We start from the raw sequence: 68,442 nt of genomic DNA, 5'->3' as shown, positions 1-68,442 counted from the left end.
ACAGGAACTCTCATTCACTGCTGATGGAAATGCAAAATGATACGACCACTTTGGAAGACAGTTTGGTAGTTTCTACAAACGTAGACAATCTTACACTTCTTTGTATTTAACAAAAGGAATTGAAAACATGTCCACACAAAAACCTGTATACAAGTGATTATACTATGGGAATGCAAACTGGTGCAGCCACTATGGAAAACAGTATGGAGTTTCCTCAAAAAATTAAAAATAGAACTATCCTATGACCCAGCAATTGCACTACTAGAATGAAATCTTGCCATTTGCAACTACATGGATGAAACTAGAGGGTATTATGGTAAGCGAAATTAGAGAAAGACAAATATCATATGACTTCACTCATATGAGGACTTTGAGAGACAAAAAAGATGAACATAAGGGAAGGGAAGCAAAAAAATATATAAAAACAGGGATGGGGACAAAACAAGAGACTCTTAAATATGGAGAACAAACAGAGGGTTACTGGAGGGGTTGTGGGAGGGGGGATGGGCTAAATGGGTAAGGGGCATTAAGGAATCTACTTCTGAAACCCTTGTTGCACCATGTGCTAACTTGGATGTAAATTTAAAAAAATGACTATACTAGCTTTATTCATAATTTCCAAAACTTGGAAGCAACTAAGATCTCTTTCAGTAGGTGAATGGGTAAACTATGGTACACCCAGACAATGAAATATTACTCAGCGTTAATAAGAAATGAGCTGTCAAATCACAAAAAAAGCATGGAGGTGGGGCACATGTGTGGCTCGGTCAGTTAAGCATCTGAATTCAGCTCAGGTCACGATCTCACGTTTCCTGAGTTCGAGCCCCACGTCAGGCTCTGTGCTGACAGCTCGGAGCCTGGAGCCTGCTTACGATTCTGTGTCTCCTTCTTTCTCTGCCTGGCCCCCACTCGAGATCTGTTTCTGTCTCTGTCAAAAATAAACAAACATTAAAAAAAAGCATGGAAGAAACTTAAATGCGTGTTGCTAAGTGAAAGAAGCCAATCTGAAAAGGCTACATACTGTGATTCCAACTATATGACATTTTGGGAAAGGGAAAACTTTGCAGTAAGATCAGTGTTTGCTAGGGGTTATGGGGAGTGGGGAGAGAGCTGGAAAGGTGGAGCAGAGGATTTTTAGGGCAGAGAAACAATTCTGTATATTATACACGTCATTATACATTTGTCAAAACCTATGGAATGTTCAATAGAGTGAACCCTAATGTTAACTATGGACTTTAATAGTAATGTATCAGTATTATTTAATTTTTTTTAAAGTTTATTTTTGAGAGAGAGAGAGAGAGAGAGAATCTGAAGTGAGCCCTGCACCATCAGCACAGAGCCTGACTAGGGGCTTGAACTCAGGAACCATGAAATCATGACCTGAGCTGAAGTCTGACACTTAACGGACTGAGCCACCCAGGCGCCCCTCATCAGTTATAATAAATGTACCACAGTAATGCAAATTATATCAGGGCTGTGTGTACACGCACGTGTATGTGTTTAAGGATAAAAGGTATATAGGAACTTTTGTCAATTTTTCTGTAAACTTAAAACTACTCTAAAAGAGAAGTCTATTTAGTTAAAAAAAAAAACAACAACAACAAAAAACCAACCATGGCCATTTAAAACAAAAAAGGTCGGTAGTGGGGTGCCTGGGTGGCTCAGTCAGTTAAGCATCCGACTTTGGCTCAGGTCATGATCTTGCGGTCCGTGGGTTCAGGCCCCACGTCGGGCTCTGTGCTGACAGCTCAGAGCCTGGAGCCTGTTTCGGATTCTGTGTCTCCCTCTCTCTCTGACCCTCCCCCGTTCATGATCTGTCTCTTTCTGTCTCAAAAATAAATAAACATTAAAAAAAAAAAAAAGGTCGGTAGTGTCCAATTACGTGCATTTTTTCATCAAGCACAGAAAGGGGACCAGAAGGGATGCACCCAACCTGCTAACATTCGGATTCAAAGGTGAATAAGACAGAGATCTGTACCCTTAGGAGGTGGGGAAACTCGAAATTCCTGTACGACTTGAATTTTTTCAGCGAAGGTAACAAATGGAAATTCGTTAGTGTTTGACAGGTTTAGGGGGGAGTCACGGGGGGCTACATGTTTATACACGCATCCCGAATAACGAAACTCCCCTGGTCAGGGTGTGCTAACTTGCGGGAGGGCACCCTGGAACCTCCGGGGCCCGGGCCCCTTCTCCCCAGCACAGCGGCCGACGTGGCGAGCCCGCGCTCTACCTGCACGTGCGTCGCCCACCGCCCTGCCGGACGCTGGCGACACCGCGCGCGCTCGCCGTACCACACTCGTCACACCCGACCCGCACCTGTTATGCGCCAGCGCTGCCGCCAGGCGGGGGACGGGGGCCCGGGGGTCCGGGGCCGCGCGGACAGGTGCGGGCGTCCAGGGTGCGCGGCGCCCCCGACCCCACCTCCGGGCCGGGTCCCCTGCCCCGCCCGGCGCCAGACCAAAACCTGCTCCCGCGCGGCGCCGCGCGCAGCCTGCCGACCGGAAGCCAGGGGGCGTGTCCAGATGGCACCCCCGCCCCCTACGCGAGGGCCAATCAACACTCGAGGCTCATTAATAGTGAACGCGCCGGCCCCGCCTCCGCCCCTCGCGGCACCGCCCGCCCGCGCAGACCTAGAGCGCGGCCGCGGACGAAGATGGCGACCGCCATGTACTTGGAGCACTACCTGGACAGTAAGCGTCCCTCGCGGCCCCCGAGCCCGGCGCCCGCACAGGGTACCCGCCTCACGGTTCCCCACGGACACCAGGCGCTGCGTGCGGACCCCGAGGACTCGTGGGGTTGGCGAGGGCAGTCCGGAGGCGGCGGGGGTGGCGGGGGCGCGCGCGGGGCGGGGCGGGGCCGCAAGGAGATGCGCGCGGGGGGCGCGGCGCAGGGTCCCACCGTCACGGCCGCGCCAATTCCAGGTGCGTCACGGAGGGGCGGGGCCGGTTGGCGTGGGGCGTGGCTTGCGTGTCACGGCCCCGCCCTTCCCATGCTAGGCCCCGCCCTTGCCCTCAGCGGCGTGCCGCCCTCCCGGCCCTCAGTCTCTCTTGGGAGAGGCCTAGCTCAGGGCCCCGCTCCGCCCTTCCCGACCCCCCTCCGCTGTCTTGGCCCCGTCCCCCGCCCCCGCTCCCACCCAGTTGACTGGCGCAGGTGGTTGAGCCCTGAGCCCGTATCCCCTCAGACGCTGGACCGGGCCTGGGCGGGGGGTGGGCGGGATTCCGGCCGTGTTTCTGTGCCTGCTCGTGCAGTGACCTGGGAGTTGGGGGAGACGATACTGGCTGGAGAGTGTCCTCGGGTGCCTGTGTTTCTGCGTGGCCGGGGACGGAGGAGGGGGACTCGCAGGTGTTCAGGGCAGTGATCGGCACCACGGGCAGACGTCGTTCTGTCCACATGTAGCACAGGTTGGAGCTTCCTAAGAACTCCTGAGCTGATAGTTATTGCCCTCATTTCACAGATGCAGGCTGCAGAGGCTAAGTAGCTTGTCAAGGTCATGCACTCTTGCTGGTCTGGCTCTGGCTAGGGGATGGCCTGGCGGGAGGGGGTGGGCGGGGCTGGTGGAGGGGAGCTGGAGAGCTGTATTGCAGTGGGAATATACGCGGTCCCTGGTACCTGGCTGCTTGGGAACCCCACCTGCAGCTGGAAGTGAACCGCTGCTCTGGGGGAGACGGTGGGGACCTCCCAGGCCAAGCGTGAGCGATGGCGGGCGGGGGGCGGTGTCCTAGGTGGGAGAGCACCCTGGAGGGGAGGAGGCTCTTCCCTGCAGCACTCATTACAGAACCACGATGAACTCATCTGCTGAACCTGTCTGCTGGGGCTTGCTCTTCTCTGTCCTGGTACCTTCCCAGTGGGCCCCATTTGGAGGGTTTGAGGATCGTGAGTTCCATCATGCTCTGGGCACCTGTGTGAAAGCTCAGGATGGACATGCCTACTCGCTTGTGTGCCAGGGAAGCAGACTCTGTCCTCCTTTTCCTGGAACTTACTTTCACATGGGGCAGACAGATTTTTTTTAAAAGCTCACAGCCGAAGAAGGGCCATGAAGGATTGCTAGAGGACTGAGGTGGCTAGAGCACTGAGGTGGCACTGTCCTGCAGAGCCCAGGGTAGGACAGAGCGGGGAGGTCCATGGGAGGGTGTGGTGAGCCTAGAGGCTGTGGAGGGAGTTTGTGCCATTGTCTGGCTGAGCTGGGCAGCTTTAGGCAGCAGCTTTGTAAAGACCGGATTTAGCCCTACAACAATCACTGTCAGCTGAAGACAGTGGAGGGGGTTAGGACTGAGCATGGGAGCCAGTTAGGGGCCTGTTGAGGCTGTGCAGGCAGGCTGGAAGGTTGTTCTGGAGTAGGAGGATTGCAGTGCAGAGGGGAAAGCAGTGTGGGGTGGGGTCCTCCGCCCACGCTGTTCAGCACGGTCTGTTTAACTTGGAAGTAATTAAGCGAATGAAGAGCTCAGTGCCTCGGTTGTAGTAGCAGCCCTTCAGTTGCTCAGCAGCCCCGTGGTCAGTGCCTGATGTATTGTGTAGCCCGGAGAGACCATATCCATCCTTGCTTGATGTTCTACCCCGTGAATGGGTTTTCACAGTCAATGGGGGGGGGGGGGGAAGATCAAAGAGACCCCAGGGTTTCGGTCTTACTCACTGTGGTGAGGTATTGAGAGGGGAGGAGTGACTGGGGGGTGTGGGGTGGACAGTCACACGGGCCACTTCCCCACCTCTGCTCGCAGCTCCAGGATAAGTCCCTCTAATTTCTCCAGCTTCCAACAACATCTGAAGCCTGTGAGTCTATTATCAGTGTTTGGTACCCGTTCCCCAAAAGATACCTTAATCCTTTTCCTCCCCAAATCCTAACAGAAACAGGAAACGACGTGAGCTTATTTTTTGTAGATTTTAGGTATAAAGTCTGGAAGGCAGATTTTGTCCTGCTCCCGAGAAGTACATGTCTCTGTGTTTCAGGTATCGAGAACCTTCCTTGTGAGCTGCAGAGGAACTTCCAGCTCATGAGAGAGCTGGACCAGAGGACGGAAGGTGGGTCCAGGCCTTACAGTACAGCCGGCGGTGTGCTCTGACAATTGGGGAGAGGGGGCTCCAAGATACTGGGGTGGCACTGGTCTCCCAGGGGACTCAAGACAGTGGGGCTGCAGCCTAGCCTTAAACTTTGGGCATTCATTGTGTGGTGTCTTATGGAGTGTGCTGACACTTTAAAATTAGACTTAGGGGCGCCTGGGGGGGGGCTCAGTCGGTTAAGCATCTGACTTTGGCTCAGGTCATGATCTCATGGCTTGTGAGTTCAAGCCCCGCATCAGGCTCTGTGCTAACAACTCAGAGTCTGGAGCTGCTTTGGATTCTGTGTCTTCCTCTCTCTGCCCCTCCCTCACTCACGCTTTGTCTCTCTCAAATATAAATAAAACATTAAAAAAATTATACTTAGTTTCTTGGGTTTTAACATACCTTCACGTAACACTTTTTTAAGTTAATTTATTTATTTAGAGAGAGCATGTGGGCGACTGGGGGAAGGGCAGAGAGAGAGAGAGACGGAGAGAGAGAATCCCAAGCAGGCTCTGCACTGTCAGCATGGAGCCTGATGCAAGGGTTGAACTCACAAATTGAGATTATGACCTGAGCCGAAATCAAGATTCAGTTGCTTAATTGACTGAGCCACCCAGGTGTCCCTTCATGTATCATTTTTATGACCATCATCTGTCTCTTGCAATCAGAATGTTTGTCATCTTTCTTTTCCTTTAAAAGACTTTATGTTTTTCGGGGCACTTGGGTGGCTCGGTCAGTTGAATGTCCGACTTTGGCTCAGGTGGTCATCTCATGGTTCGAGTGTTTGAGCCCTGCATCGGCCTCGGCTGTCAGCGCAGATCCTCTGTCTCCCTCTCCCTGCCCTTCCCGCCTCTCCCCAAAATAAAATGAAACATTAAAAAAATTATTTTTTGTTTTTAAACTGCGTGTATATAGTTTTAAAAGAGCACTTTCTGATGTTCTGGTGTTTAACTCCCTGTTTCTAAACATCATGTTTTTGCTATTTCTTACTTATCTCCCTTTTGCTTTGGGGTTTATTCTGTTACCGTGGAATATGAAGGTTTGCTTCCCCAGTTGCACCTGCCCAGCTCCTGCACCGCCCCCGCCCACCCAGCCACCTCCTGGTGTAGTGGGTTAGAATCTGAACCTGCAGTACAACAGGGATGGTGTTTCCTTCGGGACTCTTGACTGGGTGGTTTGCAGCTGGTCCATGTTACATGCTGTGCTTGTGTGACCTGTTTTGAATAACTTCTGTTTTTCTGGGAGTTCATAATTGCTTTGTTTTCTACATTTCATACATGTTCCACATTTTCCGTGTGTCTGTTACACTAGGTTATCTGCCATTTCTGAGTTTGCTCTCCAAACGCAGCCTTTTCCCCTGGGGCTTCCTGTCCTGCAGGCTATACCTGGGCTGCTTGTTTCTAGGCCTGCTGCACAGGCTCTGCCTCTGCTCATCTTCAATGCAGGACCCTGAATGCTTTGTTGTAAACATCCTCTTTCTTGATCTGCTCCCTTGTTTTATTGCAGCCTTTTCTCCAGTAGTTTCCTGGAAAAGGGTACACGGGAAGGTAGATTTCTTATGATGTTATGTGTCTGAAAATGTGTTTGTTCTGGTCTCCTATTTGATGAACAGTTTGGCTGGGTATAGAATTCCACATTGACCATCTTTTCCCTCAGAATGTGGAAGGCACTGCTGCCTTGTCTCCCAGCTTCCACATTGCCCTTGAGAAATGTGATGCTGTTTGGATTCCTCATCCTTTATATATGTGGTCTTTTTCCTGTTTGGCAGCTTCTGCTGCTTCTTTGTCCTTGAGGTTTTGTGTTTTGTGGCAACGTACTTGGGTATGGGTGATTTTTCATTCATTGTGCCTGGCACAGTTTTGTAAGATCAGGATAGCTGTGGTTTTTTTTTTACTGAGGTACAGTCTCCCTACTAGCAAATACAAAGACTTTTTTTATTGTGAAATACGGCATTTACATCCAGGAATAAGCATATGTTTAGAAATTGTCTAACAAATACCAACTTACGAACCTCTGCCTAGATGGAGCAATGGAGCCTCTGGAGCCTGGGGCACGTGTAACCCTGCTGAGCATGCTACCCCTCCTCCCAAGGGGCTGGCACCCCGAGCTTTCCTCCTGCAACAGTAGGTTTCTCACCTCGCTAAACCGGAGATTTCAGAGTTGTATCAGTCCACCCCTAATTATCAGTGGAATCTCACGGTATGTTGTTCTCTGTGTCTGGCTTTTCTTTTTTTTTTTAATTTTTTAAAAATGTTTGTTTATTTTTGAGAGAGATAGAGCATGAACAGAGAGAGGGAGACACAGAATCTGGAGCAGGCTCCAGGCTCTGAGCTGTCAGCACAGAAGCCGGATGCAGGGCTGGAACCACGAGCTGTGAGATCATGACCTGAGCCAAAGTTGGACACTTAACCGACTGAGCCACCCAGGTGCCCCTGTGTCTGGCTTTTCTTGCTCAGTGCCACCTTTTGTGGGATTAATACACATTGCTATGGGTGACAGCTGTGCTATTTGGTGCTGGGTAGCATTCCATGTGATTGGGCCACAGTTTATTGATCTCTCTTACTATAGATCGCACATTTGCCTTGTTTCCTGTTTTCTGCATTTTTGGGTGTTTTCCCATATGGATCCTAAATCTTTCGGGTGTGGACTTGAGGGCAGTAGGCAGGTTGTGGCTGAATGAGCACATAATTTGTTACTCAGGGGCGTTGAGAGTCGGTGGGGCCGGTATGTGTTCTCACCTGGACCACGGTTGTGCCCGGTTGTGCGCTGTAACTTCCTGGGTACGCTGCCCTGGCTGTGGCGTCTGTGCTCCCCCCCCCCGCGCCAGGCTCCCTGCAGAAGGCTGTGCCCACTGTGCTCCTACCAGCAGTAATTCGGAGTTCGGTCAGCCACCGTCACTGGAACTGGCACTGCTGGGCTTGTTCTGGAACCCCCTGCGGGGACTAGCTTCTCCCCCATTTCCCCATCAGATAAGAAGGCAGAGATCGACATCCTGGCTGCGGAGTATATCTCCACGGTGAAGACGCTTTCTCCAGACCAGCGTGTGGAGCACCTGCAGAAGATCCAGAGCGCCTACAGCAAGTGTAAGGAGTACAGTGATGATAAGGTGCAGCTGGCCATGCAGACCTATGAGATGGTGAGGAGGGGTGGGCCCCGCCCTGTTCTGCGGGAAGAGGGGGTGGCAGCGGGGGGGGGGGGGGTGGGTGCTGCCCTGTCTGCCGGAAGGCACCCTCTGGGTGCCCCGACAAGTCCTTCTTTTGGACTGTGGCACGTGGCATTGGCTGAGTGTTGCGAGCCCGCCGGCTCCTTGTCGAGTCTTGGCAGCGTCTGTAGGTCTCTTCTGTGGGGCCGGGTAACTGTCTCATCCCCGAGCTTTGACCCCATTGCCCTCTCTCTCTTCTTTCTACCGTCTTGGTCTAAATACCTAAGGCATCGGAGGCATTTTCTGTGAGAACCTGTACTCTGAAATCTGTACGTTCTTCAGATTTTTATGTCTTCGCCCCCATTCCATTGCGTTTCACAGCCCTGTGTCTCATTACTGTCTGCCTTCACGGTTTTCCTGAGTGGCAGTTACTCTGTTGAGGTGTCAAAGCATGTGGGGACAAAGACCCCCACATAAACTGGGATGGCGGGCCTTGTTCTATAGCGCTCTGTTAATTGAAGACTCAACTGAATCCAAGAATGTACGTCCTGGTTGATTTCTAGTGTGTTTGTGATTCCTGAGATGTCCTGCTTCCATTTTTAAATGACTTGCGAGCATCCTTTTCTGTAGGTGGATAAACACATTCGAAGGCTCGATGCAGACCTGGCACGCTTCGAAGCAGACCTGAAGGACAAGATGGAGGGCAGTGACTTTGAAAGCTCCGGAGGACGAGGGTTAAAAAGCAAGTCTGTTAATTTTTCTTCATTTTGTTACCGTTACGTACGGAGTTTTGAAGAGTTTTGTCTGATAAATGTATTAGGAACATTATGGTAAATATCACGTTTGAGTAAATCTTGTCCTGCTTCAGTGAATTCTGTGCAGATAATTGGGGTGTTTATGGTCTTTCAGAAGGTCGAGGTCAGAAAGAAAAAAGAGGCTCCCGAGGTCGTGGCAGGAGGACCTCAGAAGAAGACACTCCAAAGAAAAAGAAGCATAAAGGAGGGTGAGAGGCTCTTTTCCTTGTCTCTTTCTCCCCAGAGGTTCCTTAGCGCTAGTATTTACTTAGCATCTAGGAGCACCAGTGGCCGCTAACAGCGAGGAGGCGCTCCCAGCGTGCCCGCTGTGGGTGCGGTTCCACCTGCGCTCGGCAGCCTGACGGGGCTCCTGGGGAGAGTGACCGGCCGAGGTTTTACAGCTGGTGTGCGGGGAGCCGGGTTCGCACAGGGCGGTGTGACTCCAAAACCCACGCTCTGAGCCCCTGTGTGTCCTGCCTTTTGAGTGACACTATAACATTTACCGACATTTCAGGCTGAGCCACACTTCAGCTAAATATATAGCTGTTCGTTGTTTTATGTATAAATATATATTTTGGATATATTCATCATTAAGTTGCATGACTGTATTTATTAAACAGATGTGTCATTTACCTTGAATTTCAGCATATTTCATTTAAAGCTTTCTCCCACCTGCTCCCCCCACCCCCCTCGCTCTTGTATTGCTTCACAGAAGTGACATTTAGACTCAGAGAAAACGGTAGAGAGCTGAGTAGCTTCTGGGGAGATGGTTCTGACGGTTACGGGGAGATCTCAGGACAGTCCATTCTTGACAAAAAACGGGAGAAGTTTTGGTTCTGTTTAAACTTTTATCTTAAGAAACACCCTGAATACCATCTTGCAGTAAATAAATGCAGAAGAAGCAGGTAGTTTAACAAATTCCTCTGAGGCACATCCTGGTCAGTGATTGACCTCAGCCAAAAGTGCTTTCATGGCTCTGTGGAAGCTGTAACCTCCTCCCTCTGCCCCGGGGACCTACGACCCAGACTTACGTGGTGTTTGTTTCCATTCTTTGTAGTTCTGTCCCGTGTGTGTGTTCCTGGATGCTATAGTTTAACCTTATTTTTTTCCCTTTTATTTATTTGTTTATATTATTGTTTATTTTTGAGAGAGAGAGAGAGAGCGCAAATGGGGGAGGGGCAGAGAGAGAGGGAGACACAGAATCCGAAACAGGCTCCAGGCGCTGAGCTGTCAGCACAGAGCCCAGTGCGGAGCTTGAACCCATGAACTGCGAGATCATGACTTTGAGCCAAAGTCGGACACTTAACTGCCTGAGCCACCCAGGCACCCTTTTATTTTTTTCTCTTTTAAGTTAACTTTATTAAGGAATGGTTTACATACAATAAAATACTTTAAGTTTACAGTTTAATGCTGTTTTCACTTTCAAGTTATGGAACTCTTCAACCTTTCTATTTCTTCTTGAGTCGGTTTTGGTAATCTGTGTCTTTCAAGGAATTGGTTGTTTCATGTAAGTTGTCAGATTTATTGATACCAGGTTGGTCAGAATATTACATGATTGTCTTTCTGTTGTAGGATTTTGTACTGATGATTCCTCTTTCAGACCTAATATTGATAATTCATGTCTTCTCTCATTTTGTCTTGATCTTTTCAGAGAATTAGCTTTTGGTTTCATTGACTTTTTTTTTTTTTTTTAATGTTTTATTTATTTATTTTGGGAGAGGGTGCAAGCGAGGGAGGGGTGGAGAGAGAGGAGGAGAGAGAATCCCAAGCAGGCTCTGTGACGTCAGTGCAGAGCCTGATGCGGGACTTGATCTCACAAAGCGTGAGATCATGACCTGAGCCAAAATCAAGAATTGGATGTTTGCGCCATCCAGGTGCTTCACGGTTTCATCGGTTTTTATATTTTCTCTGTTGTTTGTTTTCTTTGTCATTGATTTCCGCTTGTATTTTTATTTTTTCTTTCCTGCTATTTGGATTTACTTTTCTTTTTCTGGCTTTTTAAGCTGGAAGTAACTAAGATCAGTGATTTTCATATTTTCCTTTTCTAATATAAGCACTTAAAGCTATAGTTTTTTTTTAAACTATTGTTAAGTCTAATTACTGTTAGCATGTCCCATAAATTTAGGTATGTTTTATTTTTATTTCCTTCAAAATATTTTAAAATTTCCTCTGATTTTTCTTTGACTTATATTTTATGTAGAAGTATGTTTTCAGCTTCCAAGTAATTTGGGATTTTCCAGGTAACTTTGTGATTTCAGTTTCTAATATTTCTGCTGTCATCAGAGAACACTGTATAATTGAAATTCTCTGAAGTCAATGAAGACTTGTGTTATGGTCCGGTCTTGCTGTACATTCCATATGCCCTTGAGAAGAATATCGTGTTTTCTGTTGGTGGCGGCATGTTCTGTAGCTGTTAGTCGGATAACTCGGTTGGCAGTTCTGTTGGTCTTCTGTGTCCTTCCTGACACTCTGTTTACTCACTTGATGAATTACGGAGACAAACATCTTACAGTCTCTAACTCAAGCTGTGGATTTGTCTGTTTCTTCTGTCAGCTTTGCTTCACATGTTTTGAAAGTCTGTTATTTGTTGGTACATATGCATTTAGTTTTTTCTAAAAATAACTGACTCTTCATTGTTATGAGATTTCCTCCTTTTTCCCTTGTAATATTCTTTGTTTTGAAGTCTACTGGTCTGATATTATGATAGTTATTCCATTTGTCTTATGATGAGTTTTTGCATGGTGTATCTTTTTCCTTTTTCATTCTTTTACTTTCAACACATTTATGCTTTTGTATTTATTTTTTATTTTATTCTTTTTAACTTTTTTTAACTTTTTATTTATTTTTGAAATAGAGTGTGAGTGGAGGAGGAGCAGAGAGAGGGAGACAACAGAATCTGAAGCAGACTCCAGGCTCTGAGCTGTCAGCACAGAGCCTCATGCGGGGCTCGAACTCACAAACCGTGAGATCATGACTTGAGCTGAAGTCGGACGCTTAACCGGCTGAGCCACCCAGGCGCCCCTATGCTTTTGTATTTAGAGTGGGTTTATTTTTTTAAGTTTATTTATTTATTTTGAGAGAGAGCACGAACAGGGGAGGAACTGAGAGAGAGAGAGAGAGAGAGAGAGAGAGAGAATCCCAAGCAGGTTTTGCACCATCAGCACAGAGTACAACACAGGGCTTGATTGCATGAACTATGAGATTGTGACCTGAGCAGAAATCAAGAGTTGGACACTCCACCGACTGAGCCACCCAGGCGCCCCTTCGAGTGGGTTTCCTGAAGGCAGCAAAGTTGAGTCTCGCTTTTTTTTTTTTTTATCTAGTCTGACAGTGTCTCCCTTTTCACTGCAATGTTTAGAGTACTCAGATTTAACATCATTACCCATATGATTGGATTTGAACTTACCTTCTGCTGGTAGTTGTCCGCTTGTGCGTCTCTTAGTTTAGTGTCTTCTTTTAGATTAATCATGTATTAGAAAATTTTATTTTAAAATCTTTATCTATTTTTGAGAGAGAGAGAGACAGAGTGCGAGTGGAGGAGGAATAGAGGGAGAGGGAGACGCAGACTCCAAAGCAGGCTCCAGGCTCTGAGCCATCAGCACAGAGCCGCACGCAGGGCCTGAACTCATGAACTGTGAGATCATGACCTGAGCCGAAGTTGGACGCTCAACCGACTGAGCCACCCAGGTGCTCCATATGTATTTTTTTTGAGTACATGTTTTGGTATTCTGTTTTAAGGACTGTTCTAGTGTGTCTTCCCGGTTCATTGACTTACCACAGTGAACTTCTAATGATATTACCCTGTTTTGTGTGTAACGTAAGAACCCACACGAGTTGTTTTTCCTCGTGCCTTCTGTGCCATCGTCAAAAGTTCTGCTTCTACACGTGATAATTTGCCTCACAACATATTGTTGTTATTTTAGGTCTAAACCACTGATTATGTTAAACAGACTATAAAACACGAGGAAGGGTTTTATTGTCACTCCATGTACATACCGTTTCCGCTGCCTGTATTTCTTTACAGACGTGAGGATTTCCCTCTGCTGTCGTCTCTCTCCTGCTAAAGAACTGCCTTCAGTGTTGTTCTACACTGTGGGTCTGCTGATGCTGAGGTGTTTTCTCAAAATTTTCTTGTCTGGAAATGTCTATTTTATCTCTTTTTTTTAAGGATATTTCTGTTGGACTCAGAATTTTAGTTGACTTTTCCCAGCACTAAAGATATTTCCTTCCCTGGTATCCTCTATCTTGCACGGATTCTGATGAGAAAGGCTTTTCTTTGATCTTCTGAATGTACGTGGCTTTATTTGTTTTTGCTGCTTCTAAGATTTCCATTCGGCAATTTGATTTTTAACAACTTAATTATGGTCTGTCCCGGTGTGGATCTTTTGTATATATTTGGCTTAGACCTCATTGAGAACTTCTTGGAACTATTGGTTTGTAGTTTGTATGAAATTGGGAAAATTTTCAGACGTTCTTCAGACAGTTCTGCTTCCCTTTTGGCTTTTTATGGACCTTCAATTACATGTATGCTAGCATGATATTTTCCCGCAGTTCACTGAGGCTCAGCTCGTTTGTGGTTGTCGGTGGTGGTGGGTTTTTTTCTCAACGTTTTTCTTCCTATGCTTCTGTTTGGATAGTTTCTATTACTTTGTCTTCAGGTCTTTTCTTCTTCCTTAGTGTCTAACTTAATCTTCTTTTAGTGAATCTTTCATTTAAGAGATTTTTTTTTGTAAAGAAGTTCTATTTACACCGTATTTATTTAGGTACTATTCAACGGTTCCCTTATTACATTTATGTTTTCCTTTCTCTTTGAGCATACGCATTTATGATAGCTTTCTGAAAGATCTTCTTTTCTGATTCTGTCATTTCCAGGGATCTTTTCTTTCTTTTTTAAAAAACCTATTTATTGGGACACCTGGGTGCTCAGTTGGTTGCGTGTCTGACTCTTGATTTCAGCTCAGGTCATGCTCTCAGGGTTGTGGGATAGAGCCCCGTGTTGGGCTCTGTGCTGAGAGTAGAGCTTGCTCGAGGTTCTCTCTCTCTCTCCTTCTCTGCCCTTCTCTTCTCATGCTCTTTCTCTCTAAAATGAAAAAAGAAAAGAAAAGCATGCTAAAAATCCCCCAGTTTATCAAGGCATGAGTGAGGTACAAAAAGCTGTCCATGCGTAATGCGTAGTCTGTTTCTGACTCATTTTTCTCCTGGTTGAAGTCACATTTTCCTACTTCTTCACACATCTAGTGATTTTTTATGGGATGATGGACAATGTGAATGTGTGTTGTTGAGTGTCCAGATTTTGTTGTCTTCGTTCAACAGGTATTGAATTTATTTTCCAATTTTTTGGTCAATAGTTTAATTACCTGTGGATCAGCTTGATCCTTTGCAGGCACATGTTTAACCTTTGTAAAAAAAAAATCCGTTTTTCTTAATGTTTATTTATTTATTTTATTTGAGAGACACGGAGTGCGAGCAGGGGAGGGGCAGAGAGAGAGGGAGACACAGAATCTGAAACAGGCTCCAGGCTCCGAGCTGTCAGCACAGAGCCTGATGCGGGGCTTGAACCCATGAACCGTGAGATCGTGACCTGAACCCAAGTCGGACGCTTAACCGACTGAGCCACTCAGGTGCTCCAAAAACCCTCTCTTCTTAAAGGGCTACATGGTAAATATTTTAGGCTTATAGGCCATGTTGTCTTTGCTGTGACCACTCAGTTCTGCTATTTTATATCAAAAGCATCCACAGAAAATATGTGGCTGTGTTTCAATAAAACTTTATTTACAGAAACAGACCACTAATGCCTAGGTTAGGGTAGCCTTACTGTAGGGTTGGTTAAGCCGTACTGCTGAGGTATAGCCCTTCTGGGTTCTCTTCTGAATGCTGTTTGTGTTTAGCGAGGCCTCTCCTTGCTGGCCGCGTGGAGCGAGTGTGACGAGCCTGTGTGTGAGCTCTGGCGAGTTCAGCTCCCAGCCGCCCTGTACCCTCTGCCAGGACTCAAGGGACTCTCACCTGTGCACAGCTTAGTTTTTTGCTGAAAACTTAAAGGGGTCCCTCTGCAGATCTCGGGAGCACATTCTCTTACTTCCTCCTTTCTAGCAACCTGCCACCAAATGCCAGCAGCCTTGCCCTCCTGGAACTTTGGTTTTTCCCTCAGTTCTAGACCTCCATGCTGCGTTTGGTTTTCGTCTCGGTGGACTGGAGTGTGGGAAGTGCCTCCAGCAGGAAGCCGACACGATTGCAGGGCTCGCCTCGGTTACCTTCTCTCGGGCCGCCGTCCTGTGCTGCCCGCGGTCAGCGTCTGAAGAGCTGTCACATGTTTCGTCTGGTTTTCTCCCTGTTCACGGTGGGGGGCACGTTTGGTGCCTGTTGTTATATCCTGGTCAGAAACGGAAGGTTTTTTCTTTTCTCCTTTAGACGAGCCCTGTAGTGTCTCTCACGCATCAGTTTTTCTCCGTCCCTTTCCTTTCTTCACAGCTTTCCTTCTGCGGAGCCCAGACTGTGTGACTCCCGGCGTTTCCTGGAGTCTAGATCTCGCTGACAGATGTCAGTACATCCTCTCTCGGCATCATCATGGGGGGTCGCCTCCTGTGCTCGGTGGATTTGTTCCATCTGTGACCGGGGGCACTTTCGCGTGTCCTCCCGCTTGCACCAGCGTTCTGGAGGTCTGGTGGGGCACCTGAGGCTGGGCCGCAAACACGGCCCGCAGACGGGATCGAAAGGGCCCGGCCCTTGGTGGGTCTCCTTCGACTGGCTGACATATGAGCGGTCAGGCCGAGTCAGTTCCGGGTGGACGAGACCAGCAGCAGGACGTCTCGTACGTGGCGTTCTCCATTCTCGAACACCCTTTGATTCCTTTTTGTACAGATTTTAGTTCCTCTTTGGAGAGTCTCCCTGTTTGCAGTCACGTTATTCAGATTTTCTTTGTAACAGCTGCTTCAAGCCCTTGTCTGCTCATTTGCACTTCGGGTCATTTGTGGCTCTGCTTCTATTAGCTTTTTCGTGATTTTCACTCACGTTTTCCTGCTCTTTTTCCCGTCCTGTAGTTTTTTTTGTTGTCTGTCTGACTTTAGGTATAAGAGGAACCCGGAGGGTGAGATTTCTGCCGTTCCCCAGAAGGAGTTCATTTTGCTCTCAGTCCAGGCAAATGGAGCAGGCTGGAGGCCGGCGGCCACTCTACCTGGGCCCTGTCCCCTGTCCCCTCTGATGTCAAAGGTCTCACGATGGAAGACCCCCCCCCTCCCAGTTCTCAGTGGGGGACCCAGGGTTTATTTCCCCCTCCTGAAAGGCGCCTGTGTGGCTAGTCCGCGCCCTGGCTTTCCTTTCTTGTCTCCTGCCTGTGTTGCTCCTGGGGTTGGCGGAGGTGTGGAGGACGGGCCGCTGTACAGAGGCGGGCCCCTCCCCTGAGAATATGGCTCAGCGCTCAGCCTTTCTGCCGCTCTGCAGCCTCTGTGCCGCCCCCAGGTTCAGCGAATGACTGTGGGGTCACGGCTGCCCCACGTATAGAGCTCCCATGTGTCGGTGGCCGTGCCGGCTCTGTGTGGCCCCCAGAGGGCGGGCAGCCCTCGGCTAAGCCCGGGACACAGATGGCCTGCCCACTTGGCCACTGCCCTTCCCTTGGCCTCAGGGCGTCTGGGCCTTGTCACGCCACAGCTTTCCGGTGTCTGGAAAATGTGGTTTTAGCAACTTGTTGGGTTTGGTTTTTTGACTCGTGGCGGCAGGGCTCCGAGTCTTCCTGCTCCACGCTGCTCAGAACCGAAAGGCGTGGTGGCCTTTTCTGGAGACAGCAGGCGCTCTCGTTGGCCGCCTCCCCACGGGTCCCTCACAGGGAACGAGGCCCCAGCTCTCAGGCGCGGTTAGAGCTTCCCTGGCGGGGGTACACCCGCCTGTGCCGCAGACCTCACGGTGACGCACGAGTCTCGCCGCCACCTGTGTGGACACACTTGAGATGGCTGGGCGCGTGGCTTTTCCCTCGGCAGAGCCGTGACGGCGTGTGCGTTGCTGACCGCCGTCTGATGGCGCCGAGGAGGCGGGTAGCCGGCCCTTTGTGCTGGGCTGGCTGCAGAGGAGGAGCGGGGCACGTCGGGTGGCGACGTGTGCAGAGCGCCTGGGCGGGTCCGGCCGGGCCCGGCCCGTCCGTGCGAATCCCTTCTCGGGCCCCCGAGCAGCACTGTACGGAGGTCAGGACGGGCCACGGGGGCCGCTGACGTGAGGGGTGTGTGAGGGGGCACCGGGCCTGCCCTGAAGTCTGGCTCTGATTCGTGCTTGGAAAGCACATCGGGCAGTTGGCGGTTTAGGCACGGGAGGGGGGATCCCTGGCAGTGCCTGGTGAGGGATGCCTGCGATGTCCCGGGAAATCGGCTCGGAGGACACTTGTTGTGCCCAGTAGTGTCGGAGTGAGGTGGCCAGCACGGCCGATACGGGGTCTCCAGCCTGCCTGGCAGGTGGGAAAGACCTCCTGGCAGCGCTCCACCTGCCCACCCCAGAGCCCCCTCAGGTGAGACCGGAGAGGAGGTGCCCAGGGGCGATCCCAGGCCTCCTCGCCGGTTGGGTGGCGCCCTTGAGCCTGGGGGACAGGTGCTCAGGTCAGATGTCAGCTCGCGGTGTGAGAGCTCAGTCCAGCTTCGCAAGCAGAACACACAGGGCAGCCGAAGTGCGGTCGGCACACGGAAGGCGCGTGCCCTGGGGCGTTTGGGGTGACCCCACCGCAGGTTGGCACCGGTCCTTCAGGTGAGTCTCGGGGAGGAAACCCCACCGATCCAGCAGGGGGTGAGACACGGTGTCAGAGGCCAGCTTGAGAAATCGAGGTTTGGCGGAAAACAGAGGAAACCACGTCCTAGTCTGGAGAGTTGCCTGAAACATTTTGAAAGCATGTGGACGGGACACCTTTTTGTGATGCGCACGGATTTCGGATAAACAGAGAAAGTCCTGCCTGTTCCCAGAGACAGAGAGCAGGTCACTTACAAAGAGAAGAGGCTTAGACAGGCCTTGGGGCCCTCACGGGCAGCACTGCCTCCAGCGAGCAGCACTCAGGCCAGAGGCGGCACTGGCAAAGAGGACACTGTCGCTGGGGGGGTGGGGGGGGGCTGGTAGGGAGGACAGTGCCGTGGGGGGGGTGGTAGGGAGGACAGCACTGTGGGGGGGCCGGTAGGGAGGACAGTGCTATGGGGGGACGGTAGGGAGGACAGCGCCGTGGGGGGGCTGGTAGGGAGGACAGTGCTATGGGGGGCCGGTAGGGAGGACAGCGCTGTGGGGGGGGCGGTAGGGAGGACAGCGCCGTGGGGGGGCCGGTAGGGAGGACAGTGCTATGGGGGGCCGGTAGGGAGGACAGCGCTGTGGGGGGGCGGTAGGGAGGACAGCGCCGTGGGGGGGCCGGTAGGGAGGACAGTGCTATGGGGGGCCGGTAGGGAGGACAGCGCTGTGGGGGGGCGGTAGGGAGGACAGCGCCGTGGGGGGGCCGGTAGGGAGGACAGTGCTATCTGCAGGGGGCAGTGTGGCGTGCACAGCTGGCTCTGGGTATCTGATGGCAGAGGCACAGAGTGTCCTTAGACGGGCAGTATGGGACAAAGGGGTCGGTGGTTGCCTTTGGGAACCGGACTCTTGGTCGGCGTGTGGAAACGTGGTCTGCCACGGCTTCGCGGCATCCCTGTCACCAAGTTCCTGGTGTGAACTTGTGGTGTTTCCGTAGCAGGTATACCCCTGAGTCACATGTGTGTTCTTGATTCTGCAGGGTGAGATAGGGAAGATTGCCTTTCTGTGCTAGTAGGAGCGTACTGTCTACACTGCCCCGTAGCTGGTAGGTTTGTTTGAAAGCTGCCGAAACACGTAGAAGCCTGAACCCCCAGCCCTCCCTGCTCTAAGGCAGGTGAACGCTTGCTCCGGCTCTCACATCTGCTTGGCTGCAGAGCTGTGGGCCGCTGACACGGAGGGGAGTACGGGCCGGCCGGACTCTGGCCGGTGGGGGGGGGGGTGTGTGTGGGGAGTGAGGGGGATAGGCCCCAGCCGGCATGGAGGGGAGCACGGGCCAGCTGGACTCTGGCCGGGGGTGCTGTGGGGAGTGGGGGGGATAGGCCCCAGCTGACACAGAGGGGAGCACGGGCCAGCCGGACTCTGGCCGGCGGTGGGGGGGAGTTGTGGGGAGTGAGGGGGATAGGCCCCAGCTGACACAGAGGGGAGCACGGGCAGGCCGGACTCTGGCCGGGCCACTGGTTAGTGACCAAGGGGGGCTGCGGAAGGTGGGGGGCGACAGGCCCGCTTCAGGGGGGTGGGCAGTTGACAGCGGCACATGGTCAGAAGCGGCCCCACTGGGGGGTGGGCAGTAGGGGGCTGGAGGGGCTCCCTAGACCTACTGCTCCAGGGATGGGAAGGGCAGCTGGTGGTTTGTAGGTTTTGGGGTGAAGGTGCTGTGAGCATGTGTGGGGTGGAGGTCTGGCACCAGGTGTGCTGGGTTGGGTTGGGGTCCAGGATTCTCAGGTGTCGTCAGCTGGTGGCTGGTGAGTAGGGGTGTTTGCCTGCCCCCAGGGGAGAGGGCCCCTGAGAGGCTGGGGATGGGGGGACTTGGGGCGGGGTGGGCGGGGAGCCCAGGGAGCAGGTTGGAGGCAGGAGACAGGGATGGATTCACGACCCCAGAGTGGGTAGTGAGTGCGTCCCCTCACGCCCTCTGGGGTGCCTCTGTGCCCCATCTTGTCTGGTATGAAGGGGCCGGTCCGTTCTCCCCCCACACCTGCTGCTCACTGCTGTGGTTTCCCCGCAGGTCTGAGTTCACCGACACCATCTTGTCCGTGCACCCCTCTGACGTGCTGGACATGCCCGTGGACCCAAATGAGCCCACCTACTGCCTGTGCCACCAGGTGTCCTACGGGGAGATGATAGGCTGTGACAACCCGGACGTGAGTGTGGGCGCCGTGCACGGGCCTCGGGCAGGGCCCTGCACCCAGGGCCGGGGGTGCGGGGGGGGGGGGCACATGGAGTCCTGACTGCAGCTCTCCCCTCTGCCTTGCAGTGTCCTATCGAGTGGTTTCACTTCGCCTGCGTGGATCTGACCACGAAACCCAAAGGAAAATGGTCAGTATGGGCTCTGCTCGGCCTCTCCCTGCCTGTGGGGCGTCATGAGTGCTGCCCCCACCAGGCCCAGGCTGTGGCCACGGGCACTCCGCGGGTCCTGCTTCCTGGGGCTGAGCTGGTAGAGGGACATCTGCGCCCCTCGCCTGGGTCCGGTCTCTCAGGATGTTTGCATGGTGCTGCCCTATTTTTGTTAAGCTTCTAAGGAACAGCTATTCGGAAGCTTTTGATTGAGGTAGAAACTGTGAAACGAGTTCTTTCCCGGGGAGATTTGGGGAAAGACAAAGAGCACAAGCATTAAATCCGAACCTGGGTGAGGCCGGTGACCTGCCATGGGGCTTGTGTTCACCTGGGGAGGGGTGCAGGGTGCGGGGGCAGCTTCTGTCCCTGGTCCGTGTGCCCGCTGGTGGCTTCGGTGTCGTTCCCGAGAGTTAATTTAAGGAAAAAGCGGGTTTTATTTACCCGTGGGTGAAGTGGGTCTCAGTTCTAAAATGCAGGCTCGGAGATTGTCCTCCGTGTTCGCGTGTGTGTGGATGGGGGGTGGTGACAGACCCCTGAAGGACAGGCTGTGCTGTCCCCAGGGCTCAGTGGGCAGTGGCTGAGGGGGTGCTCACGTGCCTGGCCCCATGTGCGTCCCGGCCCCGGGTCGCCTCAGGAAGTCTGAGCAGTGACTGCGCAGCCCTTGACCGTGCTCTGCAGCTGGGGCACGGGCACCCGGGTGGGGGGCTGCGGGCCTCCTGCTGGGGCGGGGGGCAGGGACATGTGATTCGGGTTCCGATGTGGGTTTGAGTTGTTGGTGGAACTTCCGGGTGGAAGAGTCAGTGGGCATTGGAAGACGGTTTTGCCTCTTGGGAGGGTCGAGCGGCAGGGGGTCTGTGCCCCGTGGGCAGAGGCGGGGAGGCAGGGTGGGGCTCCCCCCTGTTGTCTAACTCAGGGTTTCTCTGGGGTCTTTCCAGAATCACAAAGTGTTCAGGCTTCTTCTCTATTAAGTGAGATTTGTTCTGACATGTTCTTGCGGCACGAGCCTGCGTGAGTGCATTTGCCGCTGGAGCCTTGCTTCCTCGGGGGCAGGGCCGGGGGCGCGCTCAGTGCTCGCTCACTGGCACAGACCCGACACTGGGGAACGGGGCGGCCGGGGGCCTGGGGGGGCACAGTCACGTGCATCGGGAGCAGCTGGAAGGTCCCCTGGTGTCACTGACAGCTGCCGTGGTCCAGGCGTGACCGGGAGCGGCCCCCGGTGTCTGAGGCGCTGAGCCTGCCTGCCCAGGGTCCCCGGGGAGCACTCGCCAACCATGCGGGTTCCAGGGCCCTCTCGGCCTGCCCCACCTGCTGGAGCGCGCTGGTTCATCCTCCGCCGCGCTTGGTCTGCCGATTTGACTGTGACTGTGGGTGTCGCCTCCACTTTGGTCCCCGGTGGCCACGTTGTCTCACAGGGAGGGCCAAGAAACTGGGTCAAGAGGCGTATTCGTTTGTATAGACAGTCTTGCTCGTTGACTCGTTTCTGTCACCTTGGAAACACACGCTGGCCACAGCGACTTGCTGGGGGTCTCCCCTTGCCGGGGCGTCCGGTGGGAGAGCCGTGTGCTCTCTGCCAGCGTGGTTTCAGTGACACGGCCACCGTCCCTGGAGACCCGGGGGGCGGGGTGGGCCTCCTCACGCACAGGGTCGATCACCGTGCCTCTCTCCTCAGGTTCTGTCCGCGGTGCGTTCAGGAGAGGAGGAGGAGGAAGTGAGGCTGCTACCTGGGCTGGAAGAGCGAGTTAATGTATTCCTTCCTTCGTGTTGCAATATTTTCTCTTCATTTTAAAACTACCTTGTTTTGAATGATACTTAACAACTCAGTGGCCAGTTGTAAGTCTGGGTATTTCCTGAGACAAGCAAGAATCCACCTGAGCCCTGTTTGCACGAGGAGCGATCTCACAGGGACTTGCCACAGTGACTTCATTCTCGAGACTTCTCGTACGGGGCCCGGCCCCGGGCACGGCAGGTGCACCGAGTGGCCGAGCCTTCCGTGGGCCGGTGCGGTGGGGACCTTCCCACCCGTTGCACTGCCGTCGCTCTGCAGCTGGGGTGTGAGCCTGTGTGGTCCGACCGTCCCGGCGCCACCGCGGCACATCTGTCCCCGCAAGGCGTGCGCCCGGAAGCTGGCGAGGCGTTGCTGGAAGGCGTCCTCCGTGTCTCGGTGACCTGCCTGGGACGGTGGGGCTGTCCCTGGAGCGGGAGGGCCCCGCCGCACTGTGCGCTGCCTTGTTCGTCTGGACTCCCAGTTCCCTCCGTGAGGGCTTTACCTGCTGGAGTGAACGGCCCGTCATCAGCAGGCGGGCTGTCGTTGCCATGAGCCGCCCGTGAGACGCCTGACCGACGGCTGGTGTGCCGTCGCTCTGGGAATCCCTGATGTTTTACTGTGAAGCTGGAACTGTCGTAACAGCGCGAAGATGGCATTCTGCATGCACGTGAGGCGAGTCCGGTCTGGCGAGGCCTGGCTGATTTTAAACCTGCCGTCTTGCACACTGGTAAGCAGCTCACGTCCGAGGGGACCACGGTTACGTGAGGCCACCTGTGAGTCTGCGCCGCGGCGGTTCTGGAATGAGGCTGGGAAACAGGAACGCGTTTTCCCTTCAGTCTGCACTCACCAAACCAGTTTTGAACCGTCGTTCTGGTAACAGTTGGGGGAAGTCGCGTACCTCCGGTTGAGGTCCGTCTGTGGTGGTGTGCGGCATGACTTCTGGGAGCATCTGTGGACCCCGAGACCCCACAGCACCCACTTAGAGGGCTCCGAGGAGGCCCGAAGGGAGAGCCGGTCTCTGTCCTGGAGGCATGAGAAGAAACGCAGGAGGCAGAGTCGAGATGGGAAGTTCCTAGGTGAACAGGAGTCTCCTCTTTATCAGGAGGCCTTCTGGAACAGTGCCCCGCTTCCTCCGATGGCTTGTTCACTGCACGTGTCCTCCTGTTTCTAGTATGTCAGCAAGGCCAGGAGATGCCACGTAGAGAATCTCGGGGAGCCGTGTCGTGCACGGCCGCCTCGCGCCAGCTCAGCTTGTCGTCCCTAGGTGAGCGCTGACTGTTAGCTTTGACGTGAGTGTCCAGCCGGGACCTGCGTCCGTGGTTCTCGGAGGGTCAGCCCACAGCAGACGGGCCGTCCTGTGTCCTTCCTGGAGCAGGCCGAGTGGCGGGACTTGCTTCCAGGCGACTGCAGGTGGGGTCGGCTCGGCATGTGCGCCCCGGGCTGCGTGGGGAGGGTAGGGGGTCGCCGGGCCTGGCAGGCTTTCCCAGAACCGATGCCTTCCTGCTTCTCCGAAAGAAGGGGTGGGGGCTTCGGGTTGAGCGCCGGCCCGCACGAGCCCCTCAGTCTCCACTGCAGCCAAAACCGAGGCTCGTCTGTATTTAGGAACTTAGCTTTTTGTTAACACAGGTGTTTAAAGATTGTGGGGAATAAATTGTGGAAAATTGTCTGCTTCACTCTTTTACCAGTTTTTGTGGAGAGGGTAGGTAAGTACAGTGAGTTTGTGGTGATTCTTTGGAAGCTAGTTGAATATTTGCACTGCCTCTCAGAACACTCGCGGCCACTGCCATCGCGGAAAGACGGGTGACGGTGGACATAGGCCGATGGCTGGTTGGGTACACTCGATGCCTGGTTTCCGGGGCCTCGAGCATGACAGGAGAGATGGCCGACTTCCATATGAAGCTTATGTGTAAAGTCTGATGGCGTCTCTGCTGTCACCTCTTCTCTTTAGGTTTCTGTGCCTACCTGTTTCTGGTGTTTACTTTTGTCAGTTACATTGATATCTCCAAAATAACACACGTTTAGCTTTGGAGAAAACAGAAGACATGAGTGGATTAGGAAGATTCCCTGGAATGCTGTTTGGGTCAAGACCGATCGGTTGTCCTTCCCAACTGTGAACAACACTCTGCAAGTCAGAACGACACTCGACAGCAGCGCTTTGCTTGGGGAAGAATGTTCTGCCACCTGGCGTGGCCCTGGTCCTGAGGACTGCTGCTTGAGGCCAGCCGCCTTCATCCTGGGGTGATTCCTACCAGACCCCGTCTGCCTCCCAGGCACTGGATTGGACCCAGAGGGGGCTGCAGAGCCCTGTTCCTTGGGTTGAGGGGGTCCAGGCTGGGCCCAGCGGTCCCTCTTGCAGCTGTATCTGAGCCAAGGGTGCGGGCCCTCCGCGGCCGCAGGGTTTCCGTGTAAGGGAAGGAGTACCTTGTTTGAGGAGAATCTGCACGTTCCTCATTCTCAGTGCTAGATTATCAGTCAGCAGCTCGACAGGACAGCCTCTCATTTTCCCACAGGAGGACACATGCTGCACTTATAAACTGAACCCCAACCCTCCCCCCCCCCCGCCCCCCGCCCCCGCCATCTGTGGCTGCGCTGGTGGAGCTGCTGGCTGGGGTGAGCGTCCCCACTGCACAGGCTGGGGCCCTGAGCGAGTGGATATGAAATGGGACTGGCCAGGGTCACGGGAGCCTGGTGGCTTCGAGTCTGCCCAGGGCAGCAAATGCTGAAGACACAGCCACAGGAATGCTGGCGGTTTGCTGGGCTGCGTGGGGACACTGGGCAGCTGGCGGTTTGCTGGGCTGCGGACGACACTGGGCAGCTGGGTGCCAGTCCTGTCCCCGGGCGGCCGTGCGGCTCTGCCTCATAGACTTGTGGCTGGCAGCTGTTGGCAGGGAAGGCTTCGAGCTGTCACGCTGTCCGAACAGCAGCCCCCCCCCCCCCCGCCGTGTGGCCGGAGCCGGAATAGACACTTAATCATGGGCCTTGGAGACTGAAGGTTTTCCTCAATTGCTAGTGAGCCGTGGCTGGTCTTCGCTACCTGTGCTGAGAGGAATTTTAAAACAGGAAGCCTAAGAAAAACGTTCTCATTCAGGAGAGAAGTCTATGAAGTTTCTTTCTTTCTACAAATGTATTTTGTGGTGTTCACTTTGACCACATTTCATCCAAAAAGATGATGCAGCTTTAACATGAATGTTACATTTTATTTTCAAGGAATTATCTATGTCCCCTTTGTAAAGGAAAGATAATATTGTAAATCTTTTTATTAAATAATGTAAAGATGTATATCTGTATTTTTGGATCATGTTATAGATTATGGATATATTGTTTAATAAATAAAGTATTTTTTGGAATAAACGTTTGAGGATGAGTCATTCCAGGAAATGTGAAAACTTCTACGTTGTGGCCAGAGATGGTAAGTGTATTCTCCGTGGAATTTTTTTTTTTTTTTTTTGAGAGAGATAACACAAATGGGGGGAGGGGGGCAGAGAGAAAGAGAGAGAGAATCCCAAGCAGAGTCCCTGCTGTCAATGCAGAGCCTGATGCAGGGCTCGAGCTCACGAACTATGAGATCATGACATGAGCCAAAGCTGGACGCTCAACCGACTGAGCCACCCAGGCACCCCTCCGTAGAATTTTAAAGGGACGGGCAGTGAATGGGAGCAGAGGAGTTTCCCTGGCCACGGGCCTGGGCAGGACCCTGGGCCTCAGCTGTTACGTGGTGTCAGAAGCTGATCCCTAAGCTCACAAGAAATGTCAGTGTAGAATACTTGGAGTGGCTATTTCATAGAAGCATAAAGCACTTTCTCTGGAACAGAAGGCTTGCCTTTGAGATCTGCATAGATGTCAAGACCCCTTTGGGAACTAAATAGTTCTTAGGACATTTCCTTGAGGAGAGTTAATTGTCAGGGCACCGAAACCCAGCTTGGTCACCATGATGGAGAGGCACAGCCTCTCCGCACACCCAGAGTCCTTGCTTGAGGGGAGCATCAGATTCTGGAGGAAGGGCCTGGAATGCTGCCACGTGCATGGATTTCCTTTGGGCACTCCTAAAGGAACTTGCAGCCACCTGTTGTGGTGACTGCCTAGGAGAAGGGAACACCAGTGTTTTTGGGTCGGGGTGGTAATCTTCACTGGCTCTGAATTGTTACTAAGTCTCAGAGGTCCGGGAGGGCTACCTTGATCAAGTGGTGACACTTGTCTGAGTGGGTCCACAGATCCCTGTGGTTATCGTCCCAGGACCTGAATGTGCCATGCAAAGAGACTTGAGAACTGGCAGGACTCCCACACGGATTCCACACTGACCTTGGAGTAAGGGCCGTCATGGTAGGGACGGGCAGGTGGAAGTCTCTGGAACGTCGTCTCCCTGGTCAGGACGGCAATCCAAAGGCAGCATCCTCGATGAGAGGGTACAGTGGTGGTGTCCTTAGCACACCTGTAAGGAGGCGGGCAGGTTGTAAGGAGTATGGTTGATTGAAGACACAGGTGGTGCACCCAGATGCGGCATTGCTGCCGCTGCCCTCTCGGCGCGTGGCATGCCGTCACTGACCTGGCAAGTGCTTGTTCTCTGCCAGTTTGCAAGGCCACCAGGATCCACTCTATGTGGCAAAGCCAGCTGTGCACCTTAGGGTTCTGTGAACACCCGCGCTACAGACACGTGGGCCGGACGTCTTCGTGATCTTACCCTTCCCCAGAACATGCCGCCGTCTGCTCTGCCATTGGCATATGGAATTGGATGAGCCCGACAACCAGTGGAGATGCCTCAGTAGGATGGCTGGGAGCCAGGGGGGTGCGTGGGGGATGAGCCCCACCCTGGTACCAGGTACTGTGTCAGGAAGGCAGAAGCCACTTCAGTGACGGTGACGGGACGATGGTTGCAGGAGGCGGCTACCACTCCTAAGTCTGGGGGTTTCTGGGGTTGGCAGCTTGGAGGAGGGGCACTGATTAGGACTCAGAGCCCTGAGGAGGGCGGGCTGCTCGGCTGGCGGGTAAGATGTTTGGGAAGGGGTGCCCCTCGGAGCCGGGACTCCTGTCCCAGGACAGGGTCTTGCTCAGCTGGCCTGGCCACCCCTGAGGGAATTTGGTGAGGCTGGGACCTGGCGCCAGGCTGCTGGGGTGATGCTGCAGGGAGCATCCATCAGGCCAGGAGCTTCCTCTTCCTCCCCCCGACTGCCATTGTCTTTTCTCAGGTGCCCTGGCCTAACAGGCCCCACAGACCAGTGGTCAAAGGGCATGTCAGAGCTGGGTGGCAGGCAGAAACCTGGAGGGGTTGTAAGAGGCAGCCGCCAGGCCAGGCTGCCACCACTTCCCTGCCTGGGTGTGGTTTTCCGGTCCCCCAGCCCCAGTGCGGTCCCTCCGAGGTCGCCTCACTTGAGTCCCAGGCCTGGGCCTTTGTTCAGGAAAATGTTCAGGCTGTGTGTGCGCAGGCAGCTTTCTGAGCTTCTTGGGTTCTGCCTGTAATGCGTGCCCAACTTGCAGAAGTGTCTGCCCTCTGGCTGGAGGTGGGGTAGGGGCAGGGCGTTGGGCGCTTGGGAGCCAGAGTTCCCTGGGGGTGGGGGGGGGGAGCAGAGACTTGGGATCAGAGTTCCCAGGGGGGAGCCAGAGACTTGGGGGGCAGAGTTCTCTGGGGGGAGTCAGAGACTTGGGGGGGGGGAAGAGTTCCCTGGGGGGGGGCAGTTTCCTGGGGGGAGCCAGAGACCCCTGAGGGGGCAGAGCTCCTGGGGGGAACCAGAGACCCCTGGGGGGCAGACTTCCCTGGTGGGAGTCAGAGACCCCTGGTGGGAGTCAGAGACCCCTGGTGGGGGGCAGAGTTCCCTGGGGAGAGCCAGAGACTCCTGTGTGGGGGGGGGGGCAGAGTTCCCTGGGGGGAAACCAGAGATCCCTGGGAGGGGCAGAGTTCCCTGAGGGGGAACTAGAGACCCCTGGCGGAAGGCAGAGTTCCCTGGAGGGTGCCCTGCAGTAGGAAGAGAGAAGGGACAGTCAGGGCGGGCCACGGTAGGACCTGGCCTTGGGAAGGGGTGGGAGGGTGTGGGGGGCGCCCTGCAAGGCGTGCCGAACGCGGTTCAAAACCTTCTGCCCGCGATGCGCAGAGGACCCGGGCACGCAACCGGGCGCACCGCAGGCCTGGGGGCAGGGCTTGGAGGGCGCCCGTCTCGCGGGAGGCGGGGCCTAGAAGACGCGGGGGCGGGGCCCAGGGCGGGATCGGAGGGACGCCGGTGCGCAGGCTCAGTCGGCCGTGGCTCTGGCGGCGCAAGGCCTGCGGCGGCGGTGGCGGCAGCGGCGGGACGGGGACGCGGACGTGAGTGCGTGCGCGCGGCCGCCGGGGGTCTGTGGCTGAAGGGCCGCGAGTCGGGGCGGCGGGCTGGGGGCGTCGCGAGCCGAGGCCGTTCTCGAGTGCGAGCCCGCCGGGTTACGTGCCGTCACGTGGGCGCGCGGGCCCGACTCCCGGCCGCGGCTCGAGCCCGCGCGCTCGTTCTTCGGCCCCTGGCGGTGGCGCGCGTGCTGCGGGGAGGCTCGGAGAGGCGCGCTCATTTTCCCCAGGTCGCGCAGCGCTGGTGAACCCCGCGGGCGGTGCTGGCCCGCGCGCCGGTTCAGGTTGTCTGAGCTCCAGAAGAGAGGCGCGTCCCCGTGCCCTGTCCCCTCGCCTGGGTAGGTCTGGGGGCTCCCTGTACACGTCGAAAGTCGCCTGCAGCTCGGCGGGCAGCCGGAGAAACTTCCCTACCCCGCCCTTCCTTTGCTACACTTTTTACACTTGGTAACGTACACGTACGACATAAAACGTACCATTCCAACCATTGTCAGTTGTACTCAGTGGCTTCCACCCTTTTCGTGTCTTCAGTCCTGGTTTAGTCCTGAAGGGCGAGGGGGCTAAAAGACAGCTTTGTGACGGCAAATGTCAGACTGTCAGAGGGTGGCGCAGCTGGCTCCCAGCCAGGTGTGCAGCTCAGGGCATTCCCGAGAGGGGTTCCTGCAGGAAAACAGCCCGGGTCAGGATCGAGGGCAGCGCCCCTGCTCTCGGACCGCCTCCCCCCTGGACAGCAGGTCTGTTCCTGGGCCTGGCCCGGACCTGGACGCCTCCGGCTCCTCTCCGGGCAGGTGCTTGCCTCTTCCCAGGTCCTAGTGTTTCAGAGTCACAGGTCCCATCCCTTGCTTTTGTAGGGCAAGGGCGATGGCACCCCATCTGGTGCAGCCTGGGTGGCGCTTCTGGCGGCAGGCGGCGTGCACTCTGGGAGCCTCTGTGCAGCACAAGACATGGGCAGGGGCGTCCAGGATCCCCAGGCTGGGCAGCCCGTGGGGAGCCACGGCCACCAGCCCCCGGGTCTACAGAAGTGGCTTTTCCACGGCCCCCCGGGCCCCGGAGGTGATGCTGACCCGGGAGCGCTACCCTGTGAGGCGGCTGCCATTCTCCGTGGTGTCTGGGGAAGACCTGGCAGCCTTTGAACGCATCGTCCCCGGCAGGGTCATCACAGACCCAGAGGTGCTGGAGGCTTCAAATGTGGACTGGCTTCGAACCGTCCGAGGTGAGTGAGGGTCTGTGCACACGGTGTCCCTCAGGGGGACGGCGGTGTGCGCTACCAGTGAGAGGAGAGACGACAGCACTGAGCTCCGGGTAGAGGACCACGGGGTGACTGTCACATACGCCTTCTTTTTTTTTAATTTTTTTTTTTTTTTTTTTTTTTTTTACTTTTTGAGAGAGAGAGAGACCGAGCACGAACAGGGGAAGGGGCAGAGAGAGAGGGGGACACAGAATCCGAAGCAGGCTCCAGGCTCCGAGCTGTCAGCACAGAGCCCGACGCGGGGCTCGAACCCGTGAACCGTGAGATCATGACCTGAGCTGAAGTCGGACCCTTAACCACCTAAGACATGCAGGTGCCCCCACGTAGCCTTTCTTTTTTTTTTTTTTTTTTTTTTAATTTTTTTTTTCAACGTTTATTTATTTTTGGGACAGAGAGAGACAGAGCATGAATGGGGGAGGGGCAGAGAGAGAGGGAGACACAGAATCGGAAACAGGCTCCAGGCTCTGAGCCATCAGCCCAGAGCCCGACGCGGGGCTCGAACTCACGGACCGCGAGATCGTGACCTGGCTGAAGTCGGAGGCTTAACCCACTGAGCCACCCAGGCGCCCTGAGATGTTGTCTTTTTTTTTTTTTTTTTAATTTTTTTTTTCAACGTTTATTTATTTTTGGGACAGAGAGAGACAGAGCACGAACGGGGGAGGGGCAGAGAGAGAGGGAGACACAACCTGAAACAGGCTCCAGGCTCTGAGCAGTCAGCACAGAGCCCGACGCGGGGCTCGAACTCACGGACCGCGAGATCGTGACCTGGCTGAAGTCGGACGCTTAACCGACTGCGCCACCCAGGCGCCCCCACGTAGCCTTTCTTACACTGAAGAAAAGCTGTATTGTGGTTTTAAAGTGTTCTGAGAACAAAATTCACAGAGGTTTATTGGTGGTATGTGACATCTGCGAATAAAAGCAGTGTCCCTGGCTGCTCTGAGGGGGGTGTGCCGGTCCCTGCAGCTGCCCTGACAGCCACACACTGGGCGGTTTACAACAGGATGTAGTCTGTCTGATCAAGGCGTGGGCAGGGCCGTGCTCCCTCCAGAGGCCCTGGCGCAGGCTCCTTCCTCCTTGTCCAGCTCCCGGTGGCCCCGGGCGTCCCTGGGTTGTGACGGCTTCCGTGGGTCTCCGGCTCCATCCGCACGTGGCTTCTCCCCGTGTGTGTCTGTGTCTCAGGTCTCCCTCTGCTTCTCTTGTAAGGACCCCTGTCATCCTCCCAAATCCAGGATGATTTCGTCTCTAGATCCTGGGTCTGATTACGTGTGCAAACACCCTTATCCAGATGAGGTCAGGTGCACAGGTTCTGAGGGACAGGACGTGGACGCTCTGCCCCTGGCATGTCGCTGGGACAAGGTGTGGGGCTGCTGTTTGGCCACCCCTGCCTCCCTCCTCTCACCACACCCGTCCGCACCAGCACACACCTGGGCACCTGCTTGGTGGTTCTCGTCCGTCCAGACCCAGCACACCCTTCCCACGAGAAAGAATTTGTAAGTCTCTTCTCTCCTGAAATGTTTTCAGCGGTAACGTAACCCGTCTACTCAGACAATGATCAAAACCCATCACGACGTCCTTGCTGTAGTATTGAAGAGACCTAGGAGACAACCAGTTTACAACGAAGTAATGTATTTGTTTATAGGTTTTTATTTTTTCAAATGTTCGTTTATTTTTGAGACACACACACACACACACACACACACACACACACACACACACAGCATGAGTAGGGACGGGGCAGAGAGAGAGGGAGACACAGAATCCGAAGCAGGCTCTAGGCTCTGAGCTGTCAGCACAGAGCCCATCTTGGGGCTCGAACTCACGAACCGTGAGATCACGACCTGAGCCGAAGTCTGACACCCAAGTGACTGAGCCCCCCAGGTGCCCTATGAAGTAATGTATTGATTTCTGCTGTGTTGGTTTGATCTCTCCTCTTTCATTCTTGATTTTATGTATTTGGGTCCTTTCCCTTTTTGATCAAACTGGCTAGTGATTTATCAATTTTGTTAATTCTTTCAAAGAACCAGCTTCTGGTTTCATTGATCTGTTCTTCTGGGGTTTTTTTTTTTGTTTGTTTGTTTTTTTGGGGGGTTTAGATAGCATTGATTTCTGCCCTAACCTTTATTATTTCCTGTCTTCTGCTGGTTTGGGGTTTTATTTGCTGCTCTTTTTCCAGCTCTTTAAGGCGTAAGGTTAGGTTGTGTATCTTTCTTCCTTCTTTAGGAAGGCCTGGGTTGCTATATACCGAAGTAATGTATTTAAATACGTAATGCCTGGATGGGCTGGGCAGCCCTGTCTGCAGGCTGGGCCTGGACTTAGCCCCTGCAAGGGCTGTGCTTTTGGTGGGAAGAACTCCGAGGAGGGTCCACAGCAGCTGGGAAGTGCTGAGCGTCTTGAACTGGTGCGTGGTCTTGAGCGAGTGGGATTAGGGTGTGGGCTCAGGCAACGTAGGCGGCTCCTGTGAGGAGGCCGGAGACACAAGAAGTCCTTGGCCTGTTCTTTACGGGCCAAGCGCCTGAGAGTGGCAGGGCTCCCAGCCCCACCCTGCCTGCTAAGTGGGGACCCCACAGGGCTGACGTGGCCCCACCGAGAGCCCCTCACCCGCACAGGGTCTGCAGGCTCACGTGCACTGCTCCTGGAAGCAGGACAGAGTGCTGTCCACCCCGGGCTCAGCCGGCATCCAGAGTGCGGGAGAGGAGCCAGCTTCTGCCGGGGAGTCGGGATGGTGGAAGGAGAAGGTGGCAGGAAGGCTCAGAAGCCGCAGGAAACGGCTGCCCCAGCGAGAACTTGGGCCGACCGTGGCTCTCTGCTGGGTGAGGGCGCTGCTGGCAGACGGCGGGCTGGATGCCGTGCTGCCCTGACCCGTGTGCGGCTTTTGCTGGCTTGGGCAGCTCTGGGGCCTCTTCCACTCAGACACCCTTTCCTGCAGTCCTGGGCCATGTCCCCAGCCGTGTCTTTGATGATTTTCTGTTCTCTCTGTGGGTGCCTGCTGTTGACATATTAGAGCATTTCCTCTCCCGTTAGGAGGTGAATGTCCTGAGAGCGGGACATCTTGCCTGTTTTCATTCTCCGTGCCCTCAGCAGGCCCCGACACACAGGGTGGGCACACAGACACCGTTGGGATCCCTGCAGTAGGTGACTGAAGCCTGCAGGGTCTTCACGGGTGACCAGGGTCCCGGGACTGTGCTGTCCCAAAAGATCAGGGCTGGAGGGCAGACATGGTTTGTTTGATGACAACCGAATGAGAAGGGGCTTTCAGAATCCCGGACGTGACCCCGGCACAGAGGATGCCAAGACGGCAGCCCCACGGATCTGGCGTCGACGAGGGCCTTCGCTGAGCTCAGCCGGTTGTGGCTCTCAAAGGATGGAGGGACTTGCAGACGTGCAGGCTGAACAGCTAAACGGAGCGAAAAAGCACACGCATCTTACAGATACAGAGCTCACGGCCTTGGTGGATGAGACTAGCATGTTACGAAGGTGTAGGAACTATGTGTCTTCTCCAATTCAAGGAGGTAACTCACAACAATGAGCTGCTAGAGAAACAGAAAATAGAAAAAAGAATGAAAGAATTAGAACAGAAAAGAATCCTCCCCGAGCGGAGTGTGAAGGAAGCTGAGGACAGCGTCTGGGAGGTGCTGATGGCACGGAGGGCCCAGGTGGAAGGCTCTGGGGAAGCTTGCTACCCCCTCCCGTTGCCAGCACGGGCAGAGGGGCCCACATGGGGAAACACCCTCTCTTCTGCCCTGATGGGCACTTTATTTGGATGATTTGGTAATCCTGTGTTTCCTCCATCACCCTGATCCCCTTTCGGATCCTGGCTCTGCCCGCCACCCCTGCTCAGGGCACTCTTCTCCCCGGGGCGGGTCGGTGGGGGGGGGTGTTGAGTCACGAACTCTCTGGAGGGGGACAGTGGGAGCCGGGTGGGTAGGGGAGCTCTGCCCGAGCCTACTACTAGTTATGCTGGTTGGACCAAGGAAAGGTGTCTGTTCCCCACCCACTCTGCTTCCTCTAGCCCAAGGATGAGAGCAGATGGCCAGAAGGGCCGAGGGTTTCAGCCTCTACTCCTCCCTGTCCCATCCCCTCCAGAGCTTTGGCTCTGTTCCCTCTGCAGTGAAGCCTTTCCTGCTTTCCCCCTTTCTGTTCCTCTCAGTGAAGCCCTCAACCCATGAGTCTCCACACAGATAAGGAAGAAAGGAGACGGGGACACAGCTGAATTCAAGTGAACCTTGGTGGCAGTCTGCCTGAAGATGCCTTCCTGGGTTCCTCCCACACGTTCCGAGAGAAAACGCGGAAATAAGCCAGCAGCACCTCCACGGCTGCTTCCCTCTGGCCCGTGTCATCAGGTGGTCCCCGCAATCCCAGGGTCTCCTGGAGCCTTGGGGCAGTGGTGTGCCGGAGCTGGCCTGTCCTGGCTCTGGACAGCCAGTTATCAAACAGCTGTTAGAGGGGCACCTGGGTGGCTCAGTCGGTTAAGCATCCAACTCTTGATCTCAGCTCAGGTCCTCATCTCAGGGTCGAGAGGTCACGCCCTGTGTTTGCTCCACACTAGGCATGAGGCCTACTTAAAAAAAAACTCTTAGAATTTTGTTGCAGACCAGTTGTAAAACACAGCCATTACTAAAAATTAAGTTACATAGATATATAATTAAATTACGTTTAAAACAAGGATAATAAAGGGTGCCTGGGGGGCTCAGTCGGTTAAGCGTCTGACTTCGGCTTGGGTCATGATCTCACGGCTTGTTAGTTCGAGCCCCACGTCGGGCTCTGTGCCGACAGCTCGGAGCCTGGAGCCTGCTTTGGATTCTGTGTCTCCCTCTCTCTCTGCCCCTCCCTTGCTCGAGCTCTGTCAGCCCCTCTCTCAAAAATAAAAAACAAAATAAAATAAAATAAAATAAAATAAAATAAAATAAAATAAAATAAAATAAAATAAAATAAAATAAAACAAGGATAATAAATATTCAGAACTTACTTTTTCCTGGGGCTCCTGGGTGGCTCCGTCAGTTGAGCGTCCTCTTGACTTCGGCTCAGGTCGTGATCCCAGGGTTGTGGGACTGAGCCCCTCGTCTGGCTCCATGCCGAATGAGGAGCCTGCTTGGGATTCTCTCCCCCTCTGCCCCTCTCCCCTATGTGTGCCTGAGTTCCCTCAAGAAAACAAAAGAAACAAACAAAACCCAAAAGACTTACTCCTTCCTAAAAAAAAAGGAGTGAGATAAAAGCTACAGCCAGATGGTGAGGCTCTGTGAAAAGTCACCGATGGGAGGACCCTGTGTGAAGCCTGCCTCCTGCCTTTCTGAAGCCCCCTCGCCTACTTTCGTACTTTTAACAAAGTCAAAGGGGCAGAGAGGAGCTTGGCCATCTGGGGGAGGCAGTGGTCAGGAACACCGATGGGCTGGCCTGGAGGGGCTCCTGCTGCCACATCTGGGCGTCAGACCAGTCATGGCAGCAGAGGGCTGGTGTGTAAGCTGGTGCGTCCAGTAAGAGCCCACGAGGCCCCACGGATATGATCGAATAAGTATGTGAGAGGGAAGGGCAGCCCCTCTGTGGGTGGAAAGTCCGCTAATAATGGCAGGTGGAGGGATGGACGAGGGATGGACTGAGCTGCTTCTGGCAGACCGTCCCCGAGCTCGCACTGGCGGTGGAGGTGTGGGCAGCGACGGGAGACTTGGAGTCTCAAGTGTCTCTGCACGAGAGAGTGACAGGGAATCACGAGCCTGGCGGGCGCCCCTTGCCCTGGGTCCGGGCCTGGACGTGGGTGCTGGGGTCTCCCCCACCCCCCTGCGGGCTGAGACGGGACCCATTTTTGACACCCCGCTCTCGTCCTTGAGGTCTGTGGGCTTGTTGGTAACAGTGCCCTGAGGGTCGCCCCCCAGAGGAGCGTCGCTCGGAGGGTACACTGACACTGCCCTCCGTGTGAGACGTGCTCCTTGGCGTTGCAGGGAGCAGCGTGCTGCTGCTGAGGCCGCGGACGACAGAGGAGGTGTCCCACATCCTCAGGTATGGAGCCCGCCCCGGGCAGGGGCCTCACCCGCGGACTGGAGCTGACTGGGGCGGGGGGGGGGGGGCAGTTGCGGACATCAGGCGGCGGATTGGCCTTGCCGTGCAAACGGCGTTCTTTGATGGCTTTATGTCAGTAAACCGTCGTGTCTGTTCTAGAACAGTTGGAAAACATAGACAACCATAAAGGAAAATATTGCAAAAGCAACCAGTGTTTTTCCTCCAGAAGTAACCGCCAATGACATTCTGTTTCATCTGCCCTGGTGTGGTTTCTGTTACTGACTGTGTCTGTGATGTGACGCCTTCTCCCCCTGCCCCGTTTGGCCGTGTCCGCGCCTGTTTCTAGATGCTAATTATTCTCCCACGCCGGTTTTTGAGGTTGGAGTGTAATCGACGTGCAGTGTCCTGTTGGCCTGTGGGGGATGACACCGTGGTTTGATAGATTTACCCGTTAGCAGGTGGTCTCGTGACTACGTGTGGTCCCCATACGGTCCCTGCAGCGTTCCTGACTTCCCGTGGGTGCCTCCTTCCCGGGACCGATGTACGTTATAACCGTGACCTTGTGCCTCTGCATCCGCGCCCCCCCCAGCTGGCAGCCTTCTGTCCTCCGTGGGCCTGTTTCTGTTCGTTTGGTTTTCTGGGTTCCACATGTGAGATCATACAGTGTTTGCCTTCCTGCGTCTGACTCACTTCGCGTCGTGCCCCCAGCGCGGACTCTTCCACGCCACGTCCAGTGCGTGAGGGGGCGCACCCCACAGTGCTCTGCAGCTCACTGGCCTCCCGGAGCTGCCAGAGAGCACGCAGCGGGGCCGTGCACCTTTACGCTCATGTAACCGCGGCTTCGGAATGGCCTCCGTGAGCGCACGTGGGCCCACGCACGCTCACCGTCAGCCCACCGCGGGGGGCTCTCCACCTGCCAGGGCGGCCCACGTGACGTGCGTGCGTGGACTGCCTCCCGCGGGCAGGTGCGCTCCTTCTGCAAAGCCACACCCTTATGGGCCCTCCGCTTAGGCCTTTGCGGAGTTGGAGCCTGGCCGTGGATGAAGTGCCACCGTGACGTGGACGTGTGTGGAGCATGGTGGGGTGGGGGGGAAGGAGCCCGGGGGCTGGGAACTGAGTGGCTCTTGGGGAGCAGCAGGGGTGCAGCTGGCACTGGCGCTTTGTTCGAAGAGGGGCGCCCTTGCGTGCCACCCTGTCTGGCATCTGGGAAAGTGCCAGCCTCGCACTCCGTGCAGTCTGTGACAGACACGGGCCTCCTCAGACTCGTCCCACGTGGGGACCCAGGAGGCTCCCCCATCTGGGCCGCGGCCAACAAGAGAGGGTACGGAAGCAAGGTTTAGTGGCCTCACAGCCGGGTGTTGGCCTGCGTGCTGTCCTGCAGGGATGACGCTGTGCGTGACGGGGGGCCCTGATGCCCCCTGTGCATGTCTCAGGCACTGTCACGAGAGGAACCTGGCCGTGAACCCGCAGGGGGGAAACACAGGCATGGTCGGGGGCAGCGTGCCCGTCTTCGATGAGGTCATCTTGTCCACCGCCCTGATGAACCAGGTCATCAGCTTCCACGACATGTCCGGTAAGCCTGCCCTGCCCGGGGTGCCTTGATTGCTGGCCTGCGGCGGGGCCCCGGGGGCCCCCGCTCTGTGCGCCCGGCCCTCTGGGTGTGTGTGTGCCCTGGGGAATCATTCAGCTGGTCACTCGGGGGCCTGTGCTGGGGGTTCGTGGTGAAGGGGAGGGCTGTGAGTCCCTGTGACCCTGGCATTTTTCTGGCCAAGATGGCCCTGTCTGCCCTTGTGGATGCGGTGCCCTGTCTGAGGCACAAGCCAGGGTGCAGACCCTTCCCGCCCAGCGGCCCCGGTGGCCTGGTGGCTTGTCCGTCCAGCAGGACACATCTGTGGTGGGGGCCCTGGGCACAGCACCCATCCCGCTCCCTGCCGGCAGCACCCAAAGCACAAACTGTCGTCAGGTTCGTCACATGTCCCTGGTGGGGGTCCCCTGCCAGCCAGGGACCCCCTCCTGAGAGCACTGCTCTCTCTTGTCCCTCCCACACGAGGGTGAGCGTACATGAGGGTTTTCTTCTCTGGTTTTGGGGGACATACACCTTTTCCTTGCCTGGATTCTGTGGGGGGACGGCTCTCGGGTGGCTGACCCCTGTGCCCCCCCCCCCCATGAGTCCTTGCTCCTGCGGGGCCGGGAGCCCCCCCCGCCCCCCCCCACCCCGAGTCACCTCCTCCCGCCCGGCAGGGACCCTGGTGTGCCAGGCGGGCTGTGTCCTGGAGGATCTCAGCCGTCACGTGGAGGAGAGGGGCTTCGTCATGCCCCTGGACCTGGGGGCCAAGGGCAGCTGCCACATCGGGGGAAATGTGGCCACCAATGCAGGCGGCCTGCGGTTTCTGCGCTACGGCTCACTTCATGGGACCGTCCTGGGCCTGGAAGCGGTGAGCTGGGGGACGCCGTCCGCCGTCCGCCGTCCTGTGTCCCCCCGGCCCTCCTGGCCGTCTCCCAGCACAGACTGTGCTCCCCTGTGAGGTCCGCGGGAGCCCCGTCCTGGCTGGGCTGCTGGGCCGCTCTGCAGGTTGCAGGGACAGCTGGGGTGGTGCAGGGTGAGGTCAAGACACGGGGCGGGGGGTGGGCCCGATGCCACCTCAGCTGCACCTGGCTGCGCCCCCTTCTCTGCCTCCCTCGGGGGTCTGCTGGCTTTGGGGGAATGAGTCTTTCCTTCAGCCTGATTAAGTAACGCCGGGCCCCGCGTTCCCGAACACTCCGGGGTGTGGTGGGGTGTGGTGGGGTGGGGGGGCCCGTGCCTGGCTCTGCTTTCTGAGGCGGTGCTGGGCTGCAGCAACCCCCCCCCCCGGCCCCACCGAGCATTGCAGTGGGAGGGGAGGGGCACCTGCTGGGACCGAGGGCTGAGCCTGCTTCTTTCGCCCATTAGGTTCTCGCGGACGGCACGGTCCTGAACTGCCTGAGCACCCTGCGGAAGGACAACACGGGCTACGATCTGAAGCAGCTCTTCATTGGATCCGAGGGCACGCTGGGGGTCATCACGGCCGTGTCCATCTTGTGTCCGCCCAAGCCCAGGGCTGTGAGCGTGGCTTTCCTCGGTAGGTGGGCCAGCCGCCGGGTGGACGGCTCAGAGCCGCACCTCCTCCGGCTGCCCTGCCCTTGGTGCAGGGGTGGGGGCCCTTCGGGAGGCCGCTCCTGCCTCTCCCAACTTCGCTCTCTGTTCCCAGAGGGGTCAGGACCTGGCCTTCTTGGTTCTGGAGTGGACCCTGTCCTGTCTTGGTGCAGAGCACACTTTATTCTGTAACAAAACTGGGGCTTTGCTCGTCTCTTCCATCCATTTGGTCTGCTGTTTTAGTAGCTTATGCTGGAAGATGCTGGGGGAGATCGTGTCATTTCTTGTGTGTTCATTACTGTGGCGGAATCAGTCACGCCTGTGGGGACGCACCGCCTGCCCTGTCGCTGCTCGTCCCCGTCGGCTCGCAGCATGCCTCCTACATCGGGCCTTCCACCTGGGACACACTCCTCGTGATGCGTCCTCTGTCCCCCGCTGTGTCTGCAGTGACTTCGTCCCCCCCCCCCCCGTGACGACATGTCACTGGTCCACAAGCACGTTGGGTTTGTTTTTGTTCCTCCTGTCGAGCGTCACTGCGTGGCCTGTGGCTCGTGCTGGTGGTCACGGGGAGGCCTGCTGCCCTCCGCCACTGTGGCTTCCGGGGACTCTGGCTCTCTGTTCTGTGGTCACTTTAAAGGTCTTCTTTTTGTCTTTGGTCTTCTGTGATTTGGGGCGCGTTGTGTGTAGGTCTCGTGAGCTTCCTGCACCTGTGGCTTGATGTCTCACCAGAGACATCATCTAGATCATCTAGAAGATTCCTGTCTTCCTGTCCCTCAGGGCTGTCACTGAACCCACGACACAACTTTCCAGTGTGTGCTCTCGCTCTGCCGTGTTTTCCACCCTTTCACAATCCTGTCACGTCTGGGCAGTCTCTTCCCGTCTGATCTCCATTTATGAGCGCTCCTGTCGCGGTGCTCCACGTGCTGCCGAACCCCCACGTGCCCTGTCATCCCCACCGTGGCACCTCCATGTGCTCCTTGGATGTGTGCAGAGCAGGCACCTGCCAGCCTCGCGCTGTGCAGGACACACTTCCCCGCCCCCCGCAGACTCTCCCTGCCTCACCTCTGAAAGGCCGCGTGCATCCCACCCCTCCTGCCGCAGGGTCGCCTCCGGCTGCCGGCGGGCGAGCTACCCGGGCCTGTGCTGGGCCTGGCTGTGTCTTGAAGCCCCAGATGAATTTCCCACGGAAAGCCGAGTGCTGGTTGTGGGAAGAGAGCTACAACGAAGCCGTTCCCAACCACTAGCCCTGCGTTCTCGTTACGTCTCGGCCCCTCTGCTTCCCACCACCTTCCCGAGGCTGCCCAGCTAGCCCAGCGCCCTCCCCTGGGGTTGGGGTCAGCGTGGCCGCGGTAAGGGGGGACGGGGTGGGTGTCGGGGGCCGTGGGCTCTGGGGCCTGAGGCTCTGACCCTTTGCAGGTTGTCCGGGCTTCTCTGAGGTCCTGCAGACCTTCAGCACCTGCAAGGGGCTGCTGGGTGAGATCCTGTCCGCGTACGAGTTCATGGATGCCGAGTGCATGTGGCTGGTCACGCGTCACCTTCGCCTCGCCAGCCCGGTGCAAGGTACTGACCCCAGCTGGCGGGCGGCACCCCCTCCGGGCCCTGGGTCGCAGGGGAGGCTCGCAGGCCGTCAGTCCTGCCCACAACCTGGGAAGGTGTGGCAGGAACCTGGGCAGGTCGGTGTGTCCGTGGCCCCGGCGTCGCCACAACTGGCTGAGTGCAGAATTCCTTTACGCGCGTTTTAAACGCACCCCCAGTGCGGGTCCCGTCGGTGCTGCCTGTTGTGCTAGAGCGCCGGGGCCTTTGAGAACCCAGGTGCACTCGTCAGAAACGCTTCTCTTTGACTCAGAGGAGTATCTGTCCGTGACAGATCCCAGCCGGTTCATTCCAGACCAGCACACGGGACGCCGATACCACGTTGCAGAAAGTGTCTGTGCCTCGGAACCTGTAGATCCTGGTATTTTCACCTCTGAGATCTGCCCTAACAGATGGTGGCACTGCAAGGCCGCAGGGCTGGTTCTGGCGAGGGCCCTCGTCCTGGCTTGCAGACGGCCCGGAGCTCTGCGCTCACATGGCCTTTCCTGGTGGTGGTGGTGGTGGGGTTCCTGGTGCCCCTCCCTCTTCTTACGAGGGCACCAGCCCTGTGGGGTCAGGGCCCCACTCTTATGACCTAAGTTAGCTTTAATTACCTCCCCAAAGGCCCCATCTCTAAATATAGTCATGTTGGGGGTGGGTTAGGGCTTCACTGTGGGAATTTGGGGGGCACAACTTAGTTCAAAATAGTCATAAATATGGAAAGATCTTTATGCTCTAAATTTTAAAAGTCCATCAATTAACGATTTAATTTTGAGAGAGAGAGGGGGCACGCATGGAGGGGCCAGGAAGCAGGGAGAGAATCCCAAGCAAGCCCCATGTTGTTAGCGCAGAGCCTGATGCAAGGCTTGAACCCACGAACCTTGAGATCATGACCTGAGCCAGAGTTGGACGCTCAACTGACTGAGCCACCGAGGGGCCCCTAAGACTCCTTTCATAATCACGTTTTACTTTTGTAATTGGAAAAAGAGCCAATAGAAATGTAAAAGCTCTCCGTGTTTTCTATGACGTGTGAGAAATTTAAGAGCGGAATGTGCATTTCAGCGTGGAAAAAGCCACTCTCTGGAAAACACTGTTCTGTTTACAGTAGGACCAACTTGTCGTGTTTTCCTGGAAGGGACAATGTAGTACTGAAGGAAAAGAGGGTTCAGTGAGTTTATTTGTGATTTCAACAAGTGTAAAGATAAACTTACAGTAGCCTTGAAAAAACAAGCTTAACGTTTTCTTATAGTTACTAACGTATCTTTTTTTAAACTTCAAAAAAGATATCTTGGGTAAAAGGTGCGCGTTTTTCTTTTTTGAGAGAGAGAGAGCATGGGTGTGTATATACAGGGAAGAGGGGCAGAGGGAGAGGGAGAGAGAGAATCTCAACCAGGCTCCGTGCTGAGTGTGGAACCTGATGTGGGGCTTGACCCCATGACTCTGGGAACATGACCTGAGTTGAAATTAAGGCTCCACTGAGCCCCCCACCCAAGTGCCCCTAGTGTGCATTTTTTGCACGAACTGCTGAGCATTGCGGGCACAGTGGGCCACATGGGCATGGGGGTCTCTCCTTTAGCCCGTGGCCTCCCCACCGTGTGTGGTTTTGTAAGAGGGGCCCCATCCAGGCGCCAGTGCTGAGGGTTTCGTGGTGTCATGTGGTTGTTCATGTGTTTCTAGGGAGCGTGGTCTCTCTTCCAGTGAAAGACCTGTTTTTTGTTTATTTTATTTTATGATTATTTTTACAAGTTTATTGTTTTTAGTGATCTCTACACCCAGCGTGGATTGAGCTCAACCCCACGGTCCAGAGTCATGTGCTCCTTGACTGAGCCCCCAGGCGCCCCATGAAAGACCTGTTTTTATTTATTTTTTAATAATTTTTTTAATGTTTATTTTTTTGAGAGAGGGAGAGAGTGCAAGCAGGGGTGGGGCAGAGAGAGAGGGAGGCACAGAATCCCAAGCAGCTCCAGGTCCTGAGCTGTCAGCACAGAGCCTGATGTGGGGCTCGAACCCATGAGGTGTGAGATCGTGACCCAAACTGAAGTGGGACACTTACCTGACTTGCCCCCCAGGCGCGCTGAAGGACCTATTTCTAAACTGAGCAGAGGCTTCCTGCTGTGTGAGCTGCCTGCCCGATGGCCCCACAGGGCTGTCGGAGGCGCTCAGCCCAGGCCCATCCTGACTGTCTGTCTGCCGGCCTCGCCTCTGCTCATCCTGCTTTCTGTACCTTCCAGAGAGTCCCTTCTATGTTCTGATCGAGACCTCAGGCTCCAGAGCAGGCCATGATGCTGAGAAGCTGAATGACTTCCTGGAGCAGGTGCTGAGCTCCGGCCTGGTGACGGATGGGACCGTGGCCACAGACCACATGAAAGTCAAGGTGCGTGTGCCACTGGCCTCTCCCTGCTTCTGTCGTGCTGAACTGGTGCAGGACGTCCGCACGGTGCCGTGTGTCCGGCTCAGGGTGTGCGCTCTCCGGATGTGGGCAGGTGTCCCTCGCTCTCTGGAAGCACACTTTTGGGTCTCTGTCTTTATCAGCCGTATTCTGTGTTATTTTATTTTATATTTTAAATGTTTTATTTATTTTTGAAAGAGCACAAGTGGAGGAGGGACAGAGAGAGGAGGACAGAGGATCTGAAGTAGGCTCTGTGCTGACAGCAGCGAGGCCGACGTGGGGCTTGAACTCGTGAATCGTGAGATCATGACCTGAGCTGAAGTTGGACACTCAGCAGACTGAGCCACTCAGGTGTCCCTGTCATCAGTATCTTAAACAAAAGCAGAAAGATGGGGCGCCTGGGTGGCTCAGTCGGGTTGAGCGTCCGACTTCGGCTCAGGGCACGATCTCGCGGTCCGGGAGTTCGAGCCCCGCGTCGGGCTCTGTGCTGACGGCTCGGAGCCTGGAGCCTGTTTCAGATTCTGTGTCGCCCTCTCTCTCTGCCCCTCCCCTACACCTTCTCTCTCTCTCTGTCTCACAAAAATAAATAAACATTTAAAAAAAAAAGGCAGAAAGAGCTGCCGGGGGACACGGGAAGGTGTGCCTGGAACTGAGCCAGTCTCAAGGGCTGCACTTCCCTAGGAGAGGGCATCGATGTTGCCACCAGAGATCATTCGGCTCCGAGGCCGAAGGAGGGAGAAGGAGGCCGTGGCTGTGGGAGCCATCGTCACCGTTACCGTCACTGGGGGACTGGGGTGCTGTGTGCCGTGCTCCCCAATTTGTGCTCCGTGGTCCCTGGGGCGCTGTGCGGGAGCAGCCGCGGGAGCGGGGTGGTGGGAGGGCTGGGGCTGACCAGGGGCGGGGGCAGAGGCCGTGCGGGTGAGTGGGGCGGGTCTCAGGCTGGCCCTTATGGTCTGCTCGGTGGGTTCCTTTCTCCGCCTTATCGCTGAATCTTTTTCTTCAGTTATTTGTATGTTTAGCAAAGAGGTCAGACGTTGTCAGTGCCTCAGCCCCTCTCCTGACGAAGGGTCTCAGGGCACTTGACCGTCTTCCCGCCTCTATGCCCCATCGTCTCCACTGGGTGATGTCACCACTGAGGGAGACCCAGGCAGGGGCGTCCTGTGCTTCCCCCGCAGTGTCACGCAGCCAGCGCCAGCGCAGGAAACGTGGGCAAACCCTTCAGTCTCCGGATCGGCTCGGTGCTGTTCTCTGCCTGCCGACAGGCGGAGTTGTTTCCTTTCTGGTGTTTCCACGCCCTTACTTCTTCCTGAATGCAGTGTCCGTCCGTGGTGGGAGTGCAGGCCCCAGGGCTGTGCGAACAGAGGCTCCCACCCTGTCCTGCACACGTGGGCATTTCCGCTCCGCCGACCGAGGCTTGAGCAGTAGGAGGACAGCGGGAAAGCCAGTGCTCCCTGCTTCTGCTCAGAGCGAGTCCCGAGAGCCGGCCGCTGGGGTGGGGTCGCTGCTCCTCCTGTGGGGGCAGCGGCCACGGGGCCGCCACGTGTGCCCACACTGGTCCCTGCCCCGTCTGGACTGCTGGCTTCACAGCCGTGTTCTCAAACGGAGGAGCTGGGCAGTGCCGGGTGGGCAGGGCACGACACGGGGGGGGGGGGGGACGTCCCCACAGGGGCATTTGAGCAAAGATAGGACAGAGGCAGGAGCGGTCCTCCAGGGCCCCGAGGCGGGGTGGGCAGGGTGGGCAGGGTGGGCAGGTCTGTGGCCACGGAAGGGTGTGGTGGGTGTGAATGGAGGAGCCCATGGGCAGCCGGACTGCCCCGCAGTGCTCCAGCTCGCGGTCCAGCAGCATAGCGGGCTGTGTGGGGTCATTGCCGGGTTCTGTGCGTGTGAGGCAGGTGGTGGTGGGAGCTGCTGAGGGTCGGAGGCAGAGTGACCTCGGAGTGACCCCTAACGCCGATGACAGAATTGGGGAGGCTGGGACACTGTCTGGTGGTGAGGGGTCCGGGGTGGCGAGGGGTCCACGGGAGTGAGGGCTTGTTGTTCTTCCTTTGGGGGCGGTCCTGGCACTGTGATCATGTGAAAAAGCCAGGGCACGAGTCCTTACTTGTAGAAATTTTGCCATGACGCTTCCTGGATCCGGGGGACATGTGGAGGGCAGGACAGCGACCACCCTGCAGCCGAGCGATGGCCTGCTTGGCGCTGTCTGTCCTCTGCTCCATCGTGAGCACTTCAGGTGTCCCTGGTGACAGGTCAGCAAGCCTAGGCAGTGACCCATGGACGGACTTATCTGGAAGGACAGTGATGTGATGGGTCCCCCACAGCCCGCGTATCCCTGTGGCCCTGTCCCCTCCGTCTGCAGGGTCTTCCCTGTCCCAACCCTGCCTTCACTTGGCTCCTTGCCTGCCGGTAGCCCCAACCAGCTCCCACCCTGTCACCTGCAGTGTCCTCGAGCGAGCCATGGCCACGTTCTGGGGCCCCATCTGGTACTGGCTCTTGTATCAAATCCCTGTGCCTATCACCACAAGAACGCTTCCGTCACCCGGAAAGTTCCCTCATGACTGTCCCAGTCCCCCCAGGCCCCAGCGTTTTGACTGCCATCAGCATAGACACCCTTCGCGGCGGCCCTTGACTCTGCCTGTTTTCTGTACATCCTAGGCGCTGTGGGCCCTCAGGGAGAGGATCTCGGAGGCGCTGAGCCGGGATGGCTACGTGTACAAGTACGACCTATCCCTGCCCACCGAGAGGCTCTACGACCTTGTGACTGACCTGCGCGCGCGCCTCGGCCCGCGGGCCAAGCACGTGGTGGGCTACGGCCACCTGGGTGAGCTGCGCCGGGGTCAGCAGTGACGGGGGAACCTGGGACCTGGGAGAACCCTAATTGTCTTCATGGATCTTTGGGTATTTTGGAAAGGACCTGGTTTGTGGTTCGGAGGCAGGGCATGTGGTGCCGGCTGGTGGCCCCCAGAGTGGGCGGGGGGGGGGGGGTTGTCCAGCGTCAAGGACGGTGAGAATGGCCAGGGGCTGGGGGCAGCCACCACCCACACCCCCGTGGCGCTGTCCGCGTGGCTCAGACTCTCCCTCGTGAAGGAGAGGACCCGAGAGCATGATGACCTCGCAGTGGGGACCATTTCTTCATCAGGACGCACACGTGTAAACCACAGGAGGGGGGGCTGCTAACTCGGACCACTCTCCGGTTTGTCAGACCACTGAACGGGAACGCTGGCGGGCAAAGGCACGGGGCTCGCACACCTAGCGTTCAGGGAGGAAGCCTGGAGGAAGCCCCGTCTGCGCGGTGGGCTCCCAAAGGGGGGCTGGGGGACGGGCACGGAGGGCATCTTCACCTAGGGCCGGGGGCAAGGACGTGCAGCTGGAGCCCCCGGGCCAGAGCCCGCTCCTCGAGGGGCACTGACAGCGGCTCCTGCCGCCGACGGAGATGGCGTCACGGCCAGAGGTGGAGTCGGGCCCCCACTCTGTGAGTCGAGGGGGGTGTTGAATTTGTGGAAAGCTGCTTCTGTGTCTGCGGATGCGACCCGGGCATGTTTTCCTGTGGTCGTGGGGTGGTGCACCCTAGACCCCCTCCTGCAGGGGGGCTGTGACCCGCGGGTGAGCCCGGCTCGGCCCGGCCCTCTGCGCCCTGCGTGGTCCACGTGCCTCTGTTCTGCACGGGGTTCTTCCGGTGGCCTTCCGGGCCTGGCCATCCTGTAAGGTCCCTTCGCTGTGTCCGAGCTGGGCGTTGGCCTCTCCCTCTGGGCCCAGCGGGGTCTGAGTGGTTGGCATTACCGCCTCCTTGACTGTCCCCTGGGAGCTGGCGGCTAAGTTTCAGGGCCGGAGGCGTATTGTGTTTTGGGCGGCGGGGGGCTGAGCGCGGACCCGTGTCCTTACCAGCCGTGGGGCCGTCCTGGCTGAGTGCTCTTGCCAAGTTTGCTTTCTGGGAGTTTGTCCGTTTCTTATAAATCTCAGCCGTGTTGGCACAAAGTTGTTGATCCCGCTCCTGCCTCTCTGTCGGGTCGGCCCTCGCGGGTGGCCCTGGTTTCCGTCCCGATGGGGTTTCCTCTTTGCCGCTTCCCTCTTGTTTCTCACGCTTGTCGGTCCTACCGCGTCCTCCGTTGATCCTTTCCGCTGCACCTCGTTTTCTCTTTTTTTCTGTTGTTACCTTTATTACCTCCTTCCCTTCTCCACTGAGCCTGCCCTGCGGCTCTTCTGACTGTAAGTCAAGTACTCTGCCTAATTTTCAGCCTTTTTTCTTTTCTAGCATAAGTATTTAGGTTTCTCTCTGTGCACCAGTCTTGCGGACCCCAGGGGTGACTGTCTTAAGTAGTGTCTCTGTGTGTGGTCCTGTCAGACTCCACGTGATGTCTGAGGGTCCGTGAGGCCAGCACCTGCTCATGCCAGCCCAGGAGCCCCGGCGTCTGTGTGCTCGGCCAGGAGGGTGCGCCAGGGAGCCAGAGTCGGGCGCTTTGTGCCGCCTGCTGGGCATCTGGGCTCCCGGCTCCGCTGCTGCCCGCCAGCCCTCCTCGCCCTCTCCTGCCCTTTGGTTTCTGGGCTGCCTGCCGTCCTGACCTCGGCCCCAGGCTCCGGGGAGTGGACAGGGCGGAGGGCGAGGCCGGCCCTACTCGGCTCTGAGAGCCTCCTCTGTGGACGCTGGCCAGCCTCCCTCGTACTTTCTGATTCCTGTTCTCTTTTCTCTGACCCATCAGTTAGGCAGAAATGTGTTTATAAATTCCCAAACGTACAAGAGTTTTCTAGCTGTTGTTAAAATTTCTGACTTGTTTGTTGCATAGAAGCCTGTGAGCCTGGTCACACCGTGTGTGCCCCTCGGGTAGTGGCCCGGCTTCCTGACATTTCCCGAGTCCTCGTGGAGAGCGTGTTCTCCGCGGTCAGGGGGCCAGTGTTTGTACACACAGACCTGCTGTGTGAGCGCTGGGTCGTGCCTGGGTGCTGCGTACTGAGCGGGGGTTAGAAAGCCTCACAGCGGCCGCAGGCTCTGTCACTCTGTGAGTGGTGAAGATGGAGGGAGGTCACGGCGGTCATTCTGGTAGGTGGGCTCTTTTGTCACGACAGGCTCTTTTGGGCCCCGGAATCGCTCTGTCCTGGGAGCCTGCCTTGACTGATACTGTGCAGTGACACAGGCTTCCTTGCATTTAGTTGTTTTCCTGACACGATGTGTTTCTTCCCAGGACTTTCGACCATTTTCCATCCTTATGGCTTAGACGTGTCTAGTAGATGACAAGGAGTTGGGGCTTCTTTGTTACACGGTTTGCCACTTGTTGTTTTATTTTATTTTATTTTGTTTATTATTATTATTATTTTGCTTTTCAATGCTGAAAACCTTGTGGGTTTATTTTTATTTTTTATTTTATTTTTAAAATTTTTGTTTATTTATTTTACTATTTATTTTTTAATATAACTTATTGTCAAGTTGGCTAATATACAGTGTTTACAGGGTGCTCTTGGTTTTGGGGGTTGATTCTCATGGTTCATCGCTTACATACAACACCCAGTGCTCATCCCAAGAGGTGCCTCCTCAATGCCCATCACCCACCCTCCCCTCTCCCCCACCCCCCATCCACCTTCAGTTTGTTCTCTGTATTTTAGAGTCTCTTATGTTTTGCCTCCCTCCCTCTCTGTATCTATTTTTTTCCCTTCCCCTCCCCCATGGTCTTCTGTTCAGTTTCTCAAGATCCACATATGAGTGAAAACATACGATGTCTGTCCTTCTCTGACTGACTTATTTCACTTAGCATGATATCTTCCAGTTCCATCCACGTTGCTGCAAATGGCCAGATTTCATTCTTTCTCATTGCCATGTAGTATTCCATTGTATATATAAACCACAATTTCTTTATCCACTCATCAGTTGATGGACATTTAGGCTCTTTCCATAATTTGGCTATTGTTAAAGCGCTGCTATAAACGTTGGGGTAAATGTGCCCCTGTGCATCGGCACTCCTGTATCCCTTGGGTAAATTCCTAGCAGTGCTATTGCTGGGTCATAGGGTAGATCTAGTTTTAATTTTTTGAGGAACCTCCATACTGTTTTCCAGAGTGGCCGCACCAGCTTGCATTTCCACCAGCAATGCAAAAGAGATCCTCTTTCTCCGCATCCTTGCCAACATCTGTTTTGCCTGAGTTGTTAATTTTAGCCACCCTGACTGGTGTGAGGTGGTATCTCAGTGTGGCTTTGATTTGTATTTCCCTGATGATGAGCGGTGTTGAACATCTTTTTATGTGTCTGTTGGCCATCTGGATGTCTTCTTTGGAGAAGTGTCTATTCAGGTCTTCTGCCCATTTCTTCACTGGATTATTTGTTTTTCGGGTGTGGAGTTTGATAAGTTCTTTTTTTTTTTTTTTTTTTTTTCAACGTTTATTTATTTTTGGGACAGAGAGAGACAGAGCATGAACGGGGGAGGGGCAGAGAGAGAGGGAGACACAGAATCGGAAACAGGCTCCAGCCTCTGAGCCATCAGCCCAGAGCCTGACGCGGGGCTCGAACTCACGGACCGCGAGATCGTGACCTGGCTGAAGTCGGACGCTTAACCGACTGCGCCACCCAGGCGCCCCGATAAGTTCTTTATAGATTTTGGATACCTACCCTTTATCTGATATGTCATTTACAAATATCTTTTCCCATCGCATTGGTGGCCTTTTAGTTCTGTTGATTGTTTCCTTTGCTGTGCAGAAGCTTTTTATCTTGGTGAGGTCCCAATAGATCATGTTTGCTTTTGTTTCCGTTGCCTCTGGAGACATGTTGAGTAAGAAATTGCTGCGGCAGAGGTCAAACAGGTTGTTGCCTGTTTTCTCCTCTAGGGTTTTGATAGGTCTCATCTAGACTTTAGTCCCTACTACAAAGTTGTAATCATCAAGACAGTATGGTACTGGCACAAAAACAGACACATAGATCAACGGAACAGAATAGAGAACCCAGAATTGGACCCACAGATGTGTGGCCAACTAATCTTTGACAAAGCAGGAAAGAGTATCCAGTGAAATGAAGACAGTCTCTTCAGCAAGTGGTGCCGGGAAAACTGGACAGCGACATGCAGAAGAATGAACCTGGACCACTTTCTGACACGAGACACACAAATAAACGTTCGTTGCTTTTAAACTCGAGCATGTTGTTTACTCCATGGAGGGGAGAGAAAGCGTAGCTGTCCCCTCTGCCCTCCTAGGTTCTTGGGCTGGGCCTGAACGTTAGACCATGCAGGTTCACTGGCTGTGCATCAGGCCTACGCCAGGGAGGCTCAGCGGTGAGTGGCTCAGGCGGTTAGAACCGGGGCTTATGCAGCATCGTGAAAAAGGATACTGCGTCTTTAGAGAGGTCCCAGGCAAGGCAGGCGACTTTGGGCTTCTGACGGCAAAGTGCGGGGACGTGGGTGTGCACACCGGGCACTGGAGGGACGGTGGGCTCGCCGCGCAGACCCCTGCGGTCCGGCTGGCCGGTCAGGGCCCACGGCCGCCTGGGGCTTGGCTCTCCTTTCCGGGGGTGGGGGCGACACTCTGGCCTGTGTGTGCCTTGCTCTCTGGCAGACGGGGAGGGCAGAGAGATTTTCTTGGATCTGCTCGTTCTCAGTTTTCTTCGGCTCAGAGTGGCCCTTCTGCTGCCGTCACTCACGTTGCTGGAGCCGCTGGGCTCCGGGACTCCCACTCTTACTGTGGGCCTCCCGTCCTGCGTTTCTCTTCTCTAACTTACTGCCTTCTCTTGCCTACTCTGTTTCCTCGTTTGAACCTGTCCCACTTATAAATTAGGGAATCGTGTGTGTGTGTCTGTTCTCTGTACCAGCCTCAGATGCCACGTGCATCCTTAGCTTAACGGAGTTTGAAGTTGGTCAGTGTCATTATTCTCCTCCTTCTAAACACGATGGAGTGGTTAATTCTGTGTCGATGTGGCTAGGCTGCGGCCAAACACCAGCCCCAATGTCACCGTGAAGGTGTTTTTTGGATAATGTTAATATTTAAGTCAGCAGTAAGCAGAGCAGATTACTCCCCCTAATGTGGCTGGGCCCCATCTAATCAGTTGAGGGCCTTGGAGAGACTGAGGTCCCCAGAGGAGGAGGGACTTCTGCCTCCACACCGCCTTTGGACCCAAGCTGCCTGCTGGCCCGCCCCGCCAGGCCCCTCAGTTGTGTGACCCCCCTCCCTTCAGGCCTCGCTCCCCATCTGTATGTAGGCCCACACCCTGTCAGCTCTGCTTCTCCGAGATCCCCGACTGACACGGTGCAAGGACCTTGAGACCCGTGACTTTCATTGTCATTGTCCTCTCCTGGTTCACGCACAGTTTCTTGGGGTCTATTTCAGTTTTCTGAGAAAAGAGATGATGTTATCTCGTGTGCTCTGTGTTTGTCCGGGCTCAGCCGGCCTGCGGTCCTTCTTCAGTCTTGTGTCACAGCCTCTCCCCGAATCTCAGTTTTGAGTGTCCACTAGTGTGGGGCAGTAGGTGACAGAACATCACAGATTGTATTTGCCTGACAATGTATTGATTTTGTTGTGAAGGTCTTTCCCAGTGGATTTACACACCCGCGTCTGGTTGACGGCTCCGTCCTGTCTGCAGGGTGAAGGCGTCCTGCCGTCTGTGACTCGCGTGTTGTTGCAAAGTCAGCTCCCCGTGAGAATGCTGCCCTCCCCCCACAAAGGGAGTCTGTTGTGTTCTCTTTCCCTTTGTCTTTGGGGTGCTTTGGGGTCACTGGTCTGTCTGGGTGAATGTTTGCACGTCCTGCCTGCAGTCTTTTGGGCTCTGGTTTTAGAAATTGCACTCCCCTTCTCTCTTCACATCTGACTCCCTGTGTCCCCCAGTCTCCTGGCTCTGACTCCTCCGTGTCCCCCCCATGTCCCCCGGTGTCCCCGGGGCTGCAGCCTGTGGTCCCCGTGTCTCTCCTGCTGTCCCCGGCTCTGACTTCCCCATGTCCCCCAATCTCTCGGCCCTGTCTCCCCCTGCTGTCCCCAGCTCTGACCGGTGCTGCATCAAGCTCCCATGTTTGATTCACGTTCTCATTAATCTCTTGCCGTGAGCCGTGTGCCTTGAAGCCATTCATTGACTGTTATGTTTCAGTGATTCGTAGTTTCTGTTTCTAGAAAATTGACTTAGATATTTAAGAACTTCGCCTGGTCAGTGTTTTGTGCTCTTTATCTCTTAGTTTTTATCTCTTCACACTTTTTTATCTCTTATTCTTTTTTTTTTTTTTTTTAATTTTTTTTTTTTCAACGTTTATTTATTTTTGGGACAGAGAGAGACAGGGCATGAACGGGGGAGGGGCAGAGAGAGAGGGAGACACAGAATCGGAAACAGGCTCCAGGCTCCGAGCCGTCAGCCCAGAGCCCGACGCGGGGCTCGAACTCACGGACCGCGAGATCGTGACCTGGCTGAAGTCGGACGCTTAACCGACTGTGCCACCCAGGCGCCCCTAATCTCTTATTCTTAACATATGACACGTTTGTGTTCAGCTTCCGGGAATTACAGGGTCAGAAGTCTGTGCCTTGTTCTCTGCTGGCTCCTGCTCCTTGTGTGCAGGTCATTTTTGTTGCGGGCTCCTGTATTTAGGGCTTTGTGGGAATTATTTGGGTGACTTCCTTGTGCAGGGAGAAGGAGTGGGGGTGGGGACCCAGGTCCCTGAGCCGGAACCTCTTTAATCTTCACGTTCTTAGCTCAAGGTCCGCGGGAGCACTGAGGTGGTGTGAATTCTGGCTGTGGCCGAGCATACCTGGGCAGTGTGTGTGGGCCGGCTTTCCCGGGCAGCTCCCTGGTGGGGCTCTGGTGCCTTTGCCCTGAGTGTGTCCGTGGGACCACTTTGGTGGGAGAGGGTACCTGCTCTGCTCCCTACCCCTGACAGACCCGGAGGGAGGGAGGTGGGGCGTGAGAAGCTCCGGGTCATCGGTCTGAGGCCGCAGCCCTGCCCCCTGTGCCCCCTGTGCCCCCTGTGCTGCCTGGGGTTTGCCGCTCTAGCCTCTAGGGGCACCTCCTGCTGGCGCCCTGGCTCCCTGTGTCTCAGGGTGGGCGGCAACCCTCCCTGGGCCCCACGCACCGTCTGCTCTGCTCGGCCCTTTCCACCTTCCTGACCTCCGAGTCTGGGACGGGGGCCTCCTGTTCTGCGCATCTGCAGTGGCTCCCATGCTGGCTTTGCATGGCGGTCACACCAGCAAATGAACGTTTACCTCCTGGGTGAGGGCCTCATGGTGGGCAAGTCCGCCTCCCTCCTGCCTCTGGGCGCTGGCGGCTGCTCTGTGTTGTCCCTTTCCTCCCCTCAGCCCCACGGAGGTGGGCGCACCAGGCTCTCCTCCGGCCAGACTGCAGCCCCCTCTCCTGCCCCCATTGTCTCGGGTTAATCCTGTGTCTCGTCGTTGCTTTGGGACCCCCAAGGGGGGTGCGTGTGGGCAGAGGCAGAGCCAGGGCGCATCTGGATGTCTCAGTGAGGCCAGAGAGCGCCGGGCCCCAGCAGACCTGAGGGGGAGGCTGGGAGCCAGGACTTTGTGGCGGGCGTTGGCTGGGCGGGGATGGGGTTTTCCTGGCACCGTGGGAGAAGTGGGTCCGGGGACCGCCACGGGTGCTCTCACCAGCTGGATGGGTGGTCAGTGACTCTTGGCCGGGAGCCCTCAGAGAGGGCCACGAGGACAGAGGGAAGGACTCGGAGAGACCTCCCAGAAGACAGGAGCGGTCACCAGCAGGCCACTTCTGTCACTGCAGGTCAGCGGCCAGTGGCGTAAGGGCAGGAAGCAGGCGTGAGGGCAGGGGCAGGACTGGGGGTACCGAGGAAGGGGTCTCAGCCTGCCCTGCCTGACCCAGCGCCCCTGTCCTTGCAGGGGATGGGAACCTGCACCTCAACGTGACGTCAGAGGCCTTCAGCCCTTCGGTGCTGGGCGCCCTGGAGCCCTATGTGTACGAGTGGACGGCCGAGCAGCGGGGCAGCGTCAGCGCAGAGCACGGCCTGGGCTTCAAGAAGAGGGGCGTCCTCGGCTACAGCAAGACGCCCGAGGCCCTGCACCTCATGCAGCAGCTCAAGGCCCTCTTGGACCCCAAGGGCATCCTGAACCCCTACAAGACGCTACCTGCCCAGGCCTGACGGGGCCTGCCGGGGCCAGTGGGAGACACGGGAGGGGCCTTGGTCCTGTCCTGGTCTTGCTGTCCTGGTCGCAGTGGGCCTGCCGGGCTGGCTGGGGGCGGGGTGGGAGCGGGTCCCTCCCGGCTGTGCTGCTCAGCCTCTGTGCGGGCGCCCTCCAGCCCTCTGCAGGTTGGGAGACGGCCTCCTGCTGCACGTGCCGGGCAGGCCGGTGGGCGAGCAGTTCTGCCCACTCCGGAGACCGGCTGCAGCCGTGGGAGGGGACGTGGGTGGTCCTGTCCCCCATGTGGCGTGAGCCCCCGGCAGAGGTGATGAGCTCTGTGTGGGGTCCATCCCGGGTCACCAGGGTCACCTTTGAGCCAGAGTGACAGGGATGGTCTCCACCCTGGAAGGCATCGTTCCTCCATTTTCTGGAAGGTCTGTGCATTGGCAAGACCGTTGTCAGAGGTCAGCCATTAGTTTTTCGTCTCGGTGGTTTGCTGTGACGTGTCTGGTCTTCTGCATCAAAGGTCGGTGAGGCCAGGGGCCAGGCCCGGGCACGCTGCTTCCGCGGCCCTGGCCTGCTAGTTGCTGTTGCCCTGGGGCCTCCTGGGGCTGTGGAGGTCTGAGGTTGGGTATGTTTTCGCTTTCTGGCCGTCATGAACTTCCAGTAAAAATGGGAATTAATCACGACACTCTCCTTGTTTCTTTTACTGGAAAATAATCTCATAAAGGCTGCGGTGAGGTGCCTCTGTGTGCCCTGTTCCCTAAGTGCTGGAACATGGGGGCCGACAGAGTGACCCCAGGCCTGACCCCTTCCCCTGTCCTCATCGCTCCGAGTAACCTAAGACCCCGCCTCCTGGGCCCATGGGCTTGGCCTCACGTGGGTTTCCTAAGTTGTCAGACGGAATCAGTTCATGTTAGTGACATACAGTGAGGGCTTTGTGGCTCCAAAATGACTTTCAGGGATGGTCGTATGACTAAGCGGCTTCACTGTGAGAATTAAAATAATGCACGAAAGGGGCGCCTGGGTGGCTCAGTCGGTTGGGTGTCTGACTTTGGCTCAGGTCATGATCTCATAGTCCATGAGTTCGAGCCCCGTGTCGGGCTCTGTGCTGACAGCTCAGAGCCTGGAGCCTGCTTCGGATTCTGTGTCTCCCTCTCTCTCTGCTCCTCCCCTGTTCATGCTCTCTCTCTGTCTCAAAAGTAAATAAAAACACTTACAAAAAATTAAAAAAATAATGCACGAAATATGAAAAGGCTTAAGATTTTAGGTGTTTTCTGCTAGTGTAGGGGTGGGGCTTTGAGAAGTGGCCCAATGACTGGGGGTCATAGGGAGCAGGTGGCAGGAGGAACCTCCCTGTCCCTGAGGATGAGCTGGCCCTCAGATGTCAGAATGGGAAGTGGTGCACCTTTGGCCCCGTGGTTCACTCGTGGGGCCCGCCCTGCACAATTCACAATTCACAATCCACAGACAGGCCTCTGCACACACGGTGCACACATGCATACACTCCTGGTGGGTGGCCCACCTCCTCTGTCCCCAACTGCTCCCACCTGTTCTCTGCCAGGATTGATTGGCTTATGTATTTATTTTTTATTTAAGTTTATTTTTGAGAAAGCAGGGGAGAGGCAGAGAGGGAGGGAGAGAATCTCAGGCAGGCTCCCCACTCTCAGTTTAGAGCGTATGTGGGGCTTGAACCCACGAACCATGAGACCATGACCTGAACCGAAACCAGGAGCCAGACATGTAACTGACTGAGCCCCCCAGGCGCCCCACCTGCCAGGATTTAAGACGAGAGTTCCCTTCAGCACCGGTGGCCTCGCCTGGGTTCTGGTGCCTGACCGGGCCTGGCGCCCTGGGCCACTCCAACTGTCGAGTTACCCCTCCTGCCCTGCCAGCCCCAAGAGCCAGCCCTGACCCTGTGGCCGTGGCCACCGTCCCACGCCCCTGGCTGGGTGCCCACGGGCAGCCGAGGCTTCCACCACACAGGACAGATCCCACGGGTGCTTGATGGCATGACGGAGCTGGCCCTGCTCTGTCCCCACCCGTCCGGGGTCAGCTGGTAGACCTGCTCAGGTCATGGTCTCACAGTTCTTGGGCTCAGCCTTCGACCCTCTGCAGCCAGGTGTGCAGCTGGCACGTTTCTCCCTGTTTCTGGGCTGGAGGCTGGGGCTGCTTTGCCTGGCAGCCTGGGTGGGGGAGGTGGCAGGGACTGGGCTGCGGGAGAGAGGCCTGTGCTAGGCATTTCCTGCCCGTGTTACCCAGTGGCGGTGGGCACGACGAGCATGAGGCCTGGTGCCCGCCGGCCGCCAGGCACCCGCTCCGGGAGCTCAGAGAGCAGGTACGGGACACTCAATGCTGTTCACCTCTCGACTGACAGTAGGGGCTGGCGTGTCTCACGGACGCCCCCTCCAGCTTTCCTCTGTGTTGTCTTAAGGCTGATGGTGTCTTAGAGTCCGCGGAACACAACACAGCCTGCAAAGTGGGACGTGGGACAGGGGGCTTGCTGGTGCAAACCCGTGTTTATGGTGGTAAATGTGTGCTCCGCCAGACGGGTTCCTGAATCTTCGCACACCCAGCAGGGACGTGATGAAGCCCTGTCCCGCCTGGGTGGATGACATGTGTCTCAAGGTGACAAGGACCTGTGCTGTCTGGACAGGACCCCAGACCCCAGGGGAGCCGGTCACGTGCCTTCACGCCTGCGGGGAGCAACCTCTCCGGCGGCCACCGGCCACCGTGAAGGCCGGTGGGGCGCACAGCAGGGCACGGTGGATTCCACGCTGTCCTGCCCCGCGTGGTGATGTGGTCACACTAAACATTGTGTGAAAAGAGGCAGGAGGCCGGGCTGTCGGGAGTGTCAGCAGCACAAAGCCTGTCTGCAGACAGGACGGCTCCTCCTGGGACGGGGCCACAGCAGGTGGGGCTCCTGCCGAGGATAATCTCCCAGCATGCCTGAGGTGGTGAGGGGTGGCTTTTGTATTTGGATTAGGAAAAGCTTGTGATTTTCACCTCAAAACCTCTACACTGGTGCAACGAGAGAAGTGGTTATTCAAGAGGGACCAGGACCTCTCACTGCTCATGGCTGATGGCCACCAAGGGCCCCGTCTGGAGGGGCCCCAGGGAGCAGCAGGAAGGGCCTGAGCTGCTGGGTGAGGGAGGGGAGTGGGCCTGGGGGTCTCCACCCAGGGAGCTGCTTGTCAGAATGGTGGGGAGCCAGGGGGCCGCCTGCCCCTCAACCCCAGGGACGTGGCCGGGGTCTGGGCAGCCTTCCCCAGGCCTGCAGGGAGCAGAGCCCTCCTCGGGGAGAGCTGGCTTCCTGACTGTGGACCCCAAGGGCTCAGATGAAGAGTTTGGGGGCCGTGTGGCCCGCAGGCCCCCACGTGTCCGTCAGGATGCTGACCCTGTGCAGAGGAGGAGGTGACAGGCTGTTGCACAATATGCCTGACCTCTGATCTCAACCCTCTGACGAGGACAGTGCTTACCCTGGACGCAGTCCCAGGTCCAGCCCCGTCTCCTCCCTGACCCCCAGAGGGACAGGGGATATCTACTTGGCCAGTCTCACCAGCCCTGCTGCTGCCAAGCCATCCCAGGCTTTGAGGTCCTTTGGACCTCAGGGGTCTGGGGAGACCAGGCTGGGTCTTGTCCTGCCAAAGGTTCAGGCCCCAAAGGCCACGTGGGTGGTGGGGACACAGCCTGTCTCCCAGGGCGGTGAGGAGGAACATGCTGGCTGGACCTCCCTGGCAGGCTTGCACTGACCATGGCCCTCGGGGGAGGCCTCCAGCGAGCATTGGGCTTATCCTGATGCCTGCCCTGGGGGGACAGCCAGAGTCAGGGCGAAGTTTCTGGAATAGCTCCTCTGCAGGGGTGCGTTAAGAAGGAACTATCTGGGTAGTCTGTTTCCGGGCTCCCCTCCCTGCTGGCTCTGGTCCGTGGCTGTGCAAATAGGTGTTCTTTGGAGCAGTGGCCCAGTCAGGCGGTGTCCCTCCGTTTCTGGGCGGAACGTGCGGTGCCCAGAGCCACCTTCTGGGTTCTGTGGCCGTGGGCCTGTGGGCCGGCAAGGGAAGTGGGTTCCAGAGGGTCTGAGGTGGACGGGCAGCAGGGCTGGCCTCAGAAGCAGAGAACTGGCGGCGGGGGTGCTTGGGTGACAATACCCTTGCCCTCGGGTCTGGAGAGGCTCCTGACTCAGGCCCGGAGGGCCCGCTCCGTGGACACTGGCAGGAGGCTGGTCAGCAGGCCGAGGTCCTGGCCCCGAAGCCCCCTGTCTGGGCTGGCAAAGAGGGTGTGGTCCGTCCATCTCCCCGAGTTCCCAGAGCACGTGCTCAGCACAGAAGCAGGAGCCACGGCCACGGCCACGCTGCTGGAGGCGGAGCCCTGCACGATGGTTCCTGCCGTGGAGCAGGCCTGCAGGGCAGGGTGGGCAGGGGTCCTCTGGCCAGGCAGCCTGGAGGTAACCTCCGGGCCCTCTGGATGTGGGGCCCTAATCCACTCCCAGCCTTCCCTTGAGTCCTCTTTGTGAGTAGGCGGGAGCCACAGACCCTGCTCTCTAGGGGCCCTGGGTCAGGCCCCATGCGTCACACATGGTTCCTTCCTCCGGTCCCTGGGGCTGGGGCCATCACTGCCGCAGTGTCCCCTTGCTTTGTCCCCTTCTGCTCCCCCAGCCCGAGTCCGAACTGGGTGGTTCAGTGAAGGGCCCTGAGCCTCCCACCTCAGCCCACTCTGCCTGGAGCTGGGACCCCAACTGGATGGGGTGCCCTGGGCCCCACCATCTGTAAGTGCAGGGATCGTGGACGTGACTCCCAGACTTCCGGGTGACGACGTCCGAGGTTTAGGCGGCGGGGTGGAAAGGGAGTGTTCCCCTTGGAGGTGAAGCAAGGAGGCCCCCCATGACCCATTGGAGGGAGGGATGTGGAGGCTGCAGGGTGTGTCCAGGTGGGGGACTTGTCCACCACGTGCCATCAGAGTCATGACCTTGGGTTACAGGCATAGGTGAGCGGGGGAGGGAGGCAGTGGGGCATCTGGGCCCCATTGGCAGCTGGATAGGCAGCGGGCTGTGCCGTCTAGCCAAGCATCTCTGATGCCAACGACGCCAGCCTGAGCATCTCTGGGGGCCCACATCCGTGTGGCCCTCTGGGCCTCTGGACAGCCTCGGTGGGTGACACGGTGCTCCTCTGTCCTGGGCCCTCCTCAGGATGGACACTGGGCCTGGGGGCTGCATCGCAGGCGAGGGGTGGCAGGCCCCCCACTCTGAGACTGGGCATCCTCAGTCCTGCCTGTGGGGTCACCCGGCCACAGGGCAGAGGGCACAGGGAGACGTCTGCCCCACAAGGGGGCCTCTGTGGGGGCTGGACAGGAAGCCCGCCACCTAGCTCGGGGCCTCCTGGTCTACCTGACCTCGGCCTCAGAGGGTCAAAGAAAGGGATCGTGGCCCAGGATCAGCCAGTTCTCCTGCGTTCACAGCCTCCTGATGCAGCTGTGGGGCAGGGTTGTGCCCTGGTGCTGTCCCCTCCCTGCCCTGTGTCCCCAGGTGGCCTTGTCTGTGGCAGCTCTCGAGGGCGTCTCCTCTCCCAGAGCCCCGCTGACCTCGGCAGCTCAGAGTTGATTTCGCTTCACCCTAACCCGATGGCGTGGCCAGTCCTTGCCCTGTCCTCCTCGGCTCAGCTGCACCCGACAGCCAGCCCCCCATCCTTCATTCTCCTCCCACCCCTGTCGAGTTTGCTTCCCTCCCTCTCTGTGGCCTCCCAGCCCCTGGTGGGCAGGCCTTGCCCTGCACCCCTCAGGGCCCTCCTGGGCTTCGTGGCTTAGACTCCAAGTGCCTCCAGCTGTATCATATCCCTGGATCCAGTGTCCCTGGGCTCTGCCACCCGGAGCCCGGCCCCAGTCACTGCTCCAGTCACTGCCCGAGCCCAGCTGCCCGGAGCCCGGTCCCAGTCACTGGGCCAGCTGGGCCAGGTCTTTAGGACTGGCAGCTTTATGGTTTCTCTGGTCACTCAGGGTGCTTCTCACGGGGCTTGGCACGGTGACCTCATCAGCAAGTGTCAGAGAATCTGGCCTTGCGAGGGGCAGCCGCTGTGCCCCCGGGGCGCTGGTGAGGCTTAGGGTTACAGAAGCAGTAGATCAGGAGGAAGAGAAATGTTGTTCACAGAGCCTGAAGGTCCCAGCAGGTGGGGAAGAGTGGTCTGGGCACTGAGATGTTCCCATGTGCGGCTCTTCGCACCCCCCACCCCTGTGCTGGAGTGTCCTGGCCCTGTGTCCATGCTGGGGCGCCTTTCCATCTGCGAGTGGACAGACAGCTGCCCTCAGGCAGCCACAAAGTTTCTTTCCCCGATGGGGGCCTGGGGCCCTGCCAGCTTGGATGAGTGGCACTCTGCAGCTGTAGCCGTGGCTCTTTGCCTGGTTTAACTGCCCCACTGTGGCTCTTCCTGGACAGGGGGCCCGGGGAGGGGTGACCCCAGGGAAGCAGAGGAGACCCTGCACTGGGGGACGGCTGGGCATCTCTGGACCAGGCTCAGTGACCAGAGCATACCTTTCCCTGGGCTCCCTGGTGTGGGGAGGGGGCTGAGGGGAGGAGTGCCCACAGTCTGTCCGGGGCCTGGGGCCCTCCCTGAGGCCAAGGCGGGGGGGGGGGGGTCACGGGGCTGTCTTGTCCCCATCCAGTGACATCTGTCACCTGGGCTGGGGCTGGGGGCATTGCACAGGATGTCCCACTGATCACTCCTACTCCCTGCGTGGGCTGTGGTTTTGCAGTGGCCCCACGCCCTTCCCAATGACCTTGGGCTTGGCCACATGGCTCCGCTGGTCAGTGGGATGGGAGGGGCTGGGTTGCAATGGGGGTGGGGGGTGCGTGAGGTGTGCCCTGGCCTCCTGGGGTCCTCCTGGAAGAAAGCCTGCTGGGGCCCAGGACAAACCCCCCGCCCGAAGCAGCAGGGTGGGCAGACCCTAACCCTGCCCAGGGTGGGCAGACAGCCCCTGGGGCCCATGAGCTCTAGCACAGCCCTTGCTGGGGAGCTGCCGAGTTTCAGCCCACGGAAGGAGCCCTAGGCTCCCTGCGCCAGCTGGGCCCCAGGGAAAGTCCGGTTCTTTCTGAGAACTGAAGCTTAAGCTCTCCCGACTTGGGCTGCAGGGCGTGGCCTCGAACCTGAGCCAGGTCAGCTCCCGTGGGAGTCAAGTTCATACTCTGCACGTACCGCACCCTGCCCGGTGTCTGTGCCCAGGGGCTAAGGGTTGGCTTCCCTCCGCCTGGACCGCCACCTGCCCACGCCATCGCGTTGGCCCCAGCCAGCATGCTGTCCCCGCCAGGTGGCACGCAGAGGTAAGTTGGGGTGCGCTGGGGTCGGCACAGAGACACAAAACACGTCTCTAGTCCCTGCATATTCCAGGGACCTGGCAGAAATGAGTTGTTCTGTGTTTGTCTTTAGAAGGAAGTCACTATATTTGGGGCTATTTCTCAAGAATAACTGCCCTGAACTCACACTTCATTTCAGGCCACGAGTGACCCCTCCCTGTCTTCCCAGGCCCGGCGCTGGTCCCAGCCTCTGTGGGGACGTGGGGTTCGGGGCCAAGGGGATGACGGTTTGGTGTCTGGAGTGAAGGCCTGGGTGGGCGGCTGCTGGGGGTCTGGGACCTCCTGGCTTTGTCCTTGTCCCCCACCTCCCATGGCCAGGCCCCTGTGTGCAGCAGGAACTTCCTGGCGTTGGGGGAGTTCCAGCCTGAGCCTCTGACACTCCAGGGCCAGATATCCGCATGTATGTTTTAGGGTGCTCGCTGGAGGGTCTGAGGCACTTAGAGCAAGGTCCCCTCAGGTGCAGGCGCCCGGCCCTGCCGGCTCAGGGTAGTAAGTGCTATGTTTCCCTTTGTATAAACAGAGGGAGTTGTGTTTTTTTGACAGTTCAGGTTCGGAGGGGGGATGGGTGTGTCTGGAAATGCTTTGCATTTTCGTTCTCTGTCTCATCCCACACGCTTTGGGGAAACGCCAGTGCCTCTGGGCGCTCTCCCCATGGGCCCCGGACGTGGGCATGACCAACTCTTTCCTCGGGTGAGGACAGCGGGTCCCCAGGGGCCAGCTGACACACGGAAGGTCCGGGTGTCCCCCTCTCCGTGGAGGTGGATGTGGTCACCACCCTGAGGAGGAAGCATGAAGTGGGGACGTCACTCTATCAGCCGGAGGCCAAGCCCAGGTCCCACTGGCTGCCCGGCCTCTGGCGCACAGGGAAGGCGAGGGGCCCCAGGGGGAGCCCCCCGGAGCAGGACGCCTGGTGGGACAGCAGGGCAGTGTGTTGTGGTTCCAGGTGGCCGTCCTGGCACAGGTTTGGGCAGCGGCTGTGCTGGGTGTCCCAGGCTTACGGGTCCACTCAAAAGCCCCGGGAGGAAGGGGCTGCCTGGGTCACTCGGACACGCTCACTCACTGTCTTCACAGCCTTCGACTTGTTTGCTTTCCTCGGATTGTGCACATGTCCAGAGGCCCCTCTCTGTTCGGCCAGCAGGCTTGGCTGGTTGATGGGTAAACTGAGCCATGGCCCTGGGGACAGAGGGACAGTCCCAGACAGGCTTGCCTGGGGAGGTACCCTGTGGCCCTGGGCACAGGGAGGGGATGACCCTGGGCAAACTTGGCTGAGCGGGTGCCCAGGGGCCCTGGTGGTCGGAGGAGCCGTCTGGAGCAGAGACACGATCTTCCCCTCCAGGGGGGCTTGTGGTCTCAGCGAGTGGACTGTGATGGGTTAAGGCACAGACCCTCCTCTTTATGGCACCCTCTGGCTTGGGTGGCATCCCCAGCGGGGACCCCGGCCCCAGGTGGCACAATCTGCCTGGCAGCTGTTGGGGTGAAAGCCCAGATCTTCCAGGTCCTGCCTCAGAGTTGCTGGGGGGGGGGCTCCTGAAAACCTGCATTTCTGGTTTGAGGCCCAGCTCTGTTTCTGGGGATCGAGTATCCCCTGGAGTGCCGAGCCTCCGGTCCTGCCTGTGGGGTGTGTGTGTCCCCATAGGGGGGCTGTGTGACCCTGTGGGGGTTGACCTCGCAGGAGGCTGTGGCTCCAGGTCTTGGGGCCAGTTCTGAGAGTGAGGGGGACGATGCAGGGGGACCTGGGAATAGTCTGCTGGTGCCCACTTGTGGTGGCCGCGAAGGGGGGACGGAGAGGGTCAGTGGAGCCCGGCGGGAGGGTGCAGCACCTCCTCACCGTGTCTAGAGCGTGCCGCCCCCAGTGTGTGGTCAGGTGGGGTTCGCTCTGTCAGGAGTCACCGGTGCTTTGGGGAAAAGCCTGGCTTATGCCCCAAAGCTGTTGTGGAGCCCTACGGTCTGTCCCCACGTGGTCCGTGTGCTGGCCTGTCTGCAGCCGTCACCCTGACCGAGCGCTGGGTGGGTGTCCTCTGAGCTGGCTGCCGGCCACGACAAGGTGTCCCCGCCAGGTGTGGCCTCCTGCTGGAGGGCTGGGGACGGTGGCCCTCACGGGTTCCCAGTCCACTAGTGGAGCAAGGAATAAACCAGCTGGAAGATGCCGTTCTCAGGGTGAGTCAGGCCCACACCTTCCAGAAGGCACTGTTTGGTGTGGGACTGTGCGGCTTTGTGATGGGGCCACCGTGACCCTCTGTGGCTGGTGCCCTGCTGGGCTGTCTGTCCTGGCCTCCAGGCCCGGTCCCGAGCAGGGGTGGGCTGGGAGGAGGGTCGTGTCCTCCCTACACCTGGCCGTGGGAGTGGCTTGGCTCCCAGCGTCCTGGTCTGGCACCCCTTGAGGGCCAGGCCAGGTCTACCCCAGGGCTTCTCAGAGCCACAGAAACTTCTGGGAGGGACAAACCGGGAGTGCTTTGCGAATTGTCTCGTATTTTCCCAGCATTATGGGCCGCTGGTGCCCTCTGGAGCAGCCATCCGGGAGACACATTTGGCCTCTGCAGTGAAGGTGGTGACCGCCAGCCCTCCCAGGGTCACAGCTGGTGGTCACCCACCCTGCAGGGGCCTGGAGGGCAGGGCTGCGGCCCCACCACCTCCACGGTGCCCCAGTGGATGCGGACTCGGGTGGCCAGCACAGGAGGCCACCTCTCCCCTGGAGGCCATCCTGGGAGCTCGGGAGGGACCAGGAGGCGAACGCCCTGCCCACCCGCTGCTCCTCCCGTTCCCCCCCCCCCCCCCCCGCCCCCGGGACCCTGGGAGGATCTCACGCCTCTGTTGGTGGGGATGGGCAGTGCCTGCCCTGGGCCACTGAGGCAGCAGGGCTCCTGGGTCTTGCCCCCTGCGGGGCCCCCAAGGCAGACTCTGGGTCCCTGGGGAGGGGGTACTGCAGCAGGGGTGGGGCCTTCACGCGCCCCCCCCCCCTCCCCGAGGAGGGAAGGTGCAGGCCAGGGTGGGCGAGGCTCCGGCTGTGTGACCGGATGGCCTGTCACGGAGCGGCGTTCTAGTGGCCGGCCCGATGGGCTCTGGGCGTGAGGAGCTGGGACGCTCAGGCTGAGGACGGCTCGGGCACCAGGCCCTGCTGCGGCAAGGTTGCTGGGCCAGGGCGTGTGCCGTCCTTGTCAACGGGCGATGGACAGGGTGTGGAGGGGCCGGGGGTCGTGCCGTCGTGGGGAGGGGCTCCCCGGGGGCTCCTTGGCCTCAGCACGCCAGGGAGGGAGTCAGGACAGCACCCGGCTGAGGCGGAGGGGCCGAGTGCCCACCTCTCCATGGCGACGGTGACCCAGGTGCAGCACCAGCGCCCAGGACACACTTCATGCGTCACTCTGCAAACAGGTGTCGAAACAACCCAGGCGACACCCTCAGGTGTTTTCTGGTCTGGTCTGTCCTGCTCCATGTTTATTTTAATCTACTCAGTTTGTTCTTTTCTACCCTACATCTGTCTTATTTTATTCTGTATCTGTTCAGTCCTGCTCTCTCTCTCTATCCTAACCCATCCTAACCCGTCCCGTCCCATCCCGTCCCATCTGTGGCCATGTTTCTCTGTCACGTCTTGCGGACGGTTACAATGTGGCCTTCTTTTCTTCTTCTAGAAGAAGCCCTTGGGTGGAGGGTGGCCCATATTATTCGGGAGATGTTGGGTTTGGGTGTCTGACAGCCCATCCCTGTTTCTTCTTGGTTCTTCTTTGTATGGATGGCTCTGTGCTCTACCCACCCTGGCATTGATGGTGTCTTCAGCAGAGGAAGCTGTGCCGACCTAGGAGACCTGGGGTGGCCCTGCCCCCCCGGCCTTGTGCTGATGCCGCTCCCAGGGGCAGCAGAGACCGGCCTTTCAGGCCAAGTGCTTGGCTGTGGGCAGGGAGCCCTGAGTAACATCCATCCTGTCCTTGGCCCCCACTGATGAGATGCTCCGACTGTACCTGATGCCCTCAGCTTGTCCTTGTACCTACAGTGGTACAAGGGGCTCAGTGAGGGCCAGGTGAAAGATGACGGATGCACCATGAGCAGGGATTTGGCAGGGGGGGCGGCTTTGTGCGACAACCTTGGATCCTACATGCGAGCCCTGGGTTGGAGCCCCAGATGGGCTGAGGGAGAATGTGTTCTAAGGAAGCCCATTGGGTCCGGAGGCCCAGAGGACAGGCGGAGGGCTTTGTAACACTTGACGGTTGTGTGTACAGGTGAGGGGGGAGGGTGCTGGGTCTTTCCAGCCCGTTCTCCTGCTTCCCTCGGGCCGTGGGACCACCGAGGTGGAACAGAGAGTGTGGCCGGGCAGGTGGCTGGGTGTAGCCCGGGGCCTCCTGTGCATTCTGTGGGGCTGAAAGTCAGCTCCCCGGATTAGGGGTCAGTCCTGTTTTTTCTAGATTTTGGCTGAAACTGGCTGACTACTGGATGACCATCAGGCATTTGGTTCTATGTCCTTCTTCAGTCCCACTGAGGCGAGTGTCTGTTTATAAGGAACTGGTCAGCTGGAAGAGCAGGTGTGGGTGTGTGTGGGTGTGTGTATGTGTGTAGGTGTGTGGGGGTGTGCGGGGGGTGAGGGGGAGGGTGGGAACGAGTAATCCGGATATAAAAAACCCATTTCCGTCAGCCCCCCTGTGAGTCTCCCTCATAGTAAGCAAGCTCACCAGACCAGAAGCTCCTGAGCTGGAGGTGGGATGTGCCAATACTGTTTTGATCCACGATTTGAGTCTTGTGTTGGTTCTTACCCACATGCCTGGGACTTCTCCCTGAGGGACCTGGGAGCAGACCCACCTGGGGCTCAGGGGCCTGGGGCCTTGAGCTCTCCCACGGGTGCCCCCCGGGACTGGACCAGGGCCACGTCTGGCAGACGGCACTGGCTCTCGGGCCTCTGCTGCAGGGGTTCTGGTACCGCTTGCTGGGACTCTGTGGCCTCTAAGAGCAAAGCCTGACCGAGAGCCTGCTGGCCCCCCGGATGCCACGGGACACCAGCCTTTCATGTTCCCGAGGCGGGCAGCAGGCCCACCACCTGGATGCTGGGCACTGAGCCCCACCCCAGGCATTCCGAGGCAGGAAGCTTGAGACTCTGGGAGTTGTCCTGTGAGCAGCCCAGGCCAAGCCCCCAAGGAAAGGGAGGTCCACAGAGACCTTTGTGCCTGAGCGGCAGGCACTGGGGGGGTGGGGGGTGGGGGGGGAATGTAGGAAGCCCCTTTCAGCTAAAGGCACTTGGGAGCACTGTCACGTGGTAATCATTTCCAGCTATATTTATTTGTTCCCACAATTACTGGCTTTCAAAAAAGTTTTTTTTGGCATCTGAACACTTTGAAAATATTTTTAAATAGGTTTTTTTTTTATCACTTTAAACAGTTTTATTGGCACGTAATTCACATAGCAAACAATTCGCCCATTTAACGTCATGCAGCCACTGGGCTCTCCGTAGAGAACGCACGTCTGTGTGTCAGACACACAGGCCACAGAGGGGCTCCTGGCTCCCCATCTGGCGCTTGGCAGCAAATCCCGCCCACCCGCGGCCCTGAGGGTGGGCCACCTGGCACCCTGGCGGCTCCAGAACCGTGACCCGGCGGCCCCCGTGGGCGTTTGGACCACAGGTTCTTTTGGCAAAAGAAGAGCCTCTCTTGAGAAGCACACGGATTTCTCTGAGGACTGTTTGTTCTAGTCGGACAGCTGTGAGAAACAGGCCAGTTCTTGTCGCCTCAAGGCCAAAGGGGAGAATTTTGAACAGATGGTCAGCGTGTGACAGAGCTTCATTCAGCTCCTCTGCAAGGGACCAGCAAACACACCGTGTTTGCAGAAGGGAGTTTATGTGGCGGCACAGTGGGGTCTGTAAGATCGCGAGGGTAGAGACCAGCCTGGGTAGTATCCCGTGTGGGCCTTGCCCAGTGGGAGTTAGAGTGTATATGGGCTGTAAAACCACTGTGGTTTCATCCACACTCAGGTACGAGGGGAACCCCCCCGCCCCCGGGAAGGCCTCACGGGTTCCGGAGCAATGGCATGACTGCTGTGCAGGAACCCCAGGACCCTGGAGCCCTGGGACCACAGTGAGGCCTTCTAGAGCTGGGAAAGCTTGTCGCTTCTTTTGTGGGAAGGGGACAGGGTATGTCAAGAAATGGTCAACACTGGTGTGCGCAGTGTGGATGGAGCCAACGAGTAATGATGGGCTACTCTAATTCGGCCGTCTCCCGTGAGACCACACTCCTGTGCGGGAAAGGGGACGCAAGAGGCAGCAGGAGGAGGTTTGTTCAAAAAGCTGCAGTCTTGAATCACAGCGGACCTGTCAGTGTGAGCTCGTGAGCGATTCTGCCTCGACATGTGCTGTTCTAGCTTTGTTGCCCCTGAAACTACGACCTTCCCTGAGCAGTGAGCACCCCAGCCCCCAGATTATGGTCCCTAAAGACCGTCCCTACCAGTGGGACCAGGGTTTCTTGGAGATGGGGCTGGCTCCAGGCCCAGGCCAGGAGGCGAGCAGGACAGGGCTGGAGTGTCCTGTGTCCCAGCCAGCACGGATGCAGCACCAGGGGCACCAGGCTTCTGGAACGAAACAGTGGCGCCCAGTAAATGGGCAGCATGGGAGAGAGACTGGAAGTGACAGCCACGATGTACAAAGAACGTTCTAGTGATAAGCACCCAGAAATGGGACTTGGACGAATGTTTCACTTCCAGTGGCAAGAAAAACTAGCAAATCAAAATAAATACAACGGGAGGCACAGGACCGACGTCATGGAAACAGCCAGAATGTGTTGAGAGCGTCCAGGTTGACCGTCTGATTGAAGGGTACAGACCTTGGACATACAGACGGAGGACGGACGGACACAGTGCTTCCCGTGGCGTGGCAGCGTTGTAACGATGTCCCTCTTTCCAAACTTGCACCAACGCCCCCCCCCCATCTCCCTTCCTGGGCTTCTGGTGTCCCCCAAGTTCTGCCCTGTCCACTGAGGGCTCCGCTGGGCACCTCTCCGCTCTTGACCCCGGCCGTGTCCTCCCCTTGGAGTCCCCACCCCTCTCCATCTGGGAGGTCACTGATGCGTTTCTTCCCTGTCTGTTCCCTGGCTGGGCCACAGTGATGGCTCTGTGGGCGGGGACAGCGTGGCCCTCTGGTTAACGCAGCTCTGGGTCACAGGCCTCTTTTGCATCCTAGCGTGGGGCCCTGGGCGAGGCTTGTGACTTCCCTCTGCCCAGTGGCTACCAGCGATGACCCATGGGGACACCACGGGGTAGAGCGTGTCGGGTGCTGGGATAAGGGGATCCGTGGTGACTACAGGATGAATTGCTGGTCACAACCTGGCTGGGCAAAGGCTCTGTGCATTTTAATCCAGAGGTCCCAGGAGGCGGTGCCAGTCAGGACACCAGTGACAGGGAGGGAGGGACAGCCTTGGGCTCTCCACACCTGCCACATTTAAATGTCGCCCGTTTGGAATTTATTCTCATCTGTGGGGTGAGGGAAATCCGGCATAAGCCTTTTCCAGAGCTAGCTAGCCAGCTGCTCACGCCATCCACCGCTGCCTCCCTCGCTCCCCTCCCTGGAAAGCTCCCTCACCCCCCACCCCTCCCCTGGGCTCCTGTCCTGCACTAACACCAAGGAGCTTCAGAGAGAGTGGTTTTCTATGCCTTGCAGTGGAGACCCCGTGTCCCTTATAATTA

At 57.0% G+C, this 68,442-nt stretch overlaps 2 protein-coding genes across 3 annotated transcripts; both read left to right on the top strand.

The window, feature by feature from the left end:
- The first annotated feature begins 2,603 nt into the window (after positions 1-2,603).
- On the top strand, positions 2,604-25,162 carry ING5 (inhibitor of growth family member 5). Its single transcript, XM_047084192.1, has 8 exons — positions 2,604-2,690; positions 4,945-5,016; positions 8,007-8,173; positions 8,810-8,921; positions 9,089-9,182; positions 19,718-19,853; positions 19,967-20,028; positions 21,716-25,162. Exons 1-8 carry the CDS (start codon positions 2,654-2,656, stop codon positions 21,756-21,758), a joined length of 723 nt encoding a protein of 240 aa, XP_046940148.1. The 5' UTR covers positions 2,604-2,653; the 3' UTR covers positions 21,759-25,162.
- Positions 25,163-28,238: 3,076 nt separating this feature from the next.
- D2HGDH (D-2-hydroxyglutarate dehydrogenase) lies at positions 28,239-54,144 on the top strand. Of its 2 annotated transcripts, XM_047085210.1 has the most exons (9): positions 28,247-29,325; positions 35,295-35,352; positions 36,786-36,925; positions 37,594-37,787; positions 38,282-38,450; positions 39,881-40,024; positions 42,268-42,410; positions 45,078-45,243; positions 53,214-54,144. In XM_047085210.1, exons 1-9 carry the CDS (start codon positions 28,974-28,976, stop codon positions 53,471-53,473), a joined length of 1,626 nt encoding a protein of 541 aa, XP_046941166.1. In that variant the 5' UTR covers positions 28,247-28,973; the 3' UTR covers positions 53,474-54,144. The 2 variants fall into 2 exon arrangements, with proteins under 2 accessions (XP_046941167.1, XP_046941166.1); XM_047085211.1 differs by lacking the exons at positions 42,268-42,410; positions 45,078-45,243; positions 53,214-54,144 and adding an exon at positions 40,332-40,823 and having other exon boundaries at positions 28,239-29,325.
- Positions 54,145-68,442: the final 14,298 nt, after the last annotated feature.

This window comes from Lynx rufus, unplaced genomic scaffold (assembly GCF_022079265.1).
Source record: "Lynx rufus isolate CCGP_SWC_20201006 ecotype Redwood Valley unplaced genomic scaffold, mLynRuf1.p SCAF_2, whole genome shotgun sequence".
In the NCBI taxonomy this organism is placed as follows: domain Eukaryota; kingdom Metazoa; phylum Chordata; class Mammalia; order Carnivora; family Felidae; genus Lynx; species Lynx rufus.
The sequence above is the reverse complement of the archived record's forward strand: the minus strand, read 5'-3'. Positions and strand labels throughout refer to the sequence as shown.

Excerpts from the sequence above, each read along its gene's own strand:
- ING5 (XM_047084192.1), top strand. The coding sequence starts at position 2,654 with ATGGCGACCGCCATGTACTTGGAGCACTACCTGGACA. Across the intron at positions 5,017-8,006 it reads GCTGGACCAGAGGACGGAAG|ATAAGAAGGCAGAGATCGAC; the intron begins GTGGGTCCAGGC and ends TTTCCCCATCAG. Across the intron at positions 9,183-19,717 it reads AAAAAGAAGCATAAAGGAGG|GTCTGAGTTCACCGACACCA; the intron begins GTGAGAGGCTCT and ends GTTTCCCCGCAG.
- D2HGDH (XM_047085210.1), top strand. The coding sequence starts at position 28,974 with ATGGCACCCCATCTGGTGCAGCCTGGGTGGCGCTTCTGGCGGCAGGCG. Across the intron at positions 36,926-37,593 it reads CAGCTTCCACGACATGTCCG|GGACCCTGGTGTGCCAGGCG; the intron begins GTAAGCCTGCCC and ends CCCGCCCGGCAG. Across the intron at positions 42,411-45,077 it reads CAGACCACATGAAAGTCAAG|GCGCTGTGGGCCCTCAGGGA; the intron begins GTGCGTGTGCCA and ends TGTACATCCTAG.